Raw genomic sequence first — 72,089 nt, 5'->3', positions numbered from 1 at the left:
CAGCAGTGATCAGGGTTGAGTAAAAGAGGATTAATAAAACGCACCAGACATGAAGCTTTGAAATAATGATCATATTCTTGATGAGCCATATGCTATTTAAAAATTATGAAACAGAACTGAGTATAAATAAAAACAGTAGATTTCTGAGAGATCTAGATTAATCCCGTAAATTACCTCACTGTAGTTAATAAAAACTGACTAGCAGGGTAAGATGAGGCATAGACTAAATAAAAAGTAAGATTTTCGAAAGTAGAAATAGATTTTTACTAAAATCGTACAATGAAAATAGAACTGTGTGGTTAATCTTCTAATTACGTTGTTACCCCAAAGTCTGGTATTTGTGAGTTATAAATTGCGAAATTCAATTTGATTACCTCACTATCACCTTTAACTTTTATCAACATCTTTCTGTTCACGTGTGCGGCAGGTCATTTCATACCATGTTATCTACTTCTGCATCAAGTACTTTATACTTATTCTCACATGAATAACTATTAACCATTATTTACATTCTTTTAATAGAACTAACCTTATTTTACTTATTTGAATTCATATTTTTTGTATATCTGTGTTTGCGCGTATGGATCATTTAATCCCCATTTGTTGTACTGAATCTGAGGCTAATTTAAACTGAGTATCAAGCTAATTTTCATGTCACACACATTATTACTTCAATAATTTTCTGCATTAGTACAAACCCGTGAACTGTGTCTATTCTAATACATTTAAATTTAGGCTTTTAATATTACATTGTACAAACATATCAACAGAAACAGATGAAGTTAATAAGGACCTGAGTTTCATTATTGTCATCATTATATTTTACTGAAGTCTAAATATGGTCATATGTGATTTATAGAATGTATACACTGAATTTCTAATCACTGTTTAAGTTGAAAACGTCTGAAAGAGTATCAAATAACAAATGAATCCTTATTTTTTGTTTGAATTAATTGAAGGTTCATTCACTGTTAAGATTACTATAATATAATTCTATGGAATCATCCCTAGTAATCGGATTTCTTTGTAAGGATACATTTTACCTACTGTTGAAACATTTTTAAAACAAAATTATAATGAGCATTCTGCTACCTAGAGATATTATCATAATAAAAAATTTCTATTTCGTACACATTCTTTCTGTACTAAAAATTATTTAAACTTGACCAAAAGACTATGAAATTTCAATCTTTACTAGTCTCATAATTTACTTATAGTCAACTACCCTTTTTACATAGTAACGCCTAAAATACCACATGATAAATATTGTACATAGAAACGCCTTTTTTATGGTATTACCTTTTTAAAGAATAGACAGAATCTAGTGTAATCTTTTTTTATCTCGTCTTATCTTGTTTTGTTGTCATTTATACGCGCGCGTTTACACATGCACACAGTCAAATCTAAATACTTGTCAATTATGGTCATTATTTTTAAGTCAGGTTTCAATAAAATATTCAAACTACTTTTAGAAAATTGTTATACAAAAAAAGTTTTAACTTACAAATTTATCTAATTAAAAATAATTAGAATGAACTAAAGTTGACATCAAAAAAGACTTGACACTATATTCTTAATCTGTCAGGATCTGTATATATATATATATATATATATATATATATATATATATATATCACTTAATGGAATCTTACTTTGAAAAAGAAGTTCAATTTGAATGATGGATCATTTTGGACTTAGTTCTGGTTCTCTAAATTATTAAATGAGCAATATATCAGTCATTTACGAAACTTCGTCAACTCCTTCTTCAATTATTTTTGTTACTTTTAAAATCATTATTTAGATAAATTGTTAATTTGAAGCGACATTTTTTAACGGAAATCAACGTTTGTTAAGAAGACCAGGAAGTAATTAGATGATGTTTTGTCTAGGCCTCAGGTTACTCAGTGATATATACTCTTGATCCACAAAGCAGTTGAACCTAGGATCCTGTGGTTTACCGGTAAACATAATACATTTAGACAAGTAAATCAAAATCTAGACGTCCAAGCTCTTAAATCCAATTAGTCTGAGATCTATGCATGATTCAGTTGTTTACAAATTCACAAATACTGAGAAAAACCATGTCGAAGTCAATCATTTGTACATATGAATGAAAGTCTCGTGTATTAATCTAGCTGACTGACATAAAATCCATTTTCAAGGCTAAATCAATTGAAATCGATGCTGAAAGTTGGATAGTTTGTCCTTTACAATGAACTTGATTATTTTTATTTAACTTTTATTATAGTAATTAGTTCATTTATACACAGCATGGTTTAAGATCAGTATATTCATAAATGTATCAACCACTTATAATTAGTCTAGTTTATCAGAATATACTTGAAAAAAAAAAGATTCTGATGCATAATATATTACACATTCTTTTAATTTTCCTCATTTCAAAAATGACATAACACATTTCAATTAATATTTTTATTAGAAATAATACTTCGTGGCATGAAATATACATGAAATCAATAATTTATTTTTATCAGATGGGTTGTTTTGTGGAGATTGTAGTAATTTCAATGGTTAAGATGGATGCCAGCTCAGTGGTCTAGTGGTTAAATGCTCGGGCGCGAAACCAGTAGGTTCTGGGTTCGAATCTCGCAGGGGGGCGAGATCGTGGATGCGCACTGCTGAGGAGCCCCACAATAGGACGAAACGGCCGTCCAGTGCTTCCAGGTTTTCCATGGTGGTCTAGCTTCAACTGACTCATGATCTTAACCATTGAAATTTACTTTTAATCAAACTAAGTTTGAAAATGTCATTAATTTTTGCTTTGTTTTTTTCACTTAGTAATAAGCACTTAAATTGTAACATTTGAATATCATAATGTACCATGGTAATTAAACAGCTGTATTAGTATTTTAATAAAATTAACAAATAGTAACTATCAAATATAATCTATAATATTTACATATAATTTGTTCAACTGAATTAGAATCATTCAATATTTTAATGGAATAAATAAATAAATGGTATCAGCTGTACAGATGTCATTGAATATGTCTATATTTATCAAAAGATATTTTAATTAATTAATTTGTAAAAATTAATACTTTAATAATAATTAATGGGACACCCAACTGAGTCACAAGACAAACCCTCACATGGAATCCTCAAGGTCAAAGGAAAAGAAGAACACCAAAGAACACATTACGCCGGGAAATGGAGATAGACATGAGAAAAATGAACAAGAGTTGGATGGAATTAGAAAAGAAGGCCCAGGACAGAGTGGGTTGGAGAGTGCTGGTCGGCGGTCTATGCTCCATTAGGAGTAACAGGCGTAAGTAAAGTAAGTAAAATAACTGGGAATTGAAAGAAAACAAACATTTTTTTCAAATGTTTTACAAATGTGTCCATAAAAGTAAATATGTTTTTATTTTTTTTTATTTTTTAAAAATTTTTTTCTCTTAAAATAAAATGTTACAGTAAGAAATAATATTTTTATTATTTTGTTTTTTTTTAATTGATTCCTTTAAATAAATTTAAAAAATACACAAAAATATGGACATAATAAATGACCAATGAAATTTATGCGATTTTTATTAAATAAATAATTTCATAAAATAAACATGAAAAATTTTCTTGTTATTAATTTTTGTTTTGTTTTGTTTTAGCTATTTGATTATCAGCATAGTTAATGAATGTTTTGTTATGATAAATGTGAGTATTAGCTGGAGCTGGAAAAAAAAAACCGATTCTATATATGTTTATTATAAATAAATGTTTTTCATTATGTTAGGCTTAAGAATTCATTTGATTATATGAATAATACATATGAATTTAATATTTTTCACCGAAAGTTTATGTCAACTATATAACCACTGAAAATTAATATGCTATCAAACAATTATTACTCAATTAAGAGAATATAATCATAGTTGGTTAGGTAATAATAATGATATGAAAATTCAGTCTGTTAATCATTAAAACCGATTATATAAATCTGTGAATAAGTACTCTTCTCGAGGTTTGAAAATCTCGGGTTCGACCGCAAAGTTGAGATGTGGGTGATAAAAGCTGCTGAATCACATACTAGAAAAGAACAGGTTTTTTGTACTTTCTCATTTTCAATATTCGTTTAAAACTGACATCAGTTCATGTTGTTTAACTTCAGATTGAACAGTATCCACAAACCCCTATTAATAACATGATAACAAATTAAGATAATGTCTGATTACTCAAATGACTAAAGTAAAAAGAAAAATGACAATCTAAACATTTTAGGCATACAAGTTAGATTTATGTATACGATATTCTATAACCTTCAGCATATTGTAAAACCTAAAATCTTAATTTATTTATTAGCTTGATTGAAAGATGTGACAGATGACTCTTGTAAAGATATATACAATCATAAATAAGCTTTAATGTTCAGTATAAATTAAAGATAAAACTTCTTATTCTAATTGTTAATCTTTTATTCCCTGTAGAATTATAATAATAAAAATTTTCAAAAATACAGTGAATAATCTAAATTGTCATCTGTTCATTTTGTCCTCTTTTTGTATTTTTATTCTCAGAAAAAAATAAAGACAGTTAAATAACCAGCAGTTATTCAGTTAACAATTAAAATGTTAGATGGGTTTTGTGAATATTATGGTAACTTCAGTGGTTAAAATCATGAGACGAAACGGCCGTCCAGTGCTTCCAGATTTTCCATGGTGGTCTAGCTTCAACTGACTCATGACCTTAACCATTGAAAATAAAATGTTTTTTTTTTGAATAAGCAACTGAAAAAAATATTTTCACTTCTTTTTTTTTTAAAAAAGTTCACTTTTCGCTTTGATTTTTCATCTATTTTTTGATAAAAAAACATTTTTCTGTAACTTGATCCATGAAGTTTTTGTTAACTATTTTTTATATTATCATTGACATTTATTTTTACTCCCCCCCGTCGCTACATTTAAGGTATTTTCTATTTGTGTGTGCTTGTGTGTTACACGGGTTATATTAAAAAGTTTGGAAAACTTATAATGATTAGAATTATGTCGTTTTATTTTCGCTTGTTTTTATTCTTTCGCTCTTAGTGTTAATGTCGTATACAAAAAACAAACTAGAAAATATAAATATTAGTCGTTTACTTGAAAACTGTAATTATTTTATCCAGCAAGTGATTCTTAAATATCTTGGAATTTCTGATATGAATACTAACGCAAGTCATTTTTCGAAAACAGGAAACATCACTAAATTAGTGTATACTACACTTAATAGGGAATTCTATGAATGAGCCGATAGACTACGTCCAATACTAGGTTTTATATAACCCAAACATTTAATCGGTAAATTAAAAAAAATATCACATTTTAACAGTCGACTAAGATATTCATCTTTTATAGTGGACATATAGCTGATACCTTTATTCTTTCTAAGAGAACATAATGTATAAATAAGCCAAAGATAGGTGATTTAATAAAATTTATCCAATCAATACGTTTACATCTAATTAGAGAACTAGAACTTACAAATGATTTTTGTAAGTAGTTAGATTAGGTATTAGAAAAGGATTTTCAAACTTAAAGTCGATTATTCCATCCTAGATAATCAGTCTACACAAAAATATTCATGTGATACAATGAATAGTTACTTATAATCATTATATATATATATATATATATATATTTTGGTGGAGTTTTGTTCTCTGAGCTGGATGGTTTGGTCGTGGAGCTTTCATCGTTCTTCTGAACGACATCATCAGCACAAACTTCAGATAGAAGTTTGTGCTGATGATGTCGTTCAGAAGAACGATGAAAGCTCCACGACCAAACCATCCAGCTCAGAGAACAAAACTCCACCAAAATCATCCACCTGAGCTACAAATCTTCTCCACCATCTCAATATATATATATAACCCAACTGTCACAATTCTATTTAAAAACTGCAATAACTAACTTTGCTTGATAAGTACTAAAATTTCAGATCTTGTACCTGTTTACTTGAGTTTATGTTTGTTAACCATACAAAAATAAAATTATTAGAACCAGTATTAAAATAAACTAGATGATTTTAAGATAAACACCATTGGTGATAACCTATCATCTAATCCAATTAATACACACATTCTATAGACAAAATTATTTTACGCATCATACGTCATTAAAGACTGGGGGAAAAAAACAATAATTTCCTTTTATTTACAAATGATTAAATTACACCAAGATATTTCATTACATAAAATGGGAAAATAAATTATGACTGAAAAACATCATACCTGTTCACAAGGTATTTCAAGTTTTCTTATTCTTGTAAAACCAGTTTGTCGTACGAATCGACAATAGTTAAATAAAATATTAGTAGTTAATCAGTATTGTAAAATTATATTCTTACATAATTTACAGGTTTACCACTTATCAGCTTGACAGGTTACAATCTTCCATTACTTAATCTGTAATTTTTAATGTTGCTTTAACTAACAAAACAAGAAGAGTGAATGAATTAAAACTATATAATATATTGCCATAATATACCTCAAACAATCTGGTAAAACATTTACTCATTAAAATATTTGCATACAAGCCATCGAAATTACATGGTTAAACGGTTTATCTTTTAAAACATTATTGAAGTCATCAAAAAATGTTTAGAAACCCAAGCTTGGTACTCAGTATAAATTTTAATAGAACGATGAGAAGGCAAAGTTGATATGACCAAGGCGAATTCAAGACACAACAAATCGTTTCTGCACACATAAAGGGGATTTGAATTTGCAAATAGGTAAAGCTATAAACCTAAGAATTCATCCTTGATAATATCTATACAACATTTAAAAAGCTGTATTGCAGTCAGTTCTATGCTCCGTCAAAATTATATACTTTGCTATCGACGAACATTGTTCTTTATTTCCCACTTTGGTCGAAGCATTTGACTCTAAATAATTTTGAAGCCATCTAGGCACAAGTTCTACAGCTCTTAATTGCATAGTACAATTACTCCTCGTTATGAATGTGTGTCTACACAAACATGTGAATCGGTAGATGCAATGGGATGTGACGTGATCATTTTTGCAATGATTATGCCTAAGTGAAATCATGGACTTAGTTCCTTCAATCATAATCACTTTAGCAGCTAATATGTTTATTAGATAGCTGTTTTAGTCTTTTTTTACTTAGTGTTAGACTCACCTCTAAATGTTAGAGACATGTAAATAGTTTTCTTCGCAGCAGAATTAAAAAGAAGTTTAGATGATAAATGATTTTTGTACCTATTTGTAAACCTTTTCAAATAACTGTTTGATATTAATGTTCCAGTCAGAAGTTTCGTGTCTACTTTAGACATATCTATAGTGCATATTCTTTAAGTCCTGTTGAAGAGGCACTTTACCAAGCCTCGCTTGTGCAGCAGTGGACAAAAAATGTGGAAATTTAAATATTAATTAGTCTAGGTTGGCCTTCTATGAGCGAACCGCCTTTTTGTTTCACTCTCCATTCAGCTAAAAAGAGTGTATCAAAAGGGCAATCGATGATTAATTTCTTCCTCATAAATACATTATCTTTCCGTACACCACTGAATTTATCTAATACCTGAGCAGCATCAAATTCTTTATCATATATGACTGGTATATCATTCATGTATATCCTATACAAAGTTACCTTACCGATAATCTCATACGCCACATTTTCAACACAAGACATAAGTAAATCGGCTAAGAAAGGTCCCAAAGTTACTTCCTTTATGTATACAACAGAAATTTGTTTTAACCATGAATTTGTCTTGGTAATCTTTAAGTTATTTTATGGTCTATAGTAGTATGAAAATTTACTATTCCTTCTATCCAATGCTAATCTTCTCTCTCCTCTATAATTATCCCTTAATTTAATTGAACTTTCATTGGATTAACTTTTATTAGTTTTCTTTGACATGTATATATATGTGACCAGATTGTTTGAAATGTTTAACAGAAAGACATCACATTTTTTTCAGAACAATTTTATCTTCTCATTGCTCTTTCAAAATTTACTCAAGATAAGTTTGTACACTATCATGGTCATCAACATAAGTCATAAAAGAGTAAATTATTAAAAAAATACATTTTGATTCACCCTACTTTCTCTAAATTTCTTTGGATATATTTTTTTAAACTTTTGTATTCGTACGTCATTTCAGCATTTTATCAAAATATTTTACAACTTCTGTTGTTAAGAATTATTTAGTTTAATGAGCACTGAACTACATATTATCACAGTTTAGGGATAAATACTTTAATAATTTTAATCATAGGAGTTTGTAAAGATTTTCAAACTTGACAATTGGTCAAACAATGATTGTAAGCTGGGAAGCATTATTGTTTAATCCTAGTATAAAACTTCACAGAAGTGCTTATCTATGATGCCATCTACTGTCGAAACCAGGGCCTTAAGGTTTCATAATGAGTGCTTAAACTCTGGACCGTCGAGTAATTATTCAACTGTTCGCACATTCAACTCCAATCCATTCAAGATACTAAGGATAATAATTACCGTATTTTTTTTCTTTCAATTAGGTAGTTAATTTTTCAACATTATTTTGATAATCATTTATAAAATTATAATATAATTGTTCCATACTACTACTCGATTAGTATTATATATATAAACAATTAAACGTTTTGCCATATTTCTTTGACTACATTTTCTGATAAACGCTAATCTCACTTTCCTTCCAAATTCCGTTGGATAAATATCGCATATTTCTTTATGACATTTGTTTGAATTTTTCATTAATTTATTAAATTTATGCTTTTTTTACTACTAATTTAAGTAATCTAAAATGTAATTATTTTAAGCATGTGTTATTTAACGTAACATCATCACTGTTAATTAATTAACTTACTAATCCACTGAGAGTAATCATTTCATTTTACCTAAGGCTAATTATTAGAAATGAAAAATACTATAATCTGATATTATTTTAGAATAATAATAATAAAATCTTTAGAAATACATCATTCAACTAAGCGAAATACTATTATAATGTTAATCTGAAGAGAAAATGAATGATCAGTCTTTTTATGTGTACAATAGATAATCCTAATTCATTTTACGAAATATTAACAATCACATACTTTCAGGTTTTCCGTGGTTGGCTAGTTTCAATTGATTCATGATCTCAACTATTGAAATTACTATAATATCCACAAAAACCCTTCCGATACTAATCAGCATATGCTCAGTAGTGGCTAGCTTCAAGAGGTATTTCCTGGAGTTCTAATGAGAAGTAGTGACCAATGGAGTTCAACCGGGTCTGTTGTGAGGTAGTAACTCACTGAAGACAATGAATTGCTCAATTTAGTAGATTTGACATTAACACTGTTAGATGCTGGCTCAGTGGTCTGGAGGTTAAGCGTTCCGATAGGTCCTGGGTTCGAATCTTGCGAGTTGGGATCGTGGATGTGCACTGCTGAGGAGTTCCACAGTAGACCGAAACGGCCACCCAGTGATTCCAGGTTTTCCAAGATAGTCCAGTTTCAATTGACTCATGATCTCAACTATTGAAATAAAAAAGTCAAGTAAAATAATAGTTACATGTTTTGCTTACTTACTTACGTCTGCTACTCCTCGTAAAGGAGTATAGGCCACTCACCAGCATTCGCCATCCAACCCTGTCCTGGGCAATCCTTTCCAGCTCCTTCCAGTTGTTACTCATCCTTTTCATATCTGATTCTATTTCCTGAAGTAATGTGTTATTTCGCCTTCCTCGTGATACAGTTTGATGATTTGTGTAATATATGTCCTATCCATTTCCATCATCTTTTCCTAATTTCCTCTTCATCTCGAAGCTGGTTTGTTTTCTCCCACAGAAGGTTATTACTGATGGCATTCAGCCAATGGATGTTAAGTATCTTGCATAGACAACTATTTATAAATAGTTATACTTTATTGATGATGGTTGTAATAGTTCTCCTAGTTTCGGCTTCAACAGTTACATACATTTCTATTTATGTACTACTAAAAGAAATTATGCTAACATTATATTCAAGTAGTATATGAATTCATTTATGCATAAGCTGATTATCATAAACAAATCTAAAATCTTACATATATATTAAAACATTTTCATTAAGATTTCTTGATATAATAATGATAATACTAATAATCGTAATAATAATAATATTAACGTAATAAATATTTAATTAATTTTCGAAGCTTAGATCAAGCATTTATGCACATAAACATTGGAAGCATCAGACTTACTAATTAAATATTTATAAACTGTTATTATAAAAAATTTCATTTATGCCATTTCATCAACAACAAAAAATCTTCTCTTCAACCTTTTCTGTCATTCAATATACTATCATATAATCAATAAAGTGTCCTTAATGTTCTTACAAAGTGAATAGAATCAAATGCTTTATAGAAAATATATTTCAATATAAACTAACATTGTAATAAGGGTAAAAGATTCATTTCTATTAAGATGAATACATTAAACTAAAGTTATTTAGGATTGCAGTTGATTAGTCTTATGTTGATATATGTGTGTATCCTGTGCAGATTACCTTGATATAACCTTAAGTGACAAGCGTTTGAAGCAGAGATAGATAGTGGTTAGTATTATGAATTATAATTTAATAATTTAAAAAGTGAACTAATAGCATGAATTACTTATTTTTCAATGATACAATTTATCTAATATCAGTCTTTTATTTTAATATAAATTCCATTAAATCAATAAAAAAAGTTTAATTTTCACTGATTGAAATCATGAGTCAATTGCAGCTAGACCACCATGGAAAACATGGTAGCACTGGACGGCCGTTCGTCCTAGTATGGGACTCCTCGGTAGTGCGCATCCACGATCCCGCATGGTGGTCTAGCTTCAATTTACCCATGATTTCAACTAGTGAAATTTCTAAAATCTCCACAAAACCCCTTCTGATAATAATCATCTGCTGATTAGTGATTAACTTCAAGAGACACTCCTGCAGTTCTAGTGAGAAGCCGTTACCAGTGGAGCTCAATCAGGTCTGTTGTGAGATATCAACTCAATGAAGACAATGGTGTACGGTGCCGCAACTTCGTGGATTGGTTGGAGTTAGACATTAACACCGCTGGATGACGGCTCAGTGGTCTAGTTGATCAAGCGCCTGGCGCAAGACTGATAGGTCCTGGGTTCGAATCTCACGGGGTACGGGATCGTGGATGAGTACTGCTGAGGAGTCCCATACTAGAACGAAAAGTCTGTCCAGTGCCTACAGGTTTTCCATGGTAGTCTAACTTCAGTTGACTCATGATTTCAATCAGTGAAAATTTCTAAAATCTCCACAAAACCCCTTCTGGCAAATGTTTAATTATAAAATTCATTATTGTAATAATAGTAAATAAATCAATTACAAATAAATAAAATAATGGAAATGACAAGTAAGTTTTAATGTACAATCAAGTTGACAAAAAAAACGACATTTTTTCCTATTTTTAAAAAGATATTTACTTTAAAATCATGTCTATAAAATTAAAAGTTGATTATTTTCATTTATTCACTAGTGAATGATTTTTTTGACTTATCAAGTTAGAAATAACAATATATCATAATGTAATTTACCTTTTCTATAGATTCAATACAGCAAATCTATTCAATTCAATCAATATTAGTAATTATTTGAATAAGATAAGAATGAAAGAGTTTGTACAATCTGATTAATTGATAGTATTACATAACTTCCTTTTCAGTGATATACAAGTTTATTATGTTGCACTATTTCCAATCGTTAGTATAACATTAAAAAAGAGTCATCAACAAAGATGATATTTCGAATATGAAAGAAGTTAAAAATAAAAATGAACAAAGAATATTCTTTTCAATGAATTTCTCATCAGGTTCTACAAGTGGACAGATTTAAGGTAGAGTACATCGTTTAAAATTGTAGCATATGAATTAAGGATTGTTGTTTGTTACATAAAATCAAATCAGCCAACATGGAGTAATCTTTCGCAATAATATATCGTGTTAACAGTAGTTTACCTAACTCCGTCAGACTGAGAATCTTACAGACGACTGAAACAATTGGTATTCAGATAAAAAACCCGGAGCTTTGCATCCAAAAGAAATATGTTCAACCGCTCCTTTTACCCTGGCTAACTACGGGGCCAACTAGTTGATGATCAATTTTATAGTATGATGACGTAATTTGATTAATGCTCACTTTTATATCCCAAATTTATCTTATCGTCATTATCATTATTACCATTGTTATTATTATTACACTTAATAACCTTTTTAAGGAAATTATTCAGCATCCACCCCTAAATCTACTATATCTGACCTAATTCATATTATTCTACATATTAAGTAATTTCTGATTTGTAGTTACATTATCCTCTCTCTCTCTCTCACCCCATGTTGACCATATTTATTCTGATCATTTATCGCACAATTTCATTTCGATTATAAATCGATTCAAATTAACACTATATATTAGTCAATCTGAACATTAACGATCTGATTTGATTTTATATAACAAACAACAATCCTTAATTCATATGCTACAATTTTAAATGATGTACTCTGCCTTAAATCTGTTCAATTTTATGGATTATTAATTTGGATATGATCATTGTAGTACCTGATAAGAAATTCATTGAAAAGAATATTCTTCATTTATATAATTGTGTATCATTATTTATGGAGATAATTCTAGAATATTTAAAATATTAAGTAATATAATATAATTTTCTTATAAAAAGTTTAAAAAACAAACATATAAACTCAATTGACTAGATTTTATTTATAATCAACTAAAGCAGAGAAATGTCAAAATATTTCGTTCTCTTATATTAACTACTGACACTTTCTGAATACAGGATAATTCTTAACCATTTAACTGCCATTCTTTTTGATGATCTTAATGGAGTACAGTTAAATTATTTACTGGAAACTTCGAATCCATTCTTTACTTTACCTTAGATTTACAATCACTGTTTTCTTGATAGAAAGTACTGTGTTGTTTGTTTAGGTCTATTTTAAAAAATAAAGGGTGTACGATTATCGGTTCGGATTGAGATAATCTCGTTTTTGATATTTAGGATTAGATTTTGATCAGCTTTTGTTTGACATATACAGCATGTGTGGATTTGTTACAAGTTTTACATAATATATGGAATTTGACTAACAGTGGAAATTAGAGAGCGCGTTTTGTCATGTTTGAAACTCATCACCTGAATAGAAATGGTTATATCTAAGCAATCTGCAAGGGATGCACATATTATGATCAAAACTCAATCAAGAGTGTTGAAAACGATATTGTTATGACTTTAAATTGGGTCGATTTTTACACTGTGTGCTAATTGTTATGTCCTTGACTGGAAAATTAGAGAGCAGCGTACTTATCGATCGATTACAGTGACACGTAAACACGAACGGATGGCCTAGAGTCTCGATTGGTCTCGCTTCCCTGTCTAGCCCAGTCAGTTGAGTCCAGAACACAAGCCACAGCCTCGGAGATATGAATCATTATATTTCAAACATACTCTATTTATATACTAACCAAGCATACCACATCGTACCATAAAATAGAAAACAACATTTTGTACAATATTCAACAAGTGAACAGATATCGACCAATAGGAAATGTCCATTTAAAGTCCAAGGACACCATTGGACTTAACATGATAATTATTGGTCTATTCCTCCGCATCTACAACAGATATAATGAAAACTAATACTAATAATGTTTTGTACATCATACCCGTAGCATGAGTGAGTGACTTCCTGGACTCAGTAGATCTGTTGGATATTGTATTGAGGATTTGAAACGAACGGTACTATGTTTGAATCCTTATGTAAGCATCAACATTGGGATACAGGTAAATCCAGCTGTTGAGTTTAAAATAGGACAAAACTCCCGTTTTTTACTCCACCCCGAACCATAACCCATTCATTACATTAAAATATACAACTATATTTGCATACCATAGTTCTTAAAGTGAGTTAGCAAAAGCATGAATAAATAGTGATTATTGTTAAAGTATATATAGTGTTTAATAATTCTTATTTTCGAATTCATCAACGTTACAATTTCTCCCTCAATTTCCTCTTCTAAAATAAAAATATTTACGTTTGAAATCCAAAATTGACCAAAATAGAGTAACCAGAAAAGAATAAAAATTTGCCTTGTTTTAGAGTGGGCTCCTCTGAAGTGCTCATCCACGATCCTGCTACCAAGGATCATACTAAACATCTTAAAACGCTAACTGAATCTAATCTATTGAGCCGTCATCTAATGGCTTTCATTCCTATATTTAATCGGTCCGTGATATTGCATAATCACCTTTTACTGTCTTCGATGAGTGACTACGTTACATACGACACTGTTGAACTCCATCAATCAAGGCTTCTCGCTAGAATTCCAGGAATTTCCTTTGAAAATTGGGCACTAGTGAAGAAATGACAACTATCACTATGGAAAGATTGTGGATATTGTTAAATGTCATTGAGATTACTAACTAGTGAGCTTACTAACGACTGATTTTGAGATGTAATTTCAGGAGTGTTAATGGGAATTTATGACCTGTAGAGTTCAACTTATAAACATAAGCAAGTGATATGATTGTAATGCGTGAACCTATCAAATACTCGGTCATATTCATCATTTTTCTGATTTTTTTCTGATAAATATAAACTAATTAATGAAATGATACTACGAGTCAAATAGATTTTTCTACGCTCATTAAATAAGTGATCTTTTAGCCTACAAATACGTTTCAGTAATGTCACATACATTTCTGTATGAAACCAATAAGTAATCTATTCAAGGATCAGTCAACAATTTTCCAGACATTTCTACTGTATCTTCCATTAGTTTTGTTTTTTTGCAAAATGGACTAGCTTTTAATAATTAACTGATTATTACATAGATAATATAAAACGTGAATACTCATTTCCATAGAATTATAACAGATTCTACAATAATCAAACTAATTTGATATCAAGCGAGACAATCATCCCATCGAATCGAAAATTTTGTTTGGTTAACAATTATACCATCATTAAGATATCTTTCACATTGCATTTCTAATATGAACATTTTTGATTCAACTGGATGATTTTGACGGAGTTTTGTTCTCCGAACTGAATGGTTTAGTCTCAGGGCTTTCATTGTTCTTCTTAAGTCTACAGAACAAGCCATGAGTCATATTTAAAGAAATTCCAAAGCTTTACTTCTAATTGAAGTTTGTACCAACGAGATCGTTCAGAAGAACGATAAAAGCTCCAGAACCAAATCATCCAATTCAAAGAACAAAATTTCACTAAAAACATTTCTAATTTATTTATACAATTTCTTTTTTGAAAATTTAATTAGCTTTAAATACACCGATTAGATTAAAAATTTCAATATTTACAAAAATATGATCTATTAAATTCTAAATTCATTTCCTGTATTATTTTAGTTAAATAAATTGTCTTAAACCTAATTATTGTTTTGATCATTATTAATTTAGATTGGTAGATTTATTAAAGAGAATATCCAAAGTTCATAAACAAAGAAATAATAATTATAGAAAAATAGTTTTCCATTGAAATAAAATTTGTAGCCTTGAAACTTATGCTAAACATTCTCTTTTTTTCCTCTCTCCTGACTTCCGTATTATTTAGTGATGAAATTATACTTCAAGGACGATTTTATGAATGCAGCTTATTTATTATTGAGATAATAAAGTTAATAAACGTTATATGTATATTCATCAAGTTTCAGACAGACAGTATATAAATCAACAAAAGTGAATTTGTTTTGAGTTTAACATAAATTTAAAACAATTAGTCCCTTTGATAAATTTCGATAATGCAGTGAGAAGACGTAGTTTATCAGAATTATGTGATATATTTGCACAATACATTTCGAACAATCTGATCACACATATACTTGTTAAGAACATTTATATATGGAAATTAAAAGGTCAACTAGACAGGTTAAGGGTGTCATAACAGAGGAAAAAATAATAAAGTACACAAAAACAAATGTGATTACTACTCCAGATAATAAATCAGTATTACCAGGGTAGGTTACACTTAACTAAAACTTAACTTCGTCTTCTCATTGCATTATCGAAATTTGAGCTTAGCATCAATTTGTGTTCAAAGATCTAAAAAGTAATCGTTCATTCTCATTTTATTTAATGTTACAATATAAGTTATAGAAATTTACGAAAAATGCTTGATTATGAGAACTATTCTTTGTAAACATATTGTAAACAGATAACTTTGAACAAACGATTTGAGATTTCATCCGTTATTCTACTCTACTAATGTTACATATCAGAAGGGGTTTTGTGGAGATTTTAATGAGTTCAATAGTTGAAATCATCAGTCAGTTAAAGCTACACCACCATGGAAAACCTGGAAGCACTGGATGGCTGTTTTGTCCTAGTATAGGACTCTTCAGCAGTGCACATCTACGATCTCGACCCGGCGAGCGCTTAAACACTATACCAATGAGCCGGCATCCAACGGTGTTAATGTCTAACTTCAACTAATCCACAAAATTGAACGACACATCCAGCATTGTCATCAATGAGCTGATATCTTACAAAAGACCCGAGTGAACTCCACTGGTCCAAGGCATCTCACTAGAACTCCAGGAAATACATCTTGAAGTCAGTCACTAGTGAGAAGATGATTATTATCAGGAGTTTTGTGGAGATTTCAATAATTTCAATAATCAAAATCATAAGTCACTTGAAACTAGACCACCATGGAAAACCTAGAAGCATTGGTCTGATGGTGGAGCGCTCACGCGCGAAACCGATAGGTCCTTGGTTCGAATCTCCCGGTGGACGGGAACGTGAATGCGCACTGCTGAGGAGTCCAACAATAGGACAAAACGGCCATCCAGTGCTTCCAGGTTTTCCATGGTGGTCTAGTTTCAAGTGACTCATGATTTCAACTAATGCTACATAATTGATAAAAATGTTTCATGGTCTTTTGAAAAAGCTTTATACATAACTTATTTGTGAATATAGAAACATCTAGATTAAAATCGTATGCTTTAATTAACAAGTAAATAAATTTTAATAAAATTTTCAGTATAGTTTTAATTCTGACATACCATTGTAGTTGAGTACTTTTCTCCTGATACAACTTGAGATTAAACGATACTATACGGAATATTTGATTAATTAACGTATTTAGGCTTTGATTTCATTATCAGATTTCTATTATAAGTATCCACCTCATAACAACTCAAATAAACATCCGGATAACCCAATTTCTTCATTTAAATAATTATTTATTTTGTTTTATGTTATAAATTATATTTATAATTTGTTTTGTAAACTTATTATTTTCCTCTAAACCATGAACGTTTTTATTTTAGAACATAAAAGTAAGTAGGCGTTAGAGTTAATTTGTTGTGAGTTCCTCCTTGTTTTATTTACATTTTTTTCACTTATCGGATTGTTGTAGATTTCAGAACTTAAACTCATTGCAAATAGCTGAAATTTATCATCTCTATTTGGTTTGATATTCTTATTTGTATTTATGATTTACGATGGTCTACATTTAAAAGATGAAATAATAACTTGAGGTTATTTTTCATCATGGATTATCATTAATTGAAGAGCAGTTGAAAGAGAATAATCAGTATAGGGCTGGGGAGATTGTTGAGTTTCATTGGAATTATAAACTGATTAATGTTAGCCCACTATTGAAAACCTGAGAGCACTGGACGGCCGTTTCGTTTTAGCATGAGACTCCTCAGAAACGCTCATCCATGACCCTACACATAGGAATCGGACCAAGGAGATTCGGACTCACGCGCGACAGCTAAACCTCTAGATCACTGAACCGGTGCCAAACGATATTAAAGTTGAACTTCACTCAATCCATGATATCACACATCAACTTCTATTTAAATGATATTAGTCAATGATAAATGTTAACATCTTTATAAATTATGTCCTCAAGCGCTTTTACATGAATTATTGGTAATTTTAATAAAATTTCTTGGTACGAAGTTTATAAGCCATCTCATGTTTAATTGGAAATTTAAATGACACAACAAGAATATCAAGTAATTAGAATTTAAATGGTTTACGGCAATAAACAGTCTTTGTTTAAACTTAGGAAAAAAGCATGTGTACAATCTTCTACAACCCTAAAGATGCAAACTCACATCACCTAGTGCCGCTTGGTGCCAGTTCACGTCGTTATGTCGAATTATTTAGGTTAGTAGTTATATTTCAAAATTTATGTAACACGTTTTATCACAGTACATATAAATATATACATTCAGCATTAGCTAAACCAACGATAAATAGTGAGATAACAAAATAGAATGATACTTCTATATTTTTATGAAGTCAACTTAATGATGATGTTATAATTATCATGAATGATGAAATCAAGAGTCATTATTTTCACCCTCACTTATTTTCGATAAAAAATATAATTTTTATCATGTTAAACATTACTGAAATGATGATATGAAAATTAGATTATTTTTTAAACCTTTGCGCTTCTTGTTCTCTAAAACATCAATATTACTTACTTACTTTTACTTACGCCTATTACTCCCGATGGAGCATAGACCGCCGACCAGTATTCTCCAACCCACTCTGTCCTGGGCCTTCTTTTCTAATCCCATCCAATTCTTGTTCATTTTTCTCATGGCTATTTCCATTTCTCGGCGTAATGTGTTCTTTGGTCTTCCTCTTTTCCTTTGACCTTGAGGATTCCATGTGAGGGCTTGTCTTGTGACGCAGTTGGGTGCTTTCCCAATATTAGTACCAATAAAAAATTACTTTGTCCGAGAGAATTTTAACTCTTTCTATTCTCGCCTGTGAAGAATCTTTCTTAATTCAAAAGTCAGTGATTCTCCGAGAAAGATGAGCTTCATGTTCCAGTGAATGAATATTGGTAAGTACTATTTATTATCAGTCCTCTTGCCGAAAAATTATTTCTTTTACAACATCACTGTACATTTATCATATTCTCTTGATGCGGGTTATAAATGACTGCTTCTTTCTATCAATTCAAATACAAACGTAGAAACCTAAAATCTCTTTGTTTTACATAGGCTTTCTAAAAATAAATTTTGATAAAGTTCTACTAGGTTCCCGTGTTAACTCACAGTCAGAAAGTTAAATGCCTATCCCATTTTCTATCTCTATAGTAAATTTAACTTCTGGATGACAACTGATGGATATTATATCTCAACTAATTGTAAATATACTTGAATCAACCGACAATTTTAACTTCAATGTTTATTGCGATTATTGGAGAATGCTAAGACAGTTAGTTAATTTAAACTGGTCAACGAATGATTGATTTTCCAGAAGTGTTTAAATGCATGAAAAACGTAAAGGCTTCGGCCAAATAAAGGAAAAAATAATTTGACTAGTTCATACAAATGAATCCAACCATGTTGATTGAAACCTGAATAATTTTATGAGTGTCGGAGTTTGATTTGATAGTTTCAAATAAGTTAAGCACTGGGTAAAATGTTAATGATATATATATGATATATGATATATCAATAGGTAGAAAGTTGGATTTCTGACGTCCCTAATTAATGTTAATCACTTGTTGAGAGGTATTTATTTACTCTAAAGAAGTGACTAACATCAAGTCACGAAACGTCAGAAATATAATTCTCTACTGATTGGGATATCACAAAAATATATTTATTACTAAATAGTTACAAGTAGTCCTCCATCTCTCAACTGACTAAACGACTAGATCTAATGACTTACTAGTTCTGCACTTGATATCAGTCAGTAAGCTTTGTTTTCCCCTTGTTAATTAGATGTAAATTAAATGAACAAACTGATTTTTACTCTTGCTACAAATTTTTACAGAGAAAATGCTTTGTTTAGGCTGATTTATTTGTCACCCAGCAAAAAATTCTAATCTATCAATCAAGGCTATTTTAGATAATTTAGTAAGGAATAAAGAAGATTCTTGACCTAATAGATAAAGCATTTCAACCTATTTTCTTTTTCGGATGTTGATTAGTGAAAAATAATACTTACCTGTTACTTTACCTTGATTTCTTTCACTTACTTCTCCAAACAAAAGCAAATTAAGAATAAAGTATCAGGACTACAACTGACCAACTTCAGAACTGAATTATTTACACAGACTGGTGCTGAATTGTGATTATTGTTGTATTCTAACCCTCAACTGTTAACAAACAAATCAGCTGAGGTTTCGATGAATACGGTGATTATTCACATTAATTTGAAAACTTAAATAAGAACAACGTTATTTTCAAGGTTAAAAATGCTACATTATTCAGTATCATCTCATATGCTTTTAAGCAAATGATGAGCCTACAGAAAATTAAATTTCATTATATAAGTTAATAAAAATAAACACCCGTAAATGTCAAGCGTTTAGCTAGTTTTGTTGAACTTTTAAAAGAGTTGTTTACCAACCCACAAAGAAAAGGTCAGCCCATCATGTAACCAAAAGACCAGTAGAAAATTATAATAAAATATCCAAAAACAACCATTCTTACAAAATATTATCCGAATAGATTGAATTAGTACTTCTGAATTAATTAAACAACTCCTATATAAGATAGGTTCTGATGATACTATTTAAAACAACAGTGGAATCTTCACAGTTAAACTTTCCAGCTTGAAGAGGATAACACTTTCGAAAGCACCTAAATGAGCTGTAAATTATGATCATTTAGAAAAGTTGTGTTTTTGAACATTATCATGAAAAACAAAACACCTTTTATACGTTCAACTTTACTTTGGTGATTGTTTCTTTTTTTTCTAAATATTTTATACGACAAATGACGATAGATATAACTACTTCATCATTGTATTTTTATTTAACCAACATCATAAATAAATTAACCATCTGTCATTTAAAGAAGAAAAAAACCCTGTAATAACTAGACAAAACTAAAACTCTCTTCTCATTATCGTAAACAAATTAGGCATGCAAAAATGGAAGAAAAAAGAAAAGAAAACAAATAACAAGTAGACATGTTCATCGATTAACTAAAAACAAAACTGTTGTATATGTCATCACATGTAAAAATGTCTCAGTTCTTCTTTTCTCTCTCTCTCTCTTTCTTTTCGACAACTGATCTGTTTATGACTACAATTTTTTTTCTTCTCACGTTTACTCTACCTTTCTGTATGTAAATCTTCATCTTAATATTAGTCAATTTGAAGTCAATATTTTGTTGTATTATGATCCAATGTATAGACTATATTATTTAGTTGATGAAAACGTCGAAAGTGACCATCATTTCAAAATCTTTTTTTTCATCAATTTAACTTCATATTTTAGTTTTTGCCATATACTGGAACTTTCTATATTAAGAGAGGTTAACAGGTGAACTTAGTGTTTCAATACTTTATGATAGTGTGTCATAATCTTTAAAAAAAAGGAGTAAGATATTTATGAAAAAGTTTAAATGGATATAAAAGGTCTTTAATAATAAGTCTACTTCCGATTGCGTCCAAGCTATTGGTTTCCGTCATACTTCGTAGGTTGTTCAAAACCCGAGAAAGATTGACTCGCGAGGAGCAGGCTGGATTTCATTCTGGTCGATGATGTATTGATCATATCTTCACCCTCCGCCAGATGTTAGAACACCGTCATACTTATCAAAGGCCAACAATCGTAGTGTTTCTTGACATCAGGGCTGCCTTCGATTCGTTGGATAGGACTGTTCTCTGGGATTGTCTATTGAAGAAGGGTGTGCCTGAGAAGTTTATTAACATCCTAAAAGCCCTATATACAAACACCTCAGGCAGAGTGAGGGCATACAACCACCTCTCTCCATTGTTCCATCCGAGCAGTGGGGTTAGGCAGGGTTGCCCAGTCTCACCATTCCTCTTCAACTTTGCCATCGATGACATTCTGGAAACAGCTCTGATGGATGTAAGTAATGGTGGTGTGGATCTGTTGCCTGGAGAAAGACTTCTCGACCTTGAGTATGAGGACGATATTGTCTTACCGCGCGATAATGCCCAAGCCATGCAATCCGCACTTAATCAGTTGGCAATCAGTGTCCGTAGGTATGGTATGTGCTTTGTACCTTCGAAATGCAAAGTACTTCTACAAGACTGGCAGGATTCCAATCCTGTACTCACCCTGGATGGTGAGCAGATAGAAGTAGTCGAGAAGTTCGTGTATCTAGGTGGTAGCTGCATAAGTGCTGATGGGGGTGTGAGTGATGAGATCGATGCACGTATAGTGAAAGCCAGAGCGGCTTATGCCAATCTGGGCCACCTTTGACGCCTTCGTGATTTTGGTCTGGCTGTAAAAGGTCGGATCTACAACGCGTCGGTGAGAGCGGTTTTGCTCTATGCTTGTGAAACCTGGTCTCTCCGAGTTGGGGGTGTTAGACGACTCTCTGTGTTCGATCGTCGTTGTCTCCGAAGGATTGCTGACATCCAGTGGCAACACCATGTTAGTAATGCAGAGGTACGGCATCGTATGTTCGGACACAGGGATGATAATGCAATCGATGTCACCATCTTGAAAAACCAACTTCGGCGGCTTGGACATGTTCTACGAATGTCGTCCCAGAGAATTCCACGTCGTGCATTATTTGCCGACTCTGGGACTGGTTGGAAAAAGCGGAGAGGTGGTCAGTGCATGGCATGGTGTCGTGGTATGAAAGAAAGCTGCAAATGACTGGATTCTGTTGGTCCTTCGCGACTCCCTGGTTGGGGTCCGAGAGATGGTGCTACACAGTGGCTAGAGACGTTATCAGATATGGCTCAGAATAGAAGCCAATGGCGATTCTGCTGTAACCTTCTTTTACTTTCTTCATAAAAAGTGGTTGTGTCTCCCTTAACTGAAAGATTTCTTCTGATTGTACCTTTCCGTTCCCTCATTATTACTACACTACCTTACACCAATCTCTTCGTTATTGTTCTTTTTTTTACGCTCCCTACCTTTTTTCTCTTCGAATTCTCATTGTTTTGTGTGGCGCATATATATTGGCGCTCTCTTGTACCAATATTTATGTGTTCAAATAAATAAATAAATAATAAATTAATAATATTGATAGAATCCTCAAGTTCAAACTAGTAATGTTTTCTAACAAATTATCACTTCAATAAACAATATGGTTAAAATGTTACATACATTGAAATTAATCATTATAAACTTTATACATATTAGTAAGCAACTATTCGAAATAACATTATCTCAGTGTAAAACACATAGATCTTTTTGTTTACAAACTCTTTAAATGTTAACTAAACTAATCTTATTGGTATATTTTTAAGAGTTACACTTTGATTATTACCGTCCACTATTCCTGAGAAGTCATTATTATTATTATTATTATTATTATTATTATTATTATTATTAGTAGTAGTAGTAGTAGTAGTAGTAGTAGTAGTGTGGTGCGTGCTACTTATATTGATATAAGTAGTATATGACGAGAGTCAGGAATGTAATGTCTGGTAGAAGAAGATGGGGAAGATCAGGAAAGGAAGAGCGGGAATAGAAAACAATTAGTATGGAAATGCAAGAACAATGAAGTTCGAGACAATTATTGAACATTTTGCAAATTAAGTATTATAGTATGGTCTTTCTATTTTACCAAGTAACTCTGTAATTTTGTTCTAATTACAATTCGGTTGTCCCCACCCGTGTTCTGTTCACTACAGTAGTAGTAGTAATTCGGAAATATTTTTTTTAACTTCCTTGTGGTTTCATAAAACTAATTACAATCCATTAGTATCACAGTTACATCTATTTTTTTGAATAAATATACTTGGGTTAATGGCTTGTTGAGGCTAATGTCCTCAATATCTGACTCCAATATATAATATCCCGTTAACTGAGTATTTAAGGTAGGCTAAATCTCCTAGTTGAATTACGGATTTACTCGAGATTATTCAGAAGCCTGAACACCAGTTGTAGAGATAATTTATTGTTAATGATTAATAAAAATCCGCAAGCATACAGCAAGCAAGCACACGGTGAAGCCAAGTAAAAAGGATGCGCAGTGGAGATGGCTGGTAAGCCAACTCCCCTGAAGTCAAGCGTTACTCAATATTTATAGTCAGACAAAATAGAGCTACAGACGTGTGATTAATGGGATAAGAAGGGCACACACATATACGCTCATATAAAAACAGTCTAGATTGATAAGCGAATAAATAACAAGGTCAAAGTATGACTCAAGTAGAATGAATAGAATGGGATGTCCGAAAGTTAGAATACAGTATATGGGCTTAACATAGTAACTGTCACTACAGTCTCATATAGTTAGTTCCCTTTCAATGAGAAAGTTCGATTTTAATTATTCTCTTTAATATTATACGATTTTAACTTTATTCTGAATTTGATTAGCTGAAATAACTTTATCAAACGGAAATACTATTTATTCAACTATTATATTATAAACAGAAAATCTTAGTGAAAGATAATCTACATTATAGGATAAAATTAACTAGAGAATTATCTAAAAGTTGAAAGTACTTAAGAATCTAGAGAAGGGTGGCATGAGTTAAAGGTTTGTAAAATATCCTCTAAATCAATATTATTGTCACAAACGATAAACGTGTCGTCCATATATCTGACGAATAGGTCGAATTGATCGATCACTGAGCTTAGTTGGTCGTTTTCTAGTTTTGCCATGAAACAATCTGCTAAAATCAGATTGTTTCATGGCAAAACTAGAAAACGACCAACTAAGCTCAGTGATCGATCAATTCGACCTATTCGTCAGATATATGGACGACACGTTTATCGTTTGTGACAATAATACTTAAGAATCGTTTAATTATCAGTTAATAATCCTTCAATAGTAGCAATCTTACGTGTTAATAAATATAAATTTCTCTAGTAGAATAGTTATTGCAAATCCCACTATGTGGGATGATCTAGTGCTTTACATTTTCAACTTTAATGAATTGTCGGAAATAGCGCAAGTGCTACCTAATATCATTTAGTAGGTGATTAGGGCACTCTTTACATGTAAATTCATGAGCAACACTTGTATATATATATATATATATATATATATATATATATATATATATATATATATATATATATATTGGTATTTCTGAATACAAATGAACAGTAAAGATAAAAAGAGAGTACAAATACGTTTGTATCCATTTAAAATGTTCGACCAAATAATTCAAATAGCATAAAACGCTAGACTAGAATTTTCCGAAACAATATATTATATAAGTTTAGGTTCTTTTGCAGAACCTAACTACATAAATAACAAATAGTATTATAAAGTTGGTTTTTGAATGATAGTAAAATGAATGTTAGAAATACGGAATTACTTACTTATACCTGTGACCCCACATGGAGGAGCATAGGCCACTCACCAGCATTCTCCTCTGTCCTGAGCAGTCCTCTCTAGTTGTTTTCAGTTGTTATTCATCCTTTTCATGTCTGCTTCAGAATTCCGACGAAGTGTGTTCTTTGGCCTTCCTCTTTTTCGTTTCCCTTTACGATATCAGGTAAGCGCTTGCCTCATCATACACTTTGATAATTTCACCAGTGTATCCAATTCCAACATCGTTTCCTAACTTCCTCTTCAGATAAAAACTGATTTGTTCGCTACCATAATAGGATGTTGCTGATATCAGACCAACGGACGTTGAATATCTTGTGTAGACAATTGTTCATAGATACTTGTACATTTTTGATGATAGTTGTGGTAGGTCTCCAAGTTTCAGCTCCGTACAGTAGAACTGTCTTGACGTTCGTGTTGAAGATTCTGAATTTGGTATTACTTGGTAGTTGTTTTGAGTCCCATATGTTCTTCAATTGTAGGAATAGGAAACCTAAATTTGCAGATCTATAACAAAATACCTACAAACTAATGGATTATATTCTTCCCCGGTCGCCACGTGATCGATTCATTCATTCTTGTATCAAGTACCTATAACTGATCCAATAAAATCACTGAGATATGATAAAAAATAACCTAATATGAATAGTATGTTAGGAACATGTATAAATAATGATAAATATTTTATCAGAGCCGTAATTAATTGAAATCATAAATAAATAACTTTTTGAAGTTACTAATAACCACCTGATAATTTACATATTAATTTATTTACAAAAATGACTAATCAAGTAGTTGATCATTTTGAATCCATTGTGGTGTGTGTTACCAATGTCAGCCGATATTAATATGTATCATTAATCGAAAGTGAAATATCTGACGGCAGAAGGCTAAGAAAATCAAAGAAAAGAGAACGAGAACAGAGAATGATTGATGTGGGAACAATGAAATCTGAGACGATTGATTGACATTTAACAAATGAATTATTTACTGTACGGTTCTTAGATTTTACTAAGACATTCAGTTGTCCCCACTAGTGTTCTCGTTCACTAAACTATAGTAATTTGTTTTTTCAACACGATTCATAATACTTAAATGATAATCGATAACAGTTTAAGCGAGAAAAAGTAAAAAAAAATAGAAATATGTTATGTAATAGAACGTTATCAGTTCACATTATAATAAAACGTTTCTGAAGTCATTCAAATAGAATGCCAACTTAAAAATAAATCAATAATAACACTACCATATTTAATTTATTTTTATTTTATTCTTTTTCCTTATTAACCAGTATTGATAAGAACTCCACTAGTGAAGTGTCATTATTTGTTATTTGAAACAGTTGATAATGAAATTTTATTCTTTCATTAAAAATTGATAGTATTTTAATGAATAACATTTAGTATCAGAAGGAGTTTTTTGAATATTGGAGTAATTTTAATAGTTGAGATCACGAGTCAATTGAAGTTAGACCATCATGGAAAACCTCGAAACACTGGACGGCCGTTTCATCCTATTGTGGGACTGCTCAGAAGTACACATCCACGATGATGGGTGTGTCTGTTCAATTTCGTGGATTGGTTGAAGTTAGACATTAACACCATTGGATGACGACTCAGTGGTCTAGTGGTTAAGCGTTCGCGCGTCAGACCGATAAGTCTTGGGTTCGAATCTCGCGAGGCGGGATCTTGGATGCGCACTGCTGAGGACGAAACAGTCATCCAGTGCTTCCAGGTTTTCCATGGTGTTCTTGATTCAATTGACTCATGATCTCAACTATTAGAATAACATTTACTTGATTTTAATATAAAACAAATATGAACTAACAACAATCAATCATGATAATTTTTCCTAATGTTAAATAAATAAATTGTAAATCATGAAATTTTAATTGAATAATAATAGTATGTGCTCTTTCCTTGAATGGAAAGCTTCAAAATCTTTTGTTTTAGAAATCCTGATGATACATTATTAAAAAACCACTATTTTATTCATTTCAAACATTTAATTATGCTACAAATTATTACTAATGTACTATGGAAATTGATACTCAACATCTGTTGGTCAGATACCATCAGTAGTAGCCTTCTGTGGGAGAAAACAAACCAGCTTCCAGATGAAGAGGAAATTAGGAAAAGATTATGGAAATGGATAGGACATATATTACGCAAATCATCAAACTGTATCACGAGACAAACCCTAACTTGGAATCCTGAGGGTAAGCGGAAAAAAGGGAGGCCAAAGAACAAATTACTTCAGGAAATAGAATCAGATATGAAAAGGATGAATAACAACTGCAAAGGGCTGGAAAGGATTGCCCAGGACATGGTTGGATGGAGAGTGCTGGTGAGTAGCCTATGCTCCTTTATGAGGAGTGACAGGCGTAAGTAAGTACTATGGAAATTAAATTTTCAAAAATAAACTGAATATCTGTGAACAATTTATTTCAGTATATACATATAAATGTCGGAATTCAAGAACATAACATCCATATACTCCAGTACATTCAATCACTTGTAAGCATAATATACCACTTTAGAAGTTTTAACAACTTTACTCATTATTATCACCTTTTAAAAAAAGAACATTATAAGGAACAATTATACAGTTACATTATTTCATAATGAAAAATGACAAGTCATACCAAGTATAGAAAAATAACCAACAAATGAATCTATATTTGAATTTTTAGGCGAAAAAAGAAAACAAAATGGTAATTAGAAAAAAAAGTGGTCATGGAGATGAAAAAAGCTTTGAAACAATAATAATAATAGATAATCATATTATTAAATATTAAAATATAAAAATTTAAAAGTAAGAACAATTAGATTCCCTTCAAATAAACAAGAAATATTGACTGAAATTGAACATTGAACATTATGATATCTATTACTAATGATTTTTAAAAAAAATTAAACCGATACTATCTGAAAAGATAATTACATCATAGGTGAGTAGGAAAAAAAATATGAATAACATTGAAACCTAATCTAAATATGAGTTTGGTTTGATCCATTAGAAGAAAAATAAAGAACGAAACATCTTTTTTCTCATTACATCAATTCACCGTACTACGTATAGGCAATACAGAGCTAATTGCTATGAAATACAGTCACAGTGAGGAAAACAATCTGTGTAATAAATTAAAATGAGGGATGTATATGCATTTATGTATCTATATCTGTTAATTAACACCAGAAAAATAAGATTATCTAGAAATTTTCGTCTCATATTGTTGTTCATTTTGGAAATATTTGTCATGAAGTTCTTCCATACAATGAAAACTTAATTGTTTATTATGTTCCAATTGATAAGATTTTTGTTGACGTTTCTGGTAATATTGATCATGGGGTTGATGATACTGGTAATGATGATAATGATGATGACGACGATGACGGTGAGTACGATAATGTTGATAATAGTAAAGACTATGAGGAGAGCAACGACCACTGCAATGAGAAAAATCAAAATATCCTAGAGGAAAGTCCAAGTATGAGTAACAATGTAAGTCAGATAAATCATAGTTATAATGATTATTATTATTAGTAATATTGTTATTCTGACTATTGATGAGTCTATGATTACTGTTATTATTTAGTATAATATTAGCATTATTGTTGGTACTAATATTCATACTATTGATGTTATTATTATGATGTTGATTAATCATTCTCTTTTTATTACAGTTACATAATATTTTTGAACACATATTTGTAATTAGTTTATATAATGTTTGTCTAAATACTGGTAAAAATGCCCAATATAAAAAAAAATCAAATGCATGATTAAATGAATCAACAGAACTAAATAATTTTGATAATTGTATAATTTTATATGCATAAATTGGATAAATTAATTCATAATTATTAAAATGTACTTTTTGTCGTAATATCATTAATGCAACTAATGGAATTGATAAACAAGTAAACATAATACTTATAGCTAAATGAGTAATCACTTTACTTAATTCACTATATGATTGTCTATCATGATAACCATTTAATTTTGAACGTTTTATAGTTGATTTTAATTTACATGATATTAAAATATTCATTATAAAAATTAAAATAGCCGGTAATATTGTAACACCAATAATATATAAATATAATACATATTTTACTCCACCAGCCACTGGATCAACATATTGACAATTAGATTTTTCTCTTGAATCATCTTTTAAATCAGCATAAATTAAATGGGGTATATTTAATAGAAAGCAAATTACATAGATTATAAATATAGATAATTTAGCTATACGTAAATCTAATATTTGTTCAACTTGTTTAGCACAATATATTGAACATACACGATCTATACTAAATAACATTAGAATAAATGATGCAATTAATGCAGATACATCAGATAAATATGTTAATAATTTACATGTAAATGATGAATATGAATCAACTTGATACCAAATATAACAATCAGTTGCCCATTTTAAACCACGACCTAAAAAATCATCAATTAATGTATTCACAATTAATTGTATTAAATGTGCTAATGCCATCCATATTGCATATAAATTAAACCGACATGTTTGTTGTTTTTCTAATATATTAAATATAATAATTACAAAAATATTTGCTGGTATACCAATAAATGCAAGTAAAGGTGATACATATGCACGAAAATTATATACCATAATTTCTTCATTTGTTAATGATTTTAAACAATCCGATGGATAATTAGTTAATGATTTCATGATTATACTATAATAGAATAAAATGAAATTCATGTAATAATCAAATGAACATTTAAATGATCAACATGATTGTACTGACATTATCAATTAATATAAACAAATTTGATATTTATATAGTGAATGAAATAAAAGAAGTTTTTTTATTGGTTAGATAAATAAATAAATAAAAAGATTAGAATTGTGATTGGTGAATTTTAGTTGTTAAGAGAAATACTATTATTTGTATGATAAATATAAACTGAGTATATTTTATAAAGAACATTTTCAATCTATATTATTGTTGTAGATTTTGATTTTTAATAAATGAACTAAAAGATTAATCTCTTTATTATAATTGTAACTTCAAGAATGACTATTTGGAAATGAAACCGACGTATTTATGGTTTTAAAACTAAAATTCTAGATGACTCTAGTTGAATTTTGTTTAACATATTAAAAACAATATGGTATAGTGAATAGCATTACCTTACGCTACAACTTAATGTTAAAATTACAGTTTTACACTAAGCTACTGATTCTTATTCATTATCTTTGGAAAGAATTAATGAGGATTTTTTTCATTTTATATGCTGTTTACTTGAAATTTAATCAAATACTGTCATCAAGTTGTTATGTGCTTCAGTGAACAATTATAATTGTAATCTAAAGATGTACTTTGAGGAGATCTACATTTATTTAACAGAGCATAAAAATAACTGCCATCTTAATTAGGCTAAGAACTTTTTTATTCGTTTCTCAAACAGTGGTGATAACGTATAAAAATCTACAGATAAATGTAATAATGTCACAGAATCTTTAAAACATTAAACGAAATAAATCGTGCGTGGAAATGCGTCTCAAATTGCCTCAAACATGATGAAGAGGCAATGTAAGTATAAACTAAATATGTGACTTCACAGTAGTAGCAAGCGATGTTTGATGGGATGAGAAAGCAGATGGAAAAAAATCTTAGTTTATTAAGGAGAATGAGCTGGATAAGACTAGATAAAATACGCCTTTAGTAACTTTTTAAACCAAGCAAGTGAAACGGTTAGAGGAACACTGAAAAAAAACGTTCAGCCGGGTTTCAAATATATCCTAATTACATACAACCTAGCCGTCATCATTTGAAAAGGCTGCAAAAGCGTTGAACTGTACAAAGTGACTACATTTTAATAGATGGATGGATGCACTCGGCTGGAAACCTTGAACATAAGTTTCCTGTTGATTGATATTCATCAGAAAGGTATACAAGCAACCCTTATTACCAGTATATGATCGTTCAGTGTAAGCTTTTGCTCATTCTGTCACTCTCTTAGACTTACTTCAGAGTTTTAATCCAAATAGCACTGTATCGACATTGAATTAAACGCCATATTTATTTAGTGAAGGATGTCATCGTTAATGATAGTAAAAATACACTAAAATGAAGGTGAATTTTACTTGAACGAAATAAGCTTAACAAATACCTCACATTATTAATAATAAAAGTCCTAACAGTTCAACATTTATTTTTTTAAAAATCTTATCAACTTTTAATTGCGCATCATACTAGTAAATTTTTAATTTCATTAATTACACTTTTCCCCCAGCTGATATGTAAACTTCATTGATTTTCGTCTAAATGACAATAAATGCAAAATAAATAAGAACTAGCGTTTCACTCATGTAATAATGACTAATTAGAGTGAGAAAAATGTTTGTACGACTAATTTGTCACTGATTATCTTCAAAGTAGTATATTCAGTTGGCATTTCGTAAGGTGACCAAATAAGTTTGACTTAATTGAAAGATAGTAATCAATGTGTAGAATACAAAATAAAACGAAAAAATGCAAAATACTTGAAATTTATATAGAACAAAAGAGACTGGTTAAGTAGTAAAAGGAAGATAAATAAAGCTGAAAAAACATTTTAATAAGTTTTACGAAAGTATTCCTAACATTATACGTAAGAACAAGGTTCAAATTTACGATAACATATTGGTGTAGGTTTTGTGATACTCGAATGATCTAAATATAAATCAGTTGAAAAATTTCGTTAAGTTGGGTTGGTTAAATAAAATTTGGTAGCCAAAACCATCAAAGAAATAAGTGGTCTAGAACTATTATCAAGTTAGTTAGTGATCAAAATATTCCCTTTATTGTCGTGGTACGAAATCTAACGTTGGACATTATTATTGGATAATTATTTAGCACCCAGTGTTAAGTTTAAGCTTATACACACACACACACACACATAAATTTGGGTTGTTTCTCCAACCAAATAATTCTAAAATGCGTTGATAACTCCAAGAAATCGGTTACAAGACTTTGAAAAATATATCTGCTGTAAATAATGCAAAAATCATTTATTAGTACTGTACTTTCATCTATGTACTATACATGATAACTGCAGCACATCTTAAAAGTAGTTGATTTCTACAGTTAACCGGACATTTAGTAGTTCAACTAGAATGAACCATAATTTATAATCTTATTTGATATTGTATTAAGGAAGGACATTCGCCCTATAGAACAGTAAGTAGGAAAACAAACTATCATTAGTTTTTCTTGGAGTCCAAAAGACTATTAAACAGAACATAGATTTATATACAGCAAAGATAGTTCATGAAACTGAATTATGGTTGCCTACTGAGTAATTTAACACGTTAGCAGAATTAGTAGTAGTCCGATTGGTCTTAAGTAATTCTGCACAACTACAGAAATGATACATAGGTAAGTTATGAATTCTAAGTGACTCGGCAACGCGTGTTCTATGTTGTGAAGTTAGGTGGTAAGAGGTATTCGATAAACAACGATGGACCTAGATTTCATGCTAGTTGGGGCTTGACCACAAGATGTACTGGTGATCTTGAGGGAAATGATACTCCGCAGTAAATTTGAACACTCATCATGGACTGTGAATCTGGGTGACGTGAGTTCAATCCACCAAAGAGCATCAATTAAAAGTGCATCATATCAACAATCAACCAGTCAAAAACATGGACCCCAGGGTTCTCTGCAGACTACCACCAAATACTTCATGTTAATAGCAATATTTTGAGAGCAGACAAATAAAATCCAATAACAAAACTGTTTTACATTCAATTTAGATCATATTGTTGATATTTTGTTCAGTGAGTAAGAGTGATTTTGCATTCAAATTATTGTTTAAGTTCCCAAAGTTAAATTTCATAATACATTAAAATGATGAGTACTTGACAGACGTTCTATTCAAGATTAAGACGACATAACGCTGTACACCTTCAACTCAAAATAGAATTAAAATCACCTCCAAACTCCGCGTAGATCCGCATAAGACTGACTCAAATTAATGGTAATCGTATCGTCAATAGTGACCAGCCACACCATCGATGGGAAGTGGTGACCTACATAGTCAACCAAGTCAGTGATAAGACTGTGACTCGCGAATGGTAACAGATGAGGCTCTAACATTCCATGACGAATAAAATGACGTTAAGAATGTGCACTAGAGTTCCAAAAGACTGTCATAATTACTGTGAAAATTGAACGTCCTGAGAATTCAGCGTTTCTGTGGTTGATGTCAGATCGTGATAAAGCAAGTTCGAGCGATATTGATCACCCAAACACGTAAGAATTTCATAAATCAATTATCAAATCTTATTAAAAGTAGTTTTCATGGAACAAATATGGACAGTGATTTAGTTCGCTGATGAAGAAAATACAGTATTTCGATAGGTTAAATCACGAAATGACTTTATTTAAATCACCAATGAAATCAGTGAGGCACTGGATAACTATTTCAGCCGAGTATGGAGCTCAACAAAATTGTGAACCCACAGCACGATAACCGAGGACCTTTGACATCCATAGCGAACTATTAAGGTCTAAATCGCCGAACCGAAATTCAGTGGTTTACATGTTTAATTTTAACCGCTTCGCAGTATTACGCGACCATCTTTCATTTCATATATATATAATTATCTCACACCCAATATGATTGGACTCCACTAGTTACGGCTTCTCACCAGAACTCCTGGAATCGCATTTTGAAATCAGTGACTTGCAAACATAGGACTGTTATTAGTATAGGGGTCTTTTGGAGATCGTTAGACGGATTCCGACTCAGTGATCTGTAGTTAAAACGTTTGTTAAAAACTGGGTCCTGGATCCGATCCCTGACGGCGGATTCGTGGATGGACACCGCAAGCGAGTTCCAGACTGGGATGAAACAACCATCTAGTGTTTCTTAGCTTTCAATAGTGATTTAACTAAGATCAATCCGTGATTTAAACTATGATAGTTTAAGTCTCTACAAAACCCCTTTACTTAAAATATTTATATGTCCACTAGGTAATAACTTCAAAATACAAATCCGGGGGTTCTGGTGCGAAGTCATAACTGGTAGAGTTCAACCATATCGTGTGTGAAACACTTATACACCTTAGGAAATGGAGGATGGTCGTGCATTATCGAGAGGTGACTGAATTCAAAACTGTAACAAATAACATCCCATAATTATTCGCAATCTATGTGGTATATTCTTACAGTTCTCTCTATTATATCAGCATAAAGAAATTTATGTAATATATGTAAAATGAATAACCAAATAAAAACCAAGTGACATCAATCAAATTTATTCATAAGAAGGGAATAAATGAATAGATTTGTAACGATATTTTCAATAGAATAAAAATACATGTACAATTAGTAGAGTAGACAAATAAACAAAAACGGATTAATAATTACGAAAATTAATTAAGGAATACAGACTATACCATTATTATTACTACTATTTATTATTATTATTCAACATAATATGTAAGTTTGACAATGAAATGAAATTTTTATAATAATTGTAATAAACCACAAATAAATAATAAGTCTAATAGGATCATTTTGAAAACACAGTCAACTCTATTTGATCGTGTGCATGCTTCAGATGGATGGAGGATGCACTCATTATGTTACAATGATCAAACTGAGAGACATAAATACTTATCTTTCTTATATTCAATTACTAATTTGAAACGGACCAGAAATGTAATGAATTGAAACTCTGTAGCCGAGTTAAAATTAAATCCTCAGTCTAGAAATAAATTAAGGCCTATATATTCAGTAAACTAGATTCGACTTAACAAATGCACCTATTATTAGCCTATTCATCACAGATGCTGTTAAAATTACCAAAAGAAAACAACAACCTGTTACCCCACATGGAGGAGCATAGGCCACTCACCAGCATTCTCCTCTGTCCTGAGCAGTCCTCTCTAGTTGTTTTCAGTTGTTATTCATCCTTTTCATGTCTGCTTCAGAATTCCGGCGAAGTGTGTTCTTTGGCCTTCTTCTCTTTCGTTTCCCTTTACGATATCAGGTAAGCGCTTGCCTCATCATACACTTTGATAATCTCACCAGTGTATGTCCTATCCAATTCCAACGTCGTTCCCTAATTTCCTCTTCAGATAAAAGCTGATTTGTGCCTTGAATTTATCTATTCTTATTCTTCCTTACTCCAATCTTGTCCAGGGTTTCCATTCCTTATGATGATGCTTCTTGCAGTTCAGAACCTCTCAGCATGTTGAAGTTAGTGCTTCTTGGATCCCTTTCCAGTTGTTCTCTGTAGCAGTTTCGTCTTTCAGTAGATCTTGTAAGGCTTGGAACCTGTTGTTGAGTTATCTTGAATTTGTTAGCATCTCGACGAAAGGCTGTGGTGAACCTCTGTAATGCTGTTTCCCCAGCTATCCAGTATTTATTTAGCTTCGGTTTCATCTTGGCCACAACCAGGCGGGTATCTGAAGCTATTTCACCTTCTCTCTTAGTTCCCACTGACCTTCTGGATTTTTTACTGAAGCCGGCTATAACCAATTTGTTGGATGAGCATAGATTTGCGAATCTCTCACCATTCTCGTTCCTTTCTATCATTCCATGTCGCCCCATGACATCTCGACTTTGGAGTTTAGGTCTCCTATCAGGATCGTCAGGTTCCTTCCTGAGTACTTCGATATGATCAAATGAAGCCCCTCATGAAACTGATCTTTATACTTATCGTTGCTACCATTGGTTGGTGCATAACACTGAATAACATTCATTGTGATTCCCTTCATCTTTGTTTTGGAAGATTCTTTGGTGATCCTGGGTTCATGAGATTGTCATCCTATAAGTGTATTTCGTGCTCAATTGGATAGCATCAGAGTGAATGCCTGAGTGTGTGGAGCATTATCTTCCTTGTGACAGGAGTACAGCAGTATCTCTCCCATATCTAGTCTTTGCTGTCCAGCTTGAGTTCAATGTGTTTCGCTAATTTTGAGAACCGCTAAGTCGTATCTCTGAATGTCCACAGCTGTTTGACTGATCCTTCCGGTCTCCTACATTATCTGGACATTCCATATGCCTATATTAATTGATCTGGTTGTTAAAAATGAGATCGGTCTCGTAACTTCTGCTTTCATCATGGGGCGTCATAATTCTTCCTTCAACTCCCAGGGCAGAGTTTAAATAGTTTAATCTGGTTAGCGTTTTTTAGCAAGGTTTTTCTATGGAATGGGGTTGCTGAACCATGCCCAACCCTCCTACTTTATCCGGACTTGGAACTGGCAGTAGTTCTAGAAGAGCTACAGGCGGTATTAAAGAAAAACAAGTGGTTTCCTATCGTAAATTATTTAAAAGCGTCTTGGATTGCAAGCATTCATCTTTCCTGTGGCACAACATGCCTGATAGATATTTTTAGGAACCCAAAACTACTTTTATCTACAAAACACCTAACACTACATCTTTGTTCCTATTAACTTCAGTCTCAATACAAGCACTGTGTTTTAAGCTTAACTCTCTACTTCTTAATCTTTTAATATAACTTTGAAGTACATGAATGCAGTTTCTGAGTTTAGTTATCGAGGCTATTGGTTTTACAGGTACTCATTTACTTCACGCTAACGCTTCCGATGCAACTCGTACAAGCTATTCATAATTTCAGAAAACCGTTAGACACATAGTTGATAGGCCCCGACATACTTCCCGCAAAATGAACTTTACTTTGGATACTAGTTATTTGCGCTGCTGTATTTCATACCATTACATTGGTGATCATACAACTTTCAATTATGTGGAATTATAAGACGATGTTTTATTTCAATACAGCTGCACCACCCAATATAACCACTACTTTTACTAGCATTCGCACTCGACAAGATGTCCACTTTATAGTCCTGTGTAGCTTGAAAACGTAATCACCTAACACATTACATATGGTTAACTTTTGAAATACATTGACACGCTCCAATTCCCAAGAAAAAAAAGAAAAGACAACTGGATGGAAGATACTGTATACTTTTCGAAAGGAAATTTAGGTCAATTTGCACTTCTATTATCCGTGACCCGCTCTTGATAAAACCGACTAACCTATGACGCGGTGACGTGAGAAATGACAAACGTACCACCCTCTGTACATAATCTGTTTGTGTTTTGGCTTGTTGCGTATCTGAATTACAAGACACATTGTTTTCCTTATAAGGAGGGCTGATGATTGTATGATCCATTACAACAATATGTGGCTTATCCCAAACTACAGTGAAAAAACTAATTAATCATATCTAGGAAGCCGACTGATAATGTACGTTTCCAGGTATTCAGCAAGTTTACGAGCGTCCACAGGGACATCATGGCCATAAAACTTCAACTTTTCCTTTTGAATACGTTCGTTAACTCGAATACGCTCAATTATCTGAAAAGCACATAAGTAATCCTACAACATACCAACCTTCTCAATATTTAGTTCAGGACATGCTGGTGGAGACCCCTCTTTGGTGCTCTTTAGATCTCTAAGGTAATCAGCGCGTAGAATAAGTATGTCACACTCATCAGGTCTGCCGATACTTGAGGGTTTCTCTAAAAGATCAATAACATCCATTACAGCTCCAAATTATCAAGCAACGTACGCAGAACGATCAGCTTCTTAGACGCATCTACACAAAGTACATCTCCTTGTATGAAAGTGTCAGAACAGTAAGCTGTTATACTTGATCCAGGCTCGGGAAGATCGACTGTCATCGTATGGAAGATGTTCACAAACCGCGCCGTTACCCTTCAAGCCTCAAACTTGGTCTGACTGAACTAACGAAATGTATTTCTTAAGATCTGCATCTGCGTTTTACGAGAACGTTTTATAAACTAGAAGATTACGGTGGCTTTTATATACTTTCTGAAGCTCAACGGTAAAACAAGGCATCGAAAGTGGAGGTTGTAGTAGAGTAACACTTGAAGTAATTACCTTCAGTACCAACAGATCTTTGCAAAGATAACTGGCATAGGTTTATTTTATGAACAGTATTTTTCATTGCTCGCGTAAGTCAGAAATTTCATCTAATTTGCACCACTGTTTAAGTGTACCATTAAACTTTTCGTTACCGTTTCGTTCTCTATTCGCATATCACATTATTATAGTTCCTAAATATACTGATACACACGCGGTTAAATATGCCTAAAGTATTTCAAGTTTGGCAACACTTTAACCAATTATTTCTTTTACAACTGATATGGGTCAACCCAGTCAAATCGGAAGTCAGAAGCGGCGAGGTTCAGCTAGGTGAGTCCAATAAACTAATGCGGCCAGCTATTGATTTTGTGGATTCACTTACCACTACATACTTATTTTCCTCACCTAATCAGCTACTAAAACTTCTTAATATGATTGCTATCTAAGTTTAAAAATCACATTGTTATCATCATTACGTTAAAGATGTCACAGCTACAACAGACTTAGTAAGTCGGATCATAGGTGGGTATGTGGCATGTGTAACGTGAACCTTGAGGTTTCGCTGGGCAAAATCATTATTCTTATGACAAACCTGTGGATCAAGTTGTCAGCAGACCTGGAAAAACGCAGTTATAAAACGAATAAGCACACAAAGACACTCAGTGAAGACAAGAGGGACTTCTACAACGCTAGCCTGCAACAACACTAGTGAGGATATGCTGAAGCTCGGTACCATCATAACATAGACGATAGCAGACTCCCCAAGCAAACCTGGGTCCCCCGGCATAGGATCCCTGAATGCAACGGCGGTCTCCAAAAACTCTGTAGACGATTGGACTCCGTCAACAAATTTAAGATGGACCAGATGTCACTGTCTAGTGAAATCAACTGGTGATTTGGTCGTATAGTCTACCCCCAAGATTGCCCAACCATTCAGCAAACAGCATAGGAATCTGAAACGCGCTCCAACCATAAAACAAAGTCTTCAACCTGAACGTGCCCGGAAACCTGTGAAAACAATAACGGTTCGCGGTGATTCTCTCATGATCATGAACTTTAAATTCAGCCCTGACTTTCCCCTAAGCCTGGAGAAGAAAAATGACAGGTTACCCTGGAAATAATTAAACAAGAAGCTAAAAATTCCAAGAGTAGAGCCTCAGATGGTCACACGGTTCACTCGGGGAAAAGACTCCATGCATCGAAATGACCCAAGTCCACCTCGTGTAACGCTTACTAACGCTGTCGACGTAAGGGATTTCTTACTGGCTAGTCATTTACTCAAATCAGATTTGGATGTAAGGATACTACCTGATATACCGTATCCCGAGCGCAGTCTCGCACAGAACATTCCCACGAAATCTCGCGAGACGTTTTTCCGTGGATGAAATATGATTGTCCAAGGTGTACCAGAAAACACTGACCATGACCACACAAACCCTGATATTCGGGAATATGAATTATCAATCAATCCTTTAAGCCCAAAATACATTGACTCAACAAGTGGTGGGATTAACCAAGAAGGACGAGGATTCTAGACCTCGGCTTGTGAAGATAACCTTCCCATCCTTCCATGTGGCGGCTGCAACTCTCGAAGCATTTCGTTCTAACAGACGCCGGTTGCCGACTGCATACCAAATACATCCGGATACGCCAGATGATGCCAGGATCAAGCACAAAAGCAAGTTGGAGCTGACTATTTCACTTGTGGACTGTCAAGAACATGAAAAAAACGTAGAAAGGACAGGGGCTACCAACTCGGAAAACCCTGTAAAGGTAGGCCACATGAAACTTGTACAGATACAAAAGACGGGGAAGCTCACGCGTTTCAAATTGAAAGCATAAACTGCTTATATATTAACGTCGTGAGTTTATCGAATAAAGTGGACGAGCTGCGTGAACTCAACAATGATAATAATGCTCGTCTGATAGGACCATATGAAACATAGGTATCTTCTCAATTTACATACATGAGCTGACGATACCCGGGATGTTGTTATTTCGTAATAACAGAATAACAGGAATAGTGTTCCCTAACTGTCAGGCCCGACTAGCGACGACGGTGACGCCGCTAACCTTTTGGTCGAACAGTACTCCAGGACATCGAAACCGGCCCACATTAACTATATTGACGAAAGCTTCATCTGCAACTGCACAGAACTTTCCGAAGTGAACCTGAGCGCTTGAAGTACCGGAAACTCCAACACCTGAAAAAGACACTTCTCCTGACCTGGATATGGTCTATTCTGATATACGGAGGAAACAGCTTCAATCTTGGCAACAACGCTTAACGTGCTGTTCTTAAATTCACTAAGTCAAGGCACATTACCGAAAAATTGGAAACCAGCTCATATCACGCCCATTTTCAAAGGAGGTCGACGCAACGAACCTTCAAGCTACCGACCGGTAGCCCTACTCTATACTCTCAAAAATCATGGAGTCCTTAATATGCGACAGTATACACGACTATTTGTCATCCATAAACTTCTTTTCACCCTTCAGAATAGGTCACTCTTGAATAACCAACCTGCTGACCGCGGTGGACAGATGGACAACCATCCTTGATCTCACGGGCAATGTCGTTTACCTTGACTTCTCAAAAGCTTTTGATAGAGCCAACCATATATAGCTTATTTATAAGCTCGAACGATTGGGTATCAAATCACTTTTAATTGAATGGCCCACTTCATATCTAAAACACCGACATTTTGAGGTCAAGGTTGACTTCGCTTTCTCTCAAACTATGGAATATCCAAGTAGGATTCCACAAGGTTCAGCACTGAGTCCTCTTCTTCTCTTGATTTATATAAACGATCTTCCACAACAGGCATCGTCAGATTCATTACTTTCGCTGATTATGTGAAAGTTTGGAGATAGATATACTAGCACTTCATGAGGATCTTACTCGATTTTGAAGTTGAGCCGATGACAACGGACTTACCTTTACCACTTCAAAGTCTAAAGTAGTCAATTTGTGACGCGTTACAGACTACAGCTAAAATTAGGCAACCTCCTCCCTTAGAGGCATCCCAAATCGAAAAAGATCTAGGAATATTGGTACCCCACGATTTGAAGTCTTAAGCTGACTGCGACAAAAATTCTTTCCAAGCAAACATTGCACTGGTTACACTGAACCGCGTTTTTGGTCAGTTCGACGGAAGAACTATTCATATAATCTTCAACAGATGAGGTTTCGACTGAACACAGAAAACAATTTTAAATAACCCCAGGTTCAGGCTACTCAATGTTCTGGAAAGAAGCTCGGGCAAAAAGTATACTTTTTTGGCCAACGAATTTTGAAGAGACACCTAGAGTATTCCACACAGTGTTGCTCAGGTCCTTTGCGGGGGTTAAGAGTAGGATACTGGAACCACTCAGAAAGTACGTGGTGGATATAGTAACACTAGTGTTCACCACTCATATTCTGGGTCCACTGGCATTGAGAGGGAGCAAGTGACTGTTGTCATAGAGTCTTTATTGGGAGTCAAGATATCACTGGGTTAAGAATTTTCTTTCAGACCTAAAAATCATCTGAGTACAGCAGAGAATGCGAGTCTAAAGTAGCAGGTAAGTTGTTATGAGAAGCTAGAAAGATGAGTGGTTAAGAGATAGGGCTATTGTTGAACTCTGTATGTCATTGAAAACTGAGCACATGGATTAAATGGATTCTTCTGACCTGTGGCTTTCCTCGTAAGTAATATATAGGCCATTTTGTTTAACACTTACGCATCGCACTAATGTACCCCTTGGGTTCGGAATTCCATGACTAACACTAGCGAATGTCTTGAGACGTCTCGAAGACCTGCTTGAACAAGATGTCTGATCTTCAGCTACAGGGTCTAGAGATTAAAAGTGGTTGACAGGCTAGTGCTGCGTAATTTTTTCGGTGGAGAAGAGTTGTTGAATAAAGATTTGCCGAGAGACTCTTTGCGGACGTTCCATGGCCTTTGAAACTAAGGAGAACAAAGGAAACAGTCTGTCGTTGAAGGCTCCTGATTTGTCACTATCTTTATCTGCTTGTAGGTGGTCAGGTCTTGAAGGTAAACGGTTAGAGAGAACAGCGAAACGGAAGAAACGCTGATCTTCATATCATTTTAAGACTTCGGGTTCGGTTGGTTTTAATTCTTTTGATTTATATGAGTTTTAACACCTTGGTCATTTTGATTATGGAGGGCTCAACCCCACAAAGCAAGATCTCTAAATGCAACACAGAGACCACTAACCTAATCACACTCGATAGAGAAGCTCTAAAAGAGGCGGAATCTTTCGCATACCTGGGAAGCATCATCGAGGAACAAGGCGGATCCGATGCAGTTGTGGAGGCTGGGATTGGCAAAGCAGGAACCACATTCCTACGGTTGAAGAACATATGAAACTCAAAGTAACTGTCAGCTAATACCAAAGTCAGAATCTTTAGTACAAACTTCGAGGTGCTACTTATCAAGTCTGAAGAAATGGCTTACATTAAGTCAAGAAACGTCAGAAATACAATTTTACTAATCACTGGAATATAACAAAAATATGTTTATTGGTGCTCTCTATCCGATACTTAATTAATTTGAAACTATTAGGTCCAACCTTGGTATTTATACTTGCAACTGTCAAGACAGTTCTGTTGCATGGAGCTGACACTTGAAGAACTATTACAACTATCATCAAAATAGTACATGAATATAAAACCAGTTGTCTACCCAAGATTCTCAATGATTGTTGGCCAGATATAATCGTCAACGACGTAATTTGAGAGTGGACTAACCAGCTTCCAACTGAAGAGGAAGGATTTTCATTCCAGACTTACAGATACGTTGATAGCTACTGCCAAAACATTTGATTACACAGCCCACTTCTTCAACTTACAGTCTCAAGTTAAAAGGCTGATATCGCACCATATATATAAGTCATGCTGTAGAAGCTGAAAAAATAGAATGTTCCATGAGCAGTTTGTAATTTGTGATCGTTTTTCGTAAAAATAAATCTGATGGAATTGGCTCAGATTTATCGTGACGAATGCTTTTTTAGCTTATATGATGTTGCCTGGTCTGGCCGTTTATCATACCTGACATATCTAAAAGCAAAACGGGTATAGGTAACTCCTTATTACAAGTAGAGATAACATTCAGCGGACCTTAATGGATTTTCGGTGTACATGGCTCAGAAGTGAAACCTGTTCTGAAAACGAAAATACACAGGGGACAGATATCAAAAGTCAGACCTTTTGCACGACGCAAAGGATAAAATAAGTAGATGTGGATATTGACCCGAAGAAAAGGAAAGCTTATTAGTGTAGTACTAAATATAAGTTTTTTATTAATTTTTCCAAAAAGTTAAACATCAAAACACTATTCACTGTATATATATATATTTTTCCGCCTTGCTTCACAACTAATTAACGGCCTAACTCAATGTTCTTAATCTAGAAAATATTTTTACGATGTCTTTCGCACATACTGTATAAGTAAAATTTAACTCAAAATGATTCTGAAGGATGTTCTGGAAATAAAACAAGATTCTGGAGAGATCATGTCTCTCAATTCAGTGGTGAGATGCATTACTGTAAACACCGAATAGAAGACAATATAATGACACTGATAAAAGCGAAATCGAGAAAACTATTTACAGATAGACAATTTATGGAAAATCTTGTCATAAAACCCTGTCAAAACACTTTGACACGTTGTTGCATCTGATAATTAAGGTGCAGAGTAATTGGGCTAATAAACCTAGTTCGGTTATTATTCCTTGAACATGATATTAGAACGGAAGATGATCATTGAGCTTTGTGAGGTTTGCGTCTATTAGCCAGGTTTGACTATGGCTAACTTTAGTTGATGGACAGACTGTCTAGACTTTGTAAGAGCCTGATTGACGTTATCTTGGTTGTGATACATTTAGTTTATCTTTCTGAATGGACTTTAAACCGGTGGGGTTTTCCTGTTATATAAATTAAATGATAAGGAAAGGATACACCAGTCACCACGTTGAGATGTGCAAGAGTAGAGGGTAGCTAAACAGTATGGGATGGTATGAGCTAAAAAGTTATAATCCATCATTTAACCATATGGTGAAGCTAGGATTTTAGGTTAGCAGTTTCAGTAAACTCAATTAAACACTGATAATTTGGTGAAGCTGTGATAATTTTTTCGGCAACATTTCAGCTAATTAATGCATTTAAGCTATTTTAGAAATCCCTAAGCTAGGATGTCCTGTTACTTTCAAAGTATGAGCTGACTGTAAGATCCTTCTTATATGTATGTTCTTTTACATATGCATAAAACCACCTATCCACTAATTCCGTATGATGGCATTTTTTTCTCTTTTTCTGCATATGTACAGTTACTTTTATCACTCTTTGTATCCACATATGCTATGTTCTTACTTTTTAGTTCATTCTCAGCTATTAGATCGTTATGTTGACCGCAAATCGTGAAAGTGATGAACTCCTTGAGGTTCCTAAAGGTTTGATGACCGCTTCACTTTGGCTTTTCGGCGGTTTCTGTACTGGAATACTATTCTTTGGTTGTTCTAGTGTGTATCGATTGCCTATGGTCTATCATACTGAGAACGAGGCGTGATTCCTGCTTCTGAAATCGTTTATTTCTGTTGACCATTGAGCAGTTAACTCCTACATTCCTTGCATAATTGTAGTGGCACTAGACACTAGCCACACGACCTTTGGAGCCAAACACGCAATTACTGAAAAGACTTTTGTTCATATTTAATACATATTGTTCTGTCTCCAGACTATATGTGTTTCCCATCATATATTGGTGATTTTTACGATACAATGAGTCAGTGTAGACAATGATGTGACTTCCACGTAAGATCTTATAGATTAGGCGATTACATCGTGACAATTCTACAATATTAGGATTAGGTCTATTATTAAAGCAGTAATAATAACAAAGCAGACGATAATTCTTCGTGACTATTTTCTCACATATTAACTTCTCACTTTTAGGACAAAACGAAATCCTTCGTCCTGTTTGCTTTGAAGAGAATATTGTCACATTCGCAACACGGTAAGACAGAAATGACATTCGATTTCAAATTGCTGATTGATTAGTTGACTCTATACGTTTAATTAAGCAATTGGTGTTAGTTAAAAGCTAACTGAGCTGAGATTATACGCTCATCTTATCAAAGGATTTACTCCTGCTATCTGATCGAGCTGCTCATTTCGGTGTTGTTACTTTTTGATAGGAAACTTCTTTATTTATCTTATAATATGATCGTACTGAGTAGTTTTTTAACTGGCAAATGCATTTATTAGGGCAAGTATTGTCAAGCATTTTTGCCTATTTTGCATTTAATTTAACTCTTTTAGTCCCATTTTTTAACTATCTTGCACTCTTTCCCACGTTATTTTATCTGCAAATCACTCTCATACATCGTCGTTTCATAGACTTGAACTAAATGGGGCGCCACCAAAGAATACTTGGTGCGGAACTGCTGAGATACCTAGAGTTCGTGATTTCGAGCCATATTAACAGTAGAGTGCACAAATAAATGCGGCATAACTACAATTCGGAGGGGTCTTGAAGTTTTGATCAACTCAGAAATACAGAGGCTAATATGGACAAATGTCTACTCCATGGAAGTCTCGCCAAACAAGCGTGGGCTTGCTTGAGATTATTCACACTAGTGGTCGCTGTCGAGTTTATTTCATTGAGAAATTAGCCTTATCTACTATGACATGCCAGCTCAAGTTCATAAGCAATATTTCTAGAACAGAGTTTGACCTGAGTCTTACTACAAGTACCGGTCTGTGAACGAAAACAGCCATGTTTGATAGGTATTGGTATTTCTAATCTGGCTCACTTAAGTTTCAAGAACACCCGTTTATATAAAATAATTGCGTAACTGGTAATCTTCTACATCAGATTTCCACCGCATCGTAAAGTAAGCTTTGCATTATACTGTAGATCACCAACGTAGATGATCTATGTCGAAAATGATTGGAGGCCTACTCGAGTTAGACGTGAATGGTGTGACAAACTAGCTAACGTCGAAGTCACACCTCGTGGTCAGCACCTTACGTGGATTACCCTATTGACGTATCAAAGTACCATAGATACTTTGGAGACTGTACAACACAGAGGACGTTATCACGGAAATGTATTGGTTAAGGTAGATACAAGCGAAAGTAAGACCACTGCCGCATGGGCCAGTCCATGGCATACGACTAACTGATGCGCGTTGGTTGTCCCTGACCTTGACGAGGATCGATGATTTGCTCGATATTCAATGACCCAGCTGCCGTATGATTTGGCTAGGGCTTAGTGACATTTTGCTGGCCCTACAATGCTCCCCCACCAGATTCAACGGCCGTTCGAATCGGTACCAAACACGTTGGCAGTAGTTGCGCGCCGGAGATTACCAAACGATTAATATGAATCTTCCGGGTATTGCCGAGCTGCAAAACAAAGTGGAAAGTAGGCGGCAGGGACTGATCGGGAAAACAGCGAGTAATGATGTGTTAGTAGGACGTTGGTTAAACGTGAAGAGGTTAACTATGGAAATAATGAAAAGAACAAAACGTTTTATTGTTCTATCAAGTCGCGCTGAAATATATATAGCTTTGACAAGTAATGGAGTTCCTCCGATGAGAAACGTTAAGTTTGCCGCAAGAGTAATGATGCTATAGCGATAGTAGGATCAGTGTATTATCAATCGATGCCAATTTCTAAACTGCCATTGATTTAAAGTTGAATGTCAAACAGTGTCGTTGACAGCTTCTAGTTATATCTATATTTAACACACTAACCGTAAGTACAGAAGTATAACCGTGAAGAGTGGTTGTGATTTCGTTGTGTGAAGCTATTAATCAACTTGTAGTCAGAGTTTGAAAAGTCGATGACTGCTGTTACAGTCAGTAAGGGTCGAAAGCTGCAACTTGACAGCAAAGGTGGCACGGTGAAGTCTCTAAAAGATGATAAACGGTGGACGCTGTGTGTTTGTCCGGCTAGCGAACAGAAAAATATCGAAAAGAACATAAGAAACCAAGAGTGTCGCTCTGGACTCGTGTCAATGATACCCGTGAAAAACGCTGTCAGTGTTGGGATAGAGACGACAATGTCGTTTTTAGTTTGCAGGAGATTCGCCCGACTGCATACACTGATGATTCGCGCGAATGATAATGTCGTCAGACCACCAATTGAACTGGACAGGTTTTAAATCGTCGAGTAGTTGAACAGCCGATTGATGTACCGAAATCATCTGTTAAATAACAGCCACGAGGAAACAATACTTCATAAAATGAAGTACGACATCGAAGTAGAACAACTACAATAGTTCAGATGTGTTACAATGTCAAGTCTAAATAACATCGTTCTTACGTATACTGACAGTTGTACTGAACGTTCGTCTAGGTATTATTAGCGTAACAGTTGGATGTGTGAATAAAAACATGTACGAAAACTATGGTTGGGTTCGTGGAGAATTTTTGAGGACGTTTAGATATTTCCCAAACCCGTATGGCATGTAAATAAACCGAAAATAGAATTGAAATGACTGTCGTGTAATAAGGAAATCGAGCCATGATTTACCGTGTGAATTAATAGCGAATACAAGGGGTATAATAAACATTAATTAAAATGGTAACCACCAATGTAACTAAGGTTTAGAGAATCCAGGTAACGTGGCCATTTCGTAAAAGGCTGATACAAAGAGCTTATTACCTAGCGTTAAGTGACATATTAAGTACGACAACGTGTGTACTTGGGACATGGACTAAGCGTGCTCGTGTACATGCAATATGTTTTACCACAGTATGTCGACTAACGAGTCATAAATGTATATGATTTCGACTAAAACTTGACGGCAGTAACAGAATATATGACTACTTTACCTGAAAGCAACTATGAAATGTTATCACGCCTCATAAATATAGCACGAAATAATCTAATGAAATTATGAAACTCGCCTGGGTTACTCTTGCTTCTAAGTAGTGAAGATACGAAGTAGGCAGTAGTTTGAATCTGGATTATGTACGAGGTACTGTTGATTAAATTTTTCGATTAACACAGCGTTGTAGACTGAATTTGTATAAGTCCAGAATTATTGTAAGCCGAATACATAGCATTACCTGACGAACAGTCTAAACGAGATCTAAGATCGCAGGAAATTTATAGTTCAAACTCACCGTAAATTTCTAGCATTCGTATCCTCTGTTTGGCCATGGAACTCGGCAATTGGAAATTAGGCAGGCGGTGGTCAAAAAGAAAGCAAAACAGTCTAGTGGATAGTGGTTAAGCAGAATGATGAATTTATAGTCGACAGTTAATCTTGTCTCGCTTATACCAGTGGATAAGTTACAAACAGATGTGCGTTCGTGTTGCCTTGTGGCTATACTCACGAGTGGTTGATATTTTAACAGACATATTACACAGGAGCATTTACATGCTGCTAATGCTTGTTAAATGGTTCAAATGGTTCAGATGGTTATGGACGGAACAGAAGAGGTTTTCGCTTAACAGGCTTCCGTTTCTAGTAGCAGGGGATCACCAAATCCTCCAGGCAAGAACCTAGCTATGTTAACAATAAAAGAGGAAAAGAAATTAGTCCTTAAGAATAGATCAAGTTGCCTGTTAAAGGACTCCTGGGAAGTCGCTTGGACTAGCTCAGCCGGCAGCGCATTCCAGCATTTGACAAACCTTAAGGAGTAGAAGTTGTGTCTACAGTCCGTTCTGCTATGTTGTATCTCCAGTTTCTGGGTGTTTCCTCTTAGGTTAGTGTTGGAACTAAGCTTATGTAGGTGTTTGAGAGGATGTCCAGAAGTGTTAAGGATACTATAAGCCATCAGAAGGTCACCTCTAAGACGCCTGTACTCTGACAGATAAAGGCTAAGTAATTGGAGGCGCTGTTCATAAGGTTCAAATTTGAGTCCTCGAAATGATTTCGTGGCCCGCCGTTGGATACGCCCCAGGGTGTCCTTATCCTTTTGGAGTGAGGAAGGAAATACTATGTTTCCGTACTCTAAATGGGGACGGATGAAACTATTGAAGATTGTGTGGAAAGTTCTTCCGTCAAACTGGCCAAAAATGCGCTCCAACGTTACCACTGCAAGGTTTGCTCGGAAGGCATTTTGGTCACAGTTAGCATAAGACTTTAAATCGTAGGGCACAAAGACTCCTAAATCTCTTTCGACTTGGGATACTAATAGAGAGGAGTTACCTAAGTTATAACTGTAGTCTGCGACATGTCTCAGATGGACTACTTTACACTTTGACGTGTTAAAGGTAAGTCCATTATCGTCTGCCCAACTTTGAAGTCGAGTCAGATCCTCCTGAAGTGCCTGTATATCGTCTTGGTTGCGTATCTCTCTCTCCAAAGTTTCACGTCGTCGGCAAAAAGTAATAAGTCTGACGTTACCTGTTGAGGAAGATCATTTATGTTGATCAAGAAGAGAAGAGGCCCTAGTGTTGAGCCCTGGGGGACCCCACTAGGACATTCCATAGCCTGAGATAAAGTGAAATTAACCCTGAATTTAAAATGTCGATTTTTCAGGTATGAAGTGAGCCAATCGATTAGAGGTGGTCTGATACCCGATCGTTTGAGCTTATTGATAAGACATGTATGGTTAACCCTATCAAAAGCTTTTGAGAAATCTAGGTAGATGATATCAACCTTTCCCTTGTGATCAAGGATGCTTGTCCATCTGTCCACCGCAGTCAGCAGGTTGTTAATACAAGAGTAACCCTTCCTGAAACCATGCTGTTGGGGTGAGAAGAAATTTAAGGACAGTAAATAGTCATATATACCATCGCATATCAGGGACTCCATGATTTTTGAAGGTATGGAGAGAAGAGCCACCGGTCGGTAACTTGAAGGTTCGCTGCGTTGACCTGCTTTGAAAACTGGTGTGATGTGAGCCAGCCTCCAATTTTCCGGTAGTTTTCCTCGACTTAGCGAGTGTGAGAACATCACGCTAAGCGGCGTTGTCAAGATTGAGGCTGCTTCCCCCAGTATGGCGGAATGGACCATGTCCGGGCCAGGAGTAGTGTCTAATCTTAAGTGCTTCAGTTTCCGGAACACCAAGTCAGCGCTTAGGTTCACTTCGGAAAGTCCTGCGGAATTGCAAATGAAATTGTCATCAGTAAAGTTAATGTCAGTCGGTTGAAATCTCTGGGAGTAATGTTCAGCCAGAAGGTTAGCGGCGTCGCCATCGTTGTTGGTCGGGCCGTTAATACCTACCAGTTGGGAAACTCCAGTTTTGGCTTGACGAAGAGAGGCTGCATAATGGAATAATTTTTTAGGACTAGAGGCAAATTTGTCCATTAGCTTTGTTTGGTACTGAAGTCTATCTTTTCTTATAGCCTTCGTGCATATGTTCCTGATATTTTTATATTGCCTGTACTCTCCGTCGTTGTCAGTTCGTTTGTATTCCGCCCAACAGTGCCTTTTGCGGCTAAGCAGGCGAAGGGTACGGTTCTTGATTATTGTAGGTGGCTTGCAGCTTTTAGGAACCGTTTTAGGAACTGAATGGTTTGTAGCACGTAAGAGCGTGTGCAGTAAGAAGTCCCAATGACCGTCCACATCGAGTTGAGGGTGAACATCCCAACCCACCTGTTGTAGATAGTCGTGTAGAGCTGGCACATTCAACCGTTTAAAATTCCAACGCAAGTTATTAGTGGTGTATCTTAGCTTAGTTTTGCTGAGAAAACTGAAGGCTATGACGGCATGATCGCTTTTTCACAGGGGAGCCAGGATTGAGAGGTTGTCAACTAGAAATTCTTCATTTGTGAATACACAGTCTAAGCGCGATGGTGTCTAACTGTTTCTCCAACGAGTTGCCGACCTCACATTTTCGTACAATCCCAAGTCATCGATGAGGTTGAAGAACCGAGCTTCAATTGAGTTGTCGCCTCCAGTATACGTGTGTTCCGCGAAGTTGACTCTAGGGAGATTAAAGTCCCCTAGAATCAGGATGTGTCCGAAACCGAGACGAGTAGAGCGGGATAGTCCTTCCAGCATACGACTATCGTACTCGATGTCGGCAGTTGACTTCCTGTAAATGACTCCGACTAGACACCTCAAAGTACTAGACAATCTTACAGAGCACCATATAGATTCCTCAAGATTGTTAAACTCGAGATTATGAACTTGATGCACCTCCAAGCAAGAACGTATGTAAACAGCTACTCCGCCCCCAAATCCTGATCATCTGCCACTGCGGAACAAAGACATACCAGGTAATGCTAACTCATGATCCGAGAACTGAGAAGATATCCAGGTTTCAGATATTCCTATCAGATAGGCCTTATTAGCATTGTTAAGTTCACGTAGTTCATCCAATTTGTTTGGTAGACTCTTGGCGTTCATATATAAGCAGTTTATGCTTTCAATTTGGAACGCGTGAGCTTCTTCCTGTTTGTCTGTTTGAGCCTTAAGTGAATGGACAGGTAGCCCACCTACATGAGGTTTGCCGAAGTGGTAGGCCCTGTCCTTTACACGTTTTTTATCGTCTAGACAATCCACAAGTGGAATGATCAGCTTTAGCTTGCCTTTGTGTTTGGTCCTAGCTTCGTATGGCCTATCCGGGTGCATGTGGATTCCAGGTGGCAGTCGACGTCTGTTGGCACGAAATGCTTCCAGAGTTGCAGCCGCCATATGGGAAAATGGGAAGGTTATCTTCATTAGACGGGGTCTAGAATCACCATCCTTCTTGGCTAGTCTCGTCACATGCTGAGTCAGTATGTTTTTGAGCCTCAAGGACTGTTTGATGAATTTCCATTCCCTGATGTCAGCCTTTGATTGAGTAGGGTCCGTATTTTCCGGTATACCTTGCACGACTATATTCCTCCCGCGGAAAAACTGATCGCGAGTTTCTTTGGGAATGTTCTGGATGAGATTGCGCTCATAATACGGTACGTCAGGCAGTATTCTTACATTCCCATCTGATTTCAGTAAGTGGATAGCTAGTAAGACATCCTCTACGTCGGTAGCATTCTTAAGTGTTACACGAAGTAGCCTCGGGTGATTTTGATGCCTAGATTCCTTTCCCGAGTGAGCCGTGTGACTGCCAAAGGCTCTATTCTTGGAAGTCCAAGTTTCTTGTTCAATCCTCCCCAGAGCATCCTATCATTTTTGTCCTGCAAACTGAGAGGAAGGTCAGGGTTGTCTTTGAAGTTCATGACTATGAGAGAGTCATCACGAACCGTTATTGTCGTCCCAGGTTTTCCGGTGCATCCAGGTTTAGCACCTTGTTGTTTGGGGGTCGAAGCACGTTCATGAATCCTTGGCTCTTCGATGACTGGACGGACAATCTTGGGGGTAGACTGTGCGACCAGATCACCAGTTGACTTCCGTTCAACAGCTGGGATGTTCAACTTAGACTGTGACGCCTGGCCCTTTTTAGCTCTTTTGACATGGGTCCAATCACCTACAGAGTTTTTGGGAACCACCGTCGCGTTCAAGGACCTTGAGCTGTGAGACCCGAGTTTGCTGAGGGAGTCAAGTACCGTCGTCGTAATCATGGTGCTGAGTTTCAGAGTGTCATCATTAATGCTGTCGCATGTTCCGTCGTTGGTAGACCTGTCGACATCCCTGTTCTCGTTTTCAATGCGCTCTCTTGTTTGTCTACCCATTTTTTGACTGTCTTTTCCCAAGTTTGCCGACAACTTGCTCTGCAGACCTGTCAGTAGGACAATGATATTACTCAGCAAGACTGCAGCATCCATGCTGCACGTAACACATTCCCACTTATGATCCGACTTGCTGAGTCTGCTGTAAGCAGTTGCTGTGAGATCTGTGCACGCTTCGTGGAACCAACCTTTGCAGTTGCCGCACTGCATGCCAGATGTAACAGTAAAACGGCATCCAGACCGTTTGCATGAATTTTTCATGACTGTATTGACGTAAACTGTGTTGTAGATGCTAGCAAAAGCCTAAGACCGTAAAAAATACACTAAGAAACACACTGAAAACGGACAAAAATGGATAAAACGGATGAGGTAAACTGAACTGGTCTTTACGTGAAAAAGTGAAAAGAAAACCGAATAGTAAGCTGAGGCAAAACCACAGTTAACTATTAAATCGGGTGAAACTCAAAAAAAGTAATCTACCGAACGCTTAGCTCAGGATAGATTCTTTTGGTCAGAAATGGTACTTTTGTTGTGTAAGAACACAGCAAAAGTTTGATAAATGCAAATCACGTTAGGACTAAACTTCCCGTTCGAAAAGCGCGGATAGCCGATTATAAACATAGTTGATTAGTTAGTTCTATCGATTGAACTTATTATTTAGGTCTAAATGCTAATCAACACTGACATGAAGCAACGAAAGTTCACAGTGATAGAATAACGTAGGCGATGATAAAAATGAAAGAGAATAAGTATAGAATGCAATAATAAAGATTATAGTGATAGGTTGCGTTATTCGAAGTCTTTCTCACCAGTGTAGATCACCGACGTAGATGATCTATGTCGAAAATGATTGGAGGCCTACTCGAGTTAGGCGTGAATGGTGTGACAAACTAGCTAACGTCGAAGTCACACCTCGTGGTCAGCACCTTACGTGGATTACCCTATTGACGTATCAAAGTACCATAGATACTTTGGAGACTGTACAACACAGAGGACGTTATCACGGAAATGTATTGGTTAAGGTAGATACAAGCGAAAGTAAGACCACTGCCGCATGGGCCAGTCCATGGCATACGACTAACTGATGCGCGTTGGTTGTCCCTGACCTTGACGAGGATCGATGATTTGCTCGATATTCAATGACCCAGCTGCCGTATGATTTGGCTAGGGCTTAGTGACATTTTGCTGACCCTACAATACCTTAAGCCAGTTTTCAAACTACAGGAAGTAAACGAAAGAGCCTAATCACCAAAATGGAGCGGATGGCTAGATTATTGAATTTCGTGTAAAGACTGGTTAGTAAAGAAGTAACATATTTCTATATAACTCCAGCAATTACTGAAACCGGTAATTAAACTTTATTCACACACGGGTTGAGTCGTGTAGAACAGTCGTCACCAGTAGCCTGTAAACCTCTTCCAAAAGATTTTTACTTGGGTCACATACAAAGTTTAATGATATACACTGTGTTTCAACTAGTTCTGGAAATGCATAATGTCCAATGATAATTACCAAGCTTTTTTACTTGATTTATTTAACTCGTTTTTAGCAATCCCATATGCACTAAAAGTATAATGGACACAGTCATATTTGTGATAATATAGGGACTTCATGTGGCCGACTGATTCAAGCCCCTGTGGATGCTGATACTAGACTGAATACTTATGTAACTGTTGCATGCACCGTCGAAAAATTACTAGTTATATTACACTTATTCCTGTACAATTAGTCGTTGGATTCCAACTACTTAAATTCTTTTCATATATGTATGTAACTGCATGTTGAAATGTAGCTATAGCTTCCTGCTTTTCCCATGACACTGCTATACCGGTTACTTATTTACCTTCACGATAGTATTTGATGTAGTTAAGATAAAAACTGCAGCTTCTGAGTGATTTTATTACCCTACGACATTTAACGAAAATTTCTTCTGTATTTCTTTAAACTAGCTATGTAGTGTTAATATTGATTATTTAGGAAAGCAGTGAATGATTTGATTGTGCTTATATGGTGGGTTGGTTGAATATATATTCCTGAATATAACAGTCCACAGTTACAAAAAGACCGTCTCAGCAGCCATCGGGAAAGAAGAAGGAGATCACGGGTCGTGGTGTTAAACATGAACTTACAGAAGATCAAAAACAAGAAATCCGCGAAGCATTTGACCTTTTTGACACTGATAAGTCAGGAACAATAGATATCAAAGAGTTGAAAGTTGCTATGCGGGCCCTTGGTTTCGAACCAAAAAAAGAAGAAGTGAGAAAACTTTTGACAGAATTCGATTGCGACAACAAAGGTATGATAATTCACGTAACCAAAAATTTCATCCGTTAGATTCTATTGAGTTCTCGGACTTTCTGAGAATGATGGCTGTAAAAATGCAAGACAAAGATGCAAAAGAAGAGATGCTAAAAGCTTTCCGCCTTTTTGACGATGATGAAACTGGGAAAATATCGTTTAAAAACCTTAAGCGTGTGGCAAAAGAACTTGGTGAAAAACTTACTGACGAGGAGTTGCAAGTAAGTAGTCAAGAAAACTGTTATGTAACTCATAGGAAATGATTGATGAGGCTGATCGCGATGGTGATGGTGAAGTCAACGAACAAGAGTTTCTTCGGGTCATGAAGAAAACTAATCTATATTAAACCTTATTGATGTACATATATTTCCTAATAACTATAATTGTAATTTAAACGGATTACTTAAATTTATACTCCACAATTGCGTTATAAAATAATACCTGCCCGAAATGTTTTGCGTCTTCTTTAGAAATACCCGATACTATACATTACTTTATTCTGTACATTCACTCATGAATTGAAAGTGAAATTTGTACACGTTGGTATGGATCCATGTTTTAACAATCTTGATAGAAACCTTCAAGTAATATGTAGCCAGCTACCACAGTCCCAATTTGTTCATACGATTCAGGGAACAGCTCTTTTTGCTAAGTGGACTAATGTAAAAACAGAACAACTTGTTATCATCAAAACGTTCCACTTATTTAAGTTTTATGGATACTAAATGGTAAGGCCTATGTATGTCAGATCTAAGTTTGTTTTTATTTTATTCCACGAAACCTTTCTTATACCTACCAACATGGTATATTCATATTTTCTATTCTACTAAGCCTGGAATGTTATTCAGGTCAGCTTGTTCAAATCTCTTATTACTCCATAAGTACTAAAATTTGTCATTAAATCAAAAGGAATTTCTGTTATACAAATAGTATTTTCGGCCACTGATCTACTTTAAACACAAATGTAAACAAAGAATGAAACCTGGAGTAAAAGCTTTCTAGTCCAGGTTGTCACATACCACCAAGTGCTTATACGAGAAAAAATTAGCAAATGAATTGTAACCACATATTAACTAATTCGTATGTGGTTAACTGCCACAACTCATAACCTTTCAACTATGGAAAGCCGAGAATTTGGGAGTAGTATTACCGGTAGGTGACAAAAGATGGGATAAGACATGGTTATATAAATGTTTGTAGTCAATGCATACTCACTAGTAAGTAGTGTGTTGTTTTCCTACACTACTGTTGATATTAAATCATATCACATAGTTTCTTACCATTACTATCTGTTGTCTTGACTTCGATGAAACAATCCTCTCAGAAGCACTTGGTTTCACGCCTTTGTCGTATAATTAGTGTAGGGGTATAGAGTGTGTAGTATTCAACAGGGTTTAAAGCAGTTCGCACTGATGGGCCTCTTTTTTCTAACACATGCAACCTTAAAACAGCTAATACATTAAAGATCGTAACAACAATAATATTTAGTGCTCACGATTTTAAAAGAAAATGTCTCAATTTGCATAGCGAAGCGTATCATAAGATTAAGTTACTTAATGATATTGATACCGAAAATGAGATTACAATCTACTATCCGAACAAGATATTCTCTGGTATACCGAACATAGCAGGCTCTGAAACTTAATCCTCGTAAGTTTGACAGTTAATACATGAGTCCTAATTTAATGTCTCCATTTTTTATGATGAGTCTTTTTCGTTTGAACGATCAGTTAAAATTGCAATTGAATAATATTTCGCCGTTCTCTAGCGTACCTTACTGCTTCACGCAATTTAGCTATGAGACGTGCTTAGATTTCCATGACTTGATAATAATTTATGGTACTCCGTACTAAACTGAATTTCTAAAGATATCTGATATGAACTTCAAGTCAACCAGCCTATACTTTCTGACTCACATATGTCTAAAATATTTAACGGTGGTAACTTTCTGCAATTACCATGTAAATTTGTAATAACTAAAACATGAGCAATTATCTCACAGATTTTCGAAGACCCTCAGGTCTCTTGGCGAGCACGATACTTTTGAATTGGAATCCAGTTTCCCGAAAACTGACATTTTTGTATGCACTACTTAAAAATACCGTCCACAATTAACAAGGAATTTATAATAAATGAGAAAGGTCTCATAGAAATGACATCAGGAAAGAAGAGTTAGTTCGTAGAAAGAAGGATATAAAGCAATATTAATCTCACGGTTTAAGAGAAAACAAAGAGTGTACACACCGACACCATTGTGATCGGTTCTGAGCCATGTCACCCAGGTTAACCATTATTGTAATGAAACTAATGTGTATCGTACGTCAACGTAGACAGTCAAGCCTGGTATGCGCACTACTATTCAACGAAAAACATTTTCTGTAAAATTTTCTATAGAATACTTGTTTTCACTTATCCAAAATAAAAAAGACTAGTTTGTTACGTAAGATATGTCCTTTCTGGTTTTATCTTTGAGAGCTGTACGTACAATCGTGTTCACGTGAAATAATTAGTGGAATAAACAAGTTTTGTTTGTTACTATACATGTGCGTAGCTAGTTAGATTCACGAAATTCCGTTTATATGGATGTACTAAATATAATTATAAATGAGTCATCAAAACGATCTGAATGTATAGAATATACAAGAGACTGAAGGTTGCAGATAGGTCCTCAGAATAAAATTATGGTGTGATATTGCCAGAGCAGATGAATGCAAGCTAGCTAACGGTTGTTATCTTTCCATAAATATCACGGGATAACTGATGTTTGGTTAGTGAAAGTAAATGTGATTGGTCTTTGTGTGTGACCTGACGGGCAAAAGTTACTGAATATTTAATTTGTGAATTCCTTCCAATCATTGGTTTCTACTCTCGGCTGACTGAGTGTTGACTGCTTAGAGTTGTATCGAATAAAGAATTGTCTAGTCTATAATCTGGTTCTATATTCTAGTCCTGAATCGTGTGTCTGATGTAACGTGAACCACTTTGTGTATTGATCACGTATTTATCCTAGTAGTGGTACAAATCTCGCACCTGGTCGTATTGTGTCGTTAAAAACGGGGAATACTTGGCGTTATACCACTAAATTATTGTTTTTAAAAAGTAAAACAGAAGTGTTTAGAAACCGCCAATGTTTAGCAGACAATAGAGCCTTGATTTATTATTTTACATGCAAAGAAATCAATGTACTATAATCCTATAAGGATAGATAACAATTACAGACATTGAATGTTCTTTCATTTGACTGGTTAGTGAATAGGACAATTTTCTTTATTTTATGGAAATTATACAAAGGTCTAGTAACAGTACATTTTGCAGACATAACAGGAAAGCCTCAGGTCTACTGTCGAAAGGTGAAGGGATTGGCTCCTTTTTTCTGATACCGTTACTAAGTACCAACTGTATGCACTATCAAGTTTTTATCGGATTAACAGCGAACCAATACTTCTCCCTTAACATACCACACACAGATGAACTATAACTCAACTCGAGAACAAAAGCAATGACAGTAGGTAAAGATTTATATCACTCAAACGCTAGATCAGAAATAATATCTCAATATACTCATTTATGAGTAAGATTGCTTAACATTAATTAACAATTAGATTCGAATAGTTATAACTTAGTTTTCTGACCATTGTTTAATCCATGACTAAATTTTTTTAGAATGCAAACGATCGTCATACTGTTTATTCCATAATTTATCGTGGAAAATCATCTAATATCATGAGAATAGTAGTCATAACTAACAAAGAGAGCAACTGATTTGCTCAGTTACATGTCTAATTCCATCGTATATATATATATATGAAGATCAATAAAATAGTAATTTTTGTGATACAGGTAGTTCTGTTATTCCTACCGTCGTGTACATGCCTACCTATGGATAAGTCTCACTCAAACTCTGGAGCATTCTTATGGTAAACGTAATTAAGTAAACAGCATTTTACAGAATCTCGCACTTATATTTCATTAAGCCCAACAAGGACTTCAAATGGGATGCCAAGATATTATTATTACTACCTATTCTACCCTGTAGTTAACACAGTTTTGATCCAATTACTCAGTAAAATAATCAGTTATATGATCAGAGAAGTTGTGATCAAGTAACCGACTAATGGTTTGGTTTAATTTCAGTTACACCAACTTAATTCGTGTCATTGGTAGTATTTCGGAGCCAATATACTCTATCTGACTATGAAATACCGCCTTCCGAGAATACTTCACAATGTTCAACAACCCAGGCACTACTGATTCGCTATTTTCCAATGAAAAACCAAGAATCAATTACAAAAACCAGTGCGATAGTGTATTTCCTATTGATAATAAAACTAAAGAGGACTGCCAAACCATCTCAACAGCACACAATTCAAACCAGGAAGGGACCAAGTAATAATTCAATCAGTAGGTAGATTGACGAATTATACGTTCTATAAGAGTCAAGCTAAATATTCCAGATTATATCAAATAAAGCTATTATGGTATTCAGAAACAAAGCGCGTGTATTCTCCTACTTTAAAAATAGTCACATCTTGTCGATTGACATAATATGGCAAAATGTGACCTATCTCATAATAATATTCACTTGTTGTATTACGCCTATGTATTACACGTAAAACATTGATTTCAATCAATTATTTTGCGTTGCTATAACACGAAGTAGGATTTCACAAAGTGTTTTGCTGTTACTAAAAATATAGACACAGAGGTGGTCCGGATAAAAAGAAAATGTTATTTTATAGGCATTCACACTACTTAATCAAATATTAAAATAGTAGAAAGAATAAATTTAGCTAGAGAACCTACTGAAACTCGTGATTCTATAGCTATGGTAAGAAGTCAAAGCGAAAAGTATGTATCGCCATGAGATTCACAATGTTACTATGATTTGACGCTACAATGACGAAGTGAATGAGTTTGTTTAGAGTACTATGATAGAATTCTAACGTTTTAGCCAGTCATATGAGATTGAACGTAACGAAACTAAGGTTTCCAGATAGGTAACTATTGTTAGCCTTCCTATCTGGAAGACGGTGCTTCGGAGAGCAATTGTTGTCTTGAGAAAATAAGGCTGACAGAACGTTAAGATAGACTCAACAAAGTTGTATTTGGGCACCATTTGTGTTTGAGACAGAGTCGTAGAGCGACTGATTCCCTTTTTATTCGTCCCATAGAGACTTTTAAACAAATACTGCTTATGGTCATGTATTAGTTTATGCAATCCCCAGTAGTTGATGCAACTACCATTAGTGGTACAATAGTGTCCATGTTGTAGAGAAGTTTGCTTTGAAATCTTGGTATGGATAACACTATCCCTTGACGGAAGATGGAGAATCATAGAGATTGATAAAACATTAAAATCGACGATTTTTTTATTCCAGATTATAAAAACTAATTAACCTTAAGAAATTCATTAGCCGTGTGAAAATATATAGATTTTAATTTCACTGTTCTTAGCTATCCTATTAAGAACCAATTATTTTCATTGTCGACTCTATGACTAGGCAAATGGACGTACCTTTCCCAGGGTCGTTTTGAGAGTTACTAAAGTTTGTCACTATACATTAGTCATACCCAAGTTAAAAAAAATATAAGTATCAGTTTCAATTCTTCCTCAATCTAAATTGTACAAATGCTCAGATGAATGCGCAAATCGATCATTTTCCTCACTTTAACTGATAGTATCAACAAAGGAAGATTTTAGAGAAAAGAGATCTTACTAGTTACTGAAGGTAGGACACTGTGTACTTAACATGAGCCGTACAACTATGCATAATTATTTTGCCAAACAATAGATTAGTTGAAATATTTTTGGATGCTAGAGTTAGTTTACTCTTGTTAAGAAAGAGGTAAGATCAGAGATAATTGTTTGTCTTACTACTGGTTCAGTAGTTTTAATTTATTCAACCTTATTAATTTGTAAATGTCCAAAATTCGTTTATGATAAACGGATAATATCGATGATTACCTAATAATAATAATAATAATAATAATAATAATAATAATAATAATAATAATAATAATAATAATAATAATGGTTACTTCTCAGTTAATAAATGCATAATGAGAGATGGAAATAAATGTTACAAAGGAATCCTTCACTGCTATTAATCATAACTAACCCCAAGTGGGTTCGGTAAAAGCAAATTCGAATCACCTTCTTTATGTGGTTGCACAAATTTATACATCACTTATTACAACTCTGCCAGTCGTCAAGAATGGACGAAACCAATCGAGTTACTTTTTAAGAGAAAACTGATTAAAAATTAATTTTTAGAAATTCACCAGTAATTACAACCAATTAATCAGATAAGTAAACTACTGGGCACTGGGTCAGAGGTCTAAAGACTAAGCGTTCACTGTGATACCTAAATGTTCTGGTAAATTTCCAGTGGAGTTGTGTATTGAAACTGTTTAGGAGTTTCATAGTAAAACGAAACAAATGTTCAACGCTTCTTGGTTCCTAATTGTTTTCTAAGGTTATTTCGGGACGTAAACTATAAAAAATAAAAATCTACTCAAATCCTTTACACTAGTAGTTATTAAATTTTCTAGATGGGTTTATTTTTGGGTGAAACATAAGACTAATTCTTTATTTAAATGTTTTCTTATTTTGAATGTAATAGTGTAATGTGACCAATTTACGTTATTTCAAAAGTCAAGAAGCTCTTTTATCGTATTCACTTGACATAAACTGTTACTACGTGTTAGTTGCAACGGGGACTAGTTCAAGTGTACATCAATTTTAGTTAGTCACTTTTACTAACATGATAATGAACAAATAAATCTGAGTAGAAGAATAAAAAGATTCAGTTGTAACACTAGTATACCTACAATTTACATCGTGTTAAGCCTCTAACTGTGGATCACATCTAATTAATACATTGAACTATTCATGGAATCCATTGACTAAGTTCAATATATTTATATTGACTTATATGAATAAACTATTTTTGTTTTTGTGATTAAAATTACCCTTGTTTTTATTGAAACGGGATCGAAAGATATTTGAACTGTGATTACATTCATTACAACGGGTAGAAGTGAACTATCAGTGATTGTTTTATTACTTTAATATTGATTTCAGGTATTTGAAGAAAGTTGACAGGAAACTCTGAAAATAAGTAACATATTAATTAACACTTTTAAATTTATTTGCTAGTTATCAGGAAACTGATATTTCTCGTAAAAATTGTATTCTGTGATTATTCGTTTGTCAGACTGACAATTAGTTTATATTTATACAACTTTGATTAGTATTTTGTATTTAAACAGTAAGCTTAATTTACCGTTGTTGATACAGAGAGCTGAATTTCAATCAGTTTTCATTGGCATATGTCCATCCTGTGATGACTGTCACGATATAGACATTTTGTCAAAAGTTTTATAGATTAGACGAGTCCTAAATAAAACAAAAAGCGCTCACTGGATTTCATTGTTAGCCACAATTCGTCTGTTCTTCAACAACTTTAATTTTCTCATAAATACTCAAATAAGCAGTCAGTTATTTGATAATTTTATCTTTTAAAAATATTTCTTTTGATTGCAATCTAAAAATCAGAATGTTGAGCAGAATACATTTCAGTTGCTTCAGTTATCTGAGATTTTTACTAGACCAGTTAAGCTGTCGTAATATATATGACTGAAAAAAACATACTTGACTTTATAAATCAAATCTTTATATGGGCTTAACAACGTATGCAATGGCATATATAATACTCTACTTAAATTGTTTTAGTTACAATTAATTTCTAGAAAAAATATATTGCTGTCATAATGGTGAGAATTCAAACAACACTATCCATACTACACGACAGTACAGTGTTCACCTACTATTAATGTATATTTCAACCCATATAATTTAGATTTTAAGTTAATGATAAATGCCAGCATAACTGCTTCCATTTTTGCATCAAATAGAATGATTTGGATAAAGGTTGATATCTACAATGATTTTGGCACTTGATTCGCTTTGTAGGTACCAAACATTATTTTACTGATTACGCTTGGAGAAATGCTTACATTTTTATTTAACTTGATTGAAGAATAACTTAATAATAGATATTAGGGATTATTATTCTCCGATGTTGGGTATTGGGAGAAAGTTAGCAGGAAACCTAAGATATAGGTTTCGTAATAATCAATATTTGTCATTAGAGTACATTTGGAGTTTTTAGGTGACAGATACTCCATATGAGAGTCTCTAGTATTCACAATTGACCATTTCCTGTCAGTCGAGTTTTTATTACTAGTATAATAAATAGCGTTCTTATATACGGAACAAGAGCTCCGATGAATGTGAATATTTCCCGTAATCTCTAAAGAATCACTTTCCGTATGCGCAAACCGAAACTGGGATAATGTTTATATATATAGGGGTTTCGGTTTTCGCACAAAGAAAGTGATTTTTTTAATTGTAGGAAATATTTACATTTCAGAATGCTAATATTCAGATTGTATTATTTTCTGAACTAGAGTTTTGGCTGACAAAAGCCTCAATGTCACAGAATATTGTTACCACAACAACTGTATTGTATAAATTATTTAATTATATGAGATTTGAAATTTTACCTCAACCTTAAATATATTGTCTAGTTGGTTCATTTAATTGCACTGTGAACTTCTTCATTAAAGCTGTGTGGAACATTATAGTAAAAGATGTTAGTAGATGAAAGTATCAATTGAGAAACGAAAAAAGTTCTGTTGGTTATTTGGTAAATTAAGATTCTTTAGAAATCATAGGTAGGTAACTTCCTTCCATAGCTGATACCAGAGTTATCCACAAACACTATTCAATTACTATTCGTACATAAAAAGACTGTCTTACTAACTTTCTTCCTTAAATGTTTATGGAGTATTGAATTTTGCATTTTACTCCTAACTTCATTACGACTTCACCCCTCTTTCTGTCCACGTTCTCATAAAATTCCATTACCGAAGTAGTTTACTACATTAAATAACTTACTTGACGAACTCAATAATTATCATAACCGCGTGATATTCATTTTACCATCAAAAATTATTCCGCGGGATTATAATTAATTGGCATTATAGTTAAAATGATATTTCTTTTGTTTTACAACTTACACTTCAAAAGTCATTTAACTTCGAGTTCATCAGCGATAATATTAGAATTATTACAAATCAAACTATAAGATTTTTGCTGTTGTGCTCTTATCCATAAGAACAACATTTTCAATAATTGATTTTCTACATTTGTCATGTGATTGATAGACCATGCAAGGTCTCATATTACCAAACCTTCAACCAGAATATTAGAAAGCCATGTGATTGGTCAGACGTATCTTTATCATTTAGACTAACAACTGTCATTACATATACTCAAAATACAAAACAGAAAAGCATGGAAAATGATAAATCTCTATTGGATCATCAATAGAATAATTTTTATCACAAATCTCATTAATATATTATAAGTTACTTGGCTGTAATTTATGGACAAAAAACGATATAACAACACTTAATAAATTAAATGAGTGCTTACATTTAGGATCGTATGAAATGCTTTAAAACAATTATTCAATGAATAATCGTCAGAACTTTGCAATTTATCTTGTCACCCAAGTGTAACTCTTTGTGTTTCATATTCCTTTGTTCTCACCTTGTCCAACGTAGACAACTATTAGCATGGGTTCCACTTGGAAAATTTAAAGATTCTAGATCAAGGGAATTTTAAGGATTCCAAAGAATTTCCATGAGAATTACATTCGATTCAACTGTAAATCAGCAAGTAAACTGACATTAATCAGATCTATAAATTCATATGAATAATTTCATTCAACCATATAGAGGTCAACTGGAAATGACAGTTTTTTTAAATATACGATTAAATTATAGTAACCAACTCCTATTAAGCCTTAAGAAAGAAGTAACTTGATAGTTCTGCTATATTCAAGGAGTCAATTCTAACGTCTAGAAAGACAATGAACACTCAGTAGTCTATCTCAGTGAACCTGGTTTCACTAATACAACTAGCAATCACTTCACAGATAGAAATTCTATACGCATATTCTATTACTACTTGTAAGTAGCATATATTTTTATGAAAAATCTTTTGATAGGGAACCCTATGATTTCTTCATTATGTTCAACTAGAGGAGGGTGGAGATTTCTAGCTCATGAAGATGATTTAGGTGGATCTGAGTTCTTCAAAATAGGAGTAAGCTAGTGGAACTCCTCTATGAATGAAAAACAGCTTGTAGAAAATCTTATTAAGCTCACATCTGTCTGAAGTTCGTCGTAATGATGTTGTCTAGAAAGATAATAAAATCCTTGAACGTAAAAATAACCCCGGAGTACTCGAAATAGCTAAATCCATTCAAGCATAAGAGAATAGTAAGAATGCTGTTTTGCAAAATGTAATCTAAAGGTTAAGGACCCAAAGAAAACCTTTTGTCGAAGAAAATCTCGTCTTTAAATATATATGGGAGATCATAATCCGTAATCAACTACGCATTGATAGTGATATGTTTATACCATAATTCAACTTGGATATATGAGTTAAAATATAAATATATGTCTAAGTGTGAGCTGACTCTATAACATTTACGCATTATATCTAACGACAGATTTAAAGGAGTTTAACTAAACATAGTCGTCGTATTTTTATTCCACACCGATCAACTCTCGTGTATGTTTCTAACAGATCACAGAACTACCCAACGTACTTCAGCTATCCCATTTTATTTAACTCGCTAGCGTTGTATTCACACCGTAAATAGCCATGACAAACTTTACGCATACGCATGCATTGAGACAATGGATCTCCGTCAGGTCAGGGGTTGTGCAATATATTTAAGACTTAAATCTATCTGTTCCTACTTTCAACTGTTAAATTGTCTTGAATTCCTTTTTAATCAATTGATAGTTATTATTGATTGATTTTAGTCTTAAAAGTAATTCGGTTAAATTTAGTCACTCAGTTACTGATTTCAGTTTTGCTATTGTACTTCTGTCTTTCAGATTCTTATAAATAAGTTTTCACTATACACATATAACAAAAACTTATCTACAGGAGGGCTGAATTTTCTAATAGTTTTTGCTTAACAGTTGCTGTCAAATATCCAGTTAATAAAATCTGGGAATGATACAAATAATAAAAGTAGCCGAGTATTATGATATACAACAGGGAAGAAACTAACATGAATAAAATGGTCAGCTAACTTGTTATTCCAACAATTCACCGAGGTTGATATGATAATGTGTCATTATTACTGTTATTATGCAGGTCAGGAAGTATGATACAAAGAATTTAGCAAGTAAATGCCTTGAGAAACGAAAGTATATACAAATTATATGGCAGAAACAGTGGACCGCCAAAGATATTACTACTGATTAATTTGGTTAAACCTGTATCTCATTCACTTCTATTTTGTTGGATACACTGTATCCATGATCATTGTGGTGGTTTAAATTTCGTGACTAAATTAACGTCTACTGAAAGTCAACATATTATACGAATAATTTATACATATCAATCCAATTTCCTTTATGAATAGATTAGCTGTTGTACGCTTACTAAACTTATGAACAATAATTAACGATTTTAAGTTATTGTGATATATATTCTGTTTCTGTAATACACAGGGTAGACAAGACATGGTAGCAATACTTCAGAAATATTTGGTGAGTTAATACAACGATAGTGTGTGGTGGACGTATAGGTTAACTGGTACACCTAAATTCAAAACCCATGGAACCGTTCTTTCACCTCTTCTTTACTCTTTGTTTTCTACGTGAGCTGTCATCTACCAGAGAAAACACTTTTGTGAAATATGAAGATGATCTCACTGTATGTTTGCCGATTTCTACCTCTTTACATCCCATAGAAATGAATAAGTTTTTGTTTCGTATTAAATGTTTGTCTGTTTTTAGTGGTCTCATACTAAATATCAAGCTGTTAACTTTAGCATGAGACATGAACTATACCTAGACACCATTTTGGGATCCAATAGTGCTTATGCCATTGTAGACTCTTTGATAAACAAATTGTCGAAGGTCAGTTATCTTGGCGTTACCTTTTCTTCTGATCTCTCTTGGTCTTCTCATGCTCAACTGTTATCGAAGACAGTTTTCCGTCTGACTTACTACATTAGGAGGCTGCATATATATATATATATATATATATATATATATATATATATATACGTAGTAATTAAGGATTTATATTTCGTTGTCATCATTCCGTCAAAGTCGCCCAAATACTAAACCACTATACGTCTTATGTATATGGATCACAGTGATGACTGTTATAAGGTTAGAACATGCTGTTTATTGACTCAGTAACTACACAGAAATAGCATTAACTTTTATTAACTAGCTAGCTGAAGTCTCAAGCTTTCTTTTATGGCTTTAAGTTTGGGTCGTTTTTTACCCTGTGCTAATTGTTGTGTCCTTGACTGAAGAGATTAGAGAACAGCGTATTTATCGATCGACTACAGTGACACGTAAACACGAACGGACGGCCTAGAGTCTCGATTGGTCCCACTTCCCTGTCTAGCCCAGCCAGTTGAGTCCAGAACACAAGCCACAGCCTCGGAGATATGAATCATTATATTCCAAACATACTTTGTTTATATACCAATCAAGCATACCACATCGTACCACAAAAATAGAAAACAACATTTTGTACAATATTCAACAAGTGAACAGATATCGACCAATAGGAAATGTCCATCTAAAGTCCAAGGGCACCATTGGACTTAACATGATAATTATTGGTCTATTCCTCTGCATCCACAACACTTTCTGTTAATGTTGAGTAATCGTAGATATACTACTGGAAACAAAGTATCATGGATATTTCAACAGCATAGACGTGACCGCTTGCCATTGTGTTCTACATCATCAATACCTATAATATTAATTTTTACTTGATATTCCTCTCTTTTGTTACTCCTCTACTGCTTTTCATTATATTTACCTCTTCCTCGTTATTGTTGTTCTAATTATTATTCTAAGTTATAGTAATACTTTTTTGAGTTGCATAGTTTTCTTTGCTTAGCTGGACGTTTTGTGTAGACTGACTCATTTTGAAGTGACGTTTGTCAAAAATCAATTATTAAAAAATCATAAATGATGGAGTTCAATCACATTAAGTGTGAAGCAATCATCCAACAATAATGCTAAATGATCACCATAAACTGGCTGAAGTTCAAAATATGGATTATTGAATCACATCTCAGTGGTCTGAGTTACACGTTCGCTACAATGCCTGAGGCTGTTTTTTCTAACCTTACTAAAGAGTCATAATACTATTTCGGTGGATCTTTCGTTGTGTTACTTTTATTTGTCTTTTTTGCTTTTTAGTTTATACGGTTACTAAAAGCTGTTCATCAGGTCGAATCGTTTGCCTTTTATTGATCCCACTATCCACTGACGAAACCTTTTTGAAGATTTTTTTTTTAAATATTAGCGGTGTTAATGTCTAGCTTCAATAGGTCCATGGTCTTGCGAAACTGTTCATCCACTTTCTGAGGTGGATAACTATCTTACAGCCGACACAGATTGGACTCCACTGGTCACAGCTTCTCACTAGAACTCCAGGAAATCCATCTTGAGGTAATGCGCAAAATCATGGATCGAAGTTAGACAGTATGCCGGCTCAGTGGTCTAGAGATTAAGCGTTCGCCCGTGATACCGAAGGTCCTGGCTCTGAGTCCCGTGTGTGATCGTGGATGCGCACGTCTGAGGAGTCCCATACTAGGACGAAACGGCTATCCATTGGTTCCATGTTTTCCATGGTGGTCCAGCTTAGATGGACTCGTGAATCCGACCGTTAAAATTACTACAATCTCCATGAATCCTCATTCTGAAAATACAGAATAAACTAAATCAAGATTTTAAAAACTACAACTACCGTTATGCTAAATCATAGATAGATTTGGATGGGTAATCAATAATCCATAGATTCTGATAAAATAGTTAGACTTGTAGTCGAAGATATCAAGGATTCAGTAATTCATAGAATGATTCAAGTATACATACTGCGGAATATCCCCTGAATAAGGTGAACGCTATACAATCTGTCAATGTTAACTTAATAAGTATCAGCTCGTAAAAAAATTAGTTATTTGATCCAAAATATACAGTTATGTGTGAACGATAAGTCAAACAAAAAATGCGACATTTGAACTCAGGTCAAGTCCAAATGTCTACACATCTGAAATACAACGAACTAGAATGGTAGTATATAGATATATAAAATAATGAATTGGTCTATTATGAACAAATATAAACTAGGTCAAAAATAAAATATACAATAATCATTCATACATATAATTTACTACGCACAATAAAGATGGACAATTGTTCTATGAAATAAAATTACTAGTACGATATATATGTCATTTTGTGCACCATACATTTTGATGACTGTCCAATATTTAAGGTGAGATCAATTTCCTTTTCAAATCTACATACTGTTATCTGGTCATTACTTCATAGATAAAGCTCCTGGTATAATATCATCATGAAAAAAATTGACTGTATATTCCTTTAGAAGTTGTTATCTATAACTTATTTCTCAGTAATTTGCTCCTAACCTTAAACACTGGGGATTATCTGATATAATTTTAATAGTTGAGATCATGAGTCAATTGAAGCTAAATCACCATGGAAAATCTGGAAGCACTGGACGGTTGTTTCGTCCTACTGCGGGACTCTTCTATAGTGCGTACCCACGATCCAGCCTCACAAGATTAGGACCCAGGACCTATAACTCTCGCGCGCTGAGGTGTCCCACAGTAGGACGAAACGGCCGTCCAGTGCTTTCAGGCTTTCCATGATCTAGCTTCAATTGACTCATCATCTTAACTATTAAAATTACTATAATATCCACAAAACCCTTCTGATATTATCTTATATAAATAATCCCAGAAAAGAAGTATTAGTTATTTTTATTTGACCAACAATCTGTATTATATTGAAATTTTCTATAATCCAAAATCGGATTACTTTGTTTCTATATACAGTCGAAGCCTAACCAGAAGGCTGACTAACTAATTTCAAATGATGAAGACTGTAATTGAATTCTCTTAACACTTGAATTCATGAGTTGATCTCTTATTGGCTGAATCTTCAAATTTTGTATGGCAAATATTATGTGGTAAGGTCAAAGGTCATAAGCCAATAAGGTTAAAATACATAAGGTTATAAAATTTAGTTGACCAATCACACTACGAATAAATTTCTAAATGATTACCTCATGTGGATTCCGCACAAAATTCTAATATTAAATCGGTTTATTCTCCTACTGGTCTAATTTCATACTATAATTACACAATGATAAGTGTTAATAAAAGGGAATCAAATTATTCAGCAATAATAAATTGTTTAGATATATTAGTAAAATGTTATGTTCTGTATTTGGTGTTCTTTTAACAAATGGTCAAGATTTAGAAAGAAGAACTAATTATCAGATCGTCCTGTCTGGAAGACTTTTAATCGAAAACTCGAGTTAATTTTAGGGGGTAGTTTACTTTATAATAGTTATTCAAGATATGTTGGTGATTCCTTTTACTTAGAGTCAGGAGGCTTAAGCCAACTAACTCGAACAATATGAAATATTGAGGCTTTTATTCACATTCTAAACTCATTACATATTCACTCATTGCTCGTCAAGCTGAGATAAAAACTATCGTCTCATTAAATGAGTAATACTTAAGTCAATATCCCATCAACAAATACACAGCTCGAAATACAAATAAAATATCGGACAGTTAACTGACATCGTTTTATAGGACAGATTTATTATGGCTAGCAGTGACATCCAAGATGTAAGTTTCATTCTGTTTGGGACACATAAGTTGGATATCTCTGCATCCTGGCGTTGATGTTAACATTAAAACTGAATAAACTTCGGTTCTGAACATCAGGAATCTCATAATCCATAACGTTACTGATAATGATATGCATATCCGATATTGGTAAATACACAAAACGTATTTCTTAAATAGTTTAGCGGATAAAATACTTATGAGAAATTTCCTCTGTGTATATGTTTAAACTAATCATCCATGTCTATGCTAATTTTCAATTGTTTACTTTGTGTAATAAAAAGTCGAGTTTTAAAATGTCCATAAGTTCGTAGCGCATCTTCTTCTCTAAGATCAATTTGTGTCCAGTATCTAGCATTTTTCGATTCATTTGGCGAATACTGCATATAAGGCCGTGATTTCCACTGGGGATTTGATTACAAACTAACTTTCACCATGCTTATTTTTTCGTTCGGCAAGTTGGGGTGTGTTATAGTGTCGTGTTCATAGAAGACACATGTAAAGAGCTTTAGATAACTGCAATGAAATCCCCGGTGAAAATCACGCCCTTATATATAGTATTCACCGAATGAATCGAAAAATGCTAGATATTGAACACAAATTGAACGTAAAAAAGAAGATAGGCTACAAAATCATGGATACTGAGAAACTTGACATTTTATTAGGCTGAGCGTACAATTAAAAACCGGGATTAATAGACATGAAAATATTCGAAAATGGTTATCCTCATATTCATTTTCTATCACTGCTCTATAACTTACTAAAATAAGTATTCAAGTAAAGTACATATGAACTAGATCAATAAGCTGAAATCACTCATCGGTCGATCTTTACTTTTAGACACCAACTTATAATAAATATCCACGAAAACATAGTTTAATAATAAAAAAAATTCTATGGTCACCAGTAAACCTATTTCGGATAGAGTTTCTAAATTTTCAATAGAAAGACTTAATTTGTTCAGTTAACTACATCAAGTTTAAGAACAAAATTTCAACAATAATGATGTGTACTACTAACTCCATTTTGCAGATTCACTAAAGTTAAAAATAATAATTGAATTCAAAATGTTTAACGATCAGTTGAATAGCAATTAACCACTTCGTGCGTATTGAATATATGGGTTCAATCCTACATCGTTCGTCCACTGTTGAGAGGCTTTAAACTAGGAGCGATTTGCCTTATATTCATTTATTTCTAGTCGTTCTTCAGTTGAGATGAATCTGTTTATAAATAAATAAATTTCTTCGGCAGTAGAATATAAAATTTCATATTACTCTAAGGTGAAATGACTCAGTAGTG

General features: G+C 33.9%; 3 protein-coding genes across 5 annotated transcripts; 1 reads left to right on the top strand and 2 right to left on the bottom strand.

Moving 5' to 3' along the window:
* Nucleotides 1-28,430: 28,430 nt before the first annotated feature.
* Nucleotides 28,431-34,338, bottom strand: SNIP1_2 (Smad nuclear-interacting protein 1; the record flags this gene model as incomplete). The annotated part of the gene is made up of 3 exons (XM_035733189.1): nucleotides 28,431-29,934; nucleotides 31,486-31,526; nucleotides 34,312-34,338. The coding sequence occupies 3 exons, from the start codon at nucleotides 34,336-34,338 to the stop codon at nucleotides 28,431-28,433; spliced, it is 1,572 nt and encodes a 523-aa protein (XP_035588482.1).
* A 2,835-nt stretch (nucleotides 34,339-37,173) lies between these two features.
* Nucleotides 37,174-37,949, bottom strand: LSM12_1 (protein with role in RNA processing). 3 transcript variants are annotated; one of them, XM_051219017.1, is made up of 6 exons: nucleotides 37,881-37,949; nucleotides 37,800-37,844; nucleotides 37,622-37,749; nucleotides 37,479-37,585; nucleotides 37,299-37,440; nucleotides 37,174-37,263 (listed from the first exon to the last, which is right to left on the bottom strand). In XM_051219017.1, exons 1-6 carry the CDS (start codon nucleotides 37,909-37,911, stop codon nucleotides 37,213-37,215), a joined length of 504 nt encoding a protein of 167 aa, XP_051069487.1. In that variant the 5' UTR covers nucleotides 37,912-37,949; the 3' UTR covers nucleotides 37,174-37,212. The 3 variants fall into 3 exon arrangements, with proteins under 3 accessions (XP_051069487.1, XP_051069486.1, XP_051069488.1); XM_051219015.1 differs by having other exon boundaries at nucleotides 37,800-37,841; XM_051219016.1 differs by having other exon boundaries at nucleotides 37,299-37,426; nucleotides 37,468-37,585; nucleotides 37,800-37,949.
* A 16,627-nt stretch (nucleotides 37,950-54,576) lies between these two features.
* Nucleotides 54,577-55,967, top strand: CETN1 (Centrin-1). The gene is made up of 4 exons (XM_051213499.1): nucleotides 54,577-54,705; nucleotides 54,742-54,991; nucleotides 55,030-55,214; nucleotides 55,250-55,967. The coding sequence occupies exons 1-4, from the start codon at nucleotides 54,703-54,705 to the stop codon at nucleotides 55,337-55,339; spliced, it is 528 nt and encodes a 175-aa protein (XP_051069485.1). The 5' UTR covers nucleotides 54,577-54,702; the 3' UTR covers nucleotides 55,340-55,967.
* Nucleotides 55,968-72,089: the final 16,122 nt, after the last annotated feature.

Source organism: Schistosoma haematobium, chromosome 3, assembly GCF_000699445.3.
Source record: "Schistosoma haematobium chromosome 3, whole genome shotgun sequence".
Classification (NCBI taxonomy): Eukaryota; Metazoa; Platyhelminthes; class Trematoda; order Strigeidida; family Schistosomatidae; genus Schistosoma; species Schistosoma haematobium.
Note: the sequence above shows the minus strand (reverse complement) of the source record. Positions and strands in the feature narration are given on the sequence as shown.

What these genes read in the sequence shown, in the direction of transcription:
- CETN1 (XM_051213499.1), top strand. An exon ending in ATTCGATTGCGACAACAAAG is followed by an intron (nt 54,992 to 55,029) that starts GTATGATAATTC and finishes TTCATCCGTTAG; the next exon opens with ATTCTATTGAGTTCTCGGAC. An exon ending in TTACTGACGAGGAGTTGCAA is followed by an intron (nt 55,215 to 55,249) that starts GTAAGTAGTCAA and finishes TGTAACTCATAG; the next exon opens with GAAATGATTGATGAGGCTGA.
- LSM12_1 (XM_051219016.1), bottom strand. Translation starts at nt 37,911, where the DNA reads ATGACAGTCGATCTTCCCGAGCCTGGATCAAGTATAACAGCTTACTGT. An exon ending in CTGAACTAAATATTGAGAAG is followed by an intron (nt 37,586 to 37,621) that starts GTTGGTATGTTG and finishes TGTGCTTTTCAG; the next exon opens with ATAATTGAGCGTATTCGAGT. An exon ending in CAGATTATGTACAGAGGGTG is followed by an intron (nt 37,264 to 37,298) that starts GTACGTTTGTCA and finishes ACCGCGTCATAG; the next exon opens with GTTAGTCGGTTTTATCAAGA.